Source organism: Taudactylus pleione, unplaced genomic scaffold (assembly GCF_031769625.1).
Source record: "Taudactylus pleione unplaced genomic scaffold, aTauple2 ptg000061l, whole genome shotgun sequence".
NCBI lineage: Eukaryota > Metazoa > Chordata > Amphibia > Anura > Myobatrachidae > Taudactylus > Taudactylus pleione.
The window spans coordinates 16,051,768-16,112,715 of NW_028284463.1; the positions used below are offsets into that span (position 1 = coordinate 16,051,768).

Consider the following 60,948-nt stretch of genomic DNA (forward strand, 5'->3'; position numbering starts at 1 on the left):
GCACAAGGGGGAGGGTTAGGTTTAGGCACCAGGAGGAGGGTTAGGGTTAGGCACCAGGGGGAGGGTTACGTTTAGGCACCAGGAGGACAGTTAGGCAACAGGGGGAGGGTTAGGCACCAGGGGCAGGGTTAGGCACCAGGAGAAGGATTAGGGTTAGGCACCAGGGGGAGGGTTAAGGTTAGGCACCAGGAGAAGGATTAGGGTTAGGCACCAGGGGCAGGGTTAGGGTTAGGCACCAGGAGAACGTTTAGGTTTAGGCACCAGGGGGAGGGTTAGGTTTAGGCACAGGGGGAAGGTTAGGTTTAGGCACCAGCAGGAGGGTTAGGCACCAGGAGAAGGATTAGGGTTAGGCACCGGGGGCAGGGTTAGGGTTAGGCACCAGGAGAAGGATTAGGGTTAGGCACCAGGGGGAGGGTTAGGGTTAGGATCTAGGAGGAGGGTTAGGTTTAGGCACCAGAAGGAGGATTAGGCACCAGGGGGAGGGTTAGGGTTAGGCACAAGTGGGAGGGTTAGGCACCAAGAGAAGGGTTAGGCACCAGGGGGAGGGTTAGGCCTAGGCATCAGAGGGAGAGTTAGGGTTAGGCGCCAGGGTGAAGATTAGGGTTAGGCACAAGGGAAGGGAGGGTTAGGTTTAGGCACCAGGAGGAGGGTTAGGTTTAGGCACCAGGAGGATGGTTAGGGTTAGGCACTAGGAGAAGGGCTAGGTTTAGACACCAGGGGGAAAGTTAGGGTTAGGCACTAGGGGGAGAGTTAGGTTTAGGCACAAGTGGGAGGGTTAGGCACCAGGAGGAGGGTTAGGCACTAGGGGAAGGGTTAGGGTTAGGCACTAGGGGGAGGGTTAGGATTAGGGTTACATTACAAAAAAAAAATGTTGACCATGTGTGTGTCGACCATTTGAACCTGTCTACCTTTTAACCCTGCCGACTTTCTGCACTGTTGACCATTTGTCAGTCTTCCTTTTGTCCTTGTCGACCTTTTAACCATGTTGACCTATTGCCTGTCGACCTATTGTCTGCTGGGGATGTAGTCGGCATCCCAGCGTGTGGCATGCCAATGGTCTAAATACCGGCGCCGAAAATCCCAATACTGGTGCCGAAATCCCAACAGGGTCAGGATCTCGGCACCAGTATCCTGACCGCCGGCTTTCCGAAGTTAAGTATCGGCAGTTAGGGGAGGGTTAGAGAGCGGGGTTAGGGTTAGGCACTAGAGGGAGGGTTAGGGTTAGGCACCGGGGAGGGAGGGTTAGGTTTAAGGTGCGGGGAGGGGGGAGGTTAGGCTTATGCACTAGAGGGGTGGAGGTAAGGGTTAGGCACTGGGGGGGAGGGTTAAGGTAGGGGTTAGGGTTATTGCTAGCATACTTACCTATGGGTGTCGGGATTCTGACTGTTGGTATTCTGACCAGCGTCATCCCGACCGCCGACAATCCATACCCAACCGGTCTGTTGACCTATTGACTGACTAGCTATTGACTTTCGGTCTATTATACCACGGCTGTCTGATACGGGTGGTCTCATCATTATACTTCTGCTGTACATTTGGGCGCAGGGCCAATTGATTGGACACTATGGGGGGAATTCATTTCAGCGTGATGGTGAATAGCTGCGGGAGGGAGCTCCCGTAGCTATTCAATTCAACGCACTGTTTGGGTGGGCAAAGGATTTCTTCTCGCACCCCCCTGGGTATGTGAGGAGAAATCCGACAAAAGTGCCGGGCACGCAGCTGTTTGCCGGCTTAGCGCGGCGCTATCAGCCATGTGCCCGGCACTTTAGTCAGAGAATGCCGGTTCCCGCGCCTTAACACCCAGGTTAAGTTGTGAGAACCTGCATTCTCTGACTTACCTGCTTCCCGACAAGGCACACAGCGTGAATTGAATAGCTGCGGGAGCTCCCTCCCGCGGCTATCCGTCATTGCGCTGAATTGAATTCGCCCCTATTGTATTAAAAGCAGCACAGTTTATGGAGGGGGGGGCAAAATTAGAGATTTAAAAAAAAAAAAAAAAAATTTTTAATGCAAAAATCAAAATCAGTGTGATTTTTTTAAAAACATATGCGCAACGGAACATGCTAACGCTATGTAATTAAATGATTGTAATAGTCTTGCTGGTAGATCTAATAGTGCCAACGAATTACAATTTTGTTTTTAGGGGTACACGTGTATAATACTATTCACCACCTGCAAGCGTGTGATAGCTTCACCGGTTCTAACAAATACATTTGCTTTTTTATTGCACCTGCCTATACTCCTGTATAGAATAAAACGTGGTGGCGAGTATGAAGGTTTTCACGTGTGACTTTATTAACGTTTAGTGACATTTATTTATGTAGCGCCAGCACATTCCCTCGCTCATTACAATTAGGAACAAACTATTAATAAGCAGAGACTGGGTAATTAATTACAGACAGAGAAAGAGGGAAGAGGGCCCTGTCCACACCCCGCTATACTTACGATCGGCATCCCAGCTGTCGGTATTCCGGCGCCGGTCTTCCGCCCGGGTAGTGGCAATCCGGCGCCAAGATTTCGTCATCCGGGATGGCGGCTGTAGGTATGATACCTGTATCCCGTCTATAGATACATGTGAAAAATATGTATATTGAATGGCGTGAGGTCAATGTTCGCATTTTCACGTGTTAATCAATCGCACATAGAAGAACATGTAATATGCAAGGATTCAGGTTACTGTGTGTCACAGCATGGACAAGGCAGCACCTATCGATTAGGTGTCAAACTCGGGCCCTTCAGCGTTTGTGGGACTACATATCCCAGCATGCCCACCCACAGTTTTAGCATGCAATATAAGCAAAACTGTGGCACTGCATGCTGGGATGTGTAGTTCCACTGCAGTTGGAGGGCCCGAGTTTGACACCACTGGATTAGATACTACTCCTACAATTAATTTGCGCGTAATGCGTTCTCCAGAATAGATCTGACATTTGATTCGCCTGGTCTGCTGACATTTATAACCTAGGCGGGTTTCCTGCCAAGATGTATTTCTGATCAAGCACCCCCCCTACACGTCACAATTATTTTGGCAATATACCACCCCCCTCACAGAGTCTGTGTTAACCTCTTCTGGATTAAAATAACCTACCCATAGTGAATTCTTTCCAAGATGCCGTACAAGATTATTTAGACATAAACTATAAGACTGCTCCTCCATATCCGCTGTTGGACGCGTCTGTGGCTCATATGAGCGGCTCTGGAACACATCAGGTTATCGTATAACAATATAAAACACGCCATATATAGACTCCCTGGTGGACAATGAATGTACCTATACCGGCTCCGGGACGCTGGAGGATAAACAAAAACAGCAGCAGGCTATGCAGCAACACAGGCAGTGACAGCAGTCTGACAGCGATAAGCAGTTGAACCTAAGGGGGGATTTATCAAAAAGATTTTCTATCGCTGCAATGTTGATAAATACATTATCTTAGGGGAAGATGTATCAAGCCTTGGAGAGAGATAAAGTACCAACCAATCAGCTCTTAACTTTAATTTTTCAAACACTGATTGGATTGTACTTTATATCCCTTCACTTTATCTGTCTCCGAGGTTTGATACATCTCCCCCTAAGGTAACTACTTACGGATATTGCAGCGATAGAAAATATTTTTTGGGGTCAAACGATGCACAACACTCCGAAGATAGTGTCTGGCAGCGGTAAGTAGTGACCCCTTTGCACATGCGTGGCCGAGTTGTACATGACCTGGAAGCCAGACAGCTCAACTGGGAGTGCTAATTTAAATACCTGCCCAGTTGAGACGTCAGGCCCGACCACATCGGGCAGATGATTATAAGCATATGTTCACTTACCAATCATCAGATAGGTTGGCGGGTCGGCAAAGCGGCCGACCCAGCGACCTAGAGTGTATCCAGCAGGGTTGGCTCCAGGGGGAGCGGCGCCCTGTGCAGGACGGGACTTAGGTGCCCGTTACCTGTGCACGGCAAAATGGGGGCATGGACTCATTACCATAGACCACACCCCCTAAATGATTTTATTTGTGGGCGTGCCCGTATGGTACGCCTCCAGTTAATGTCAGGCTGGGGGCACTGTCAGTAGCTGGGCTGCCCCCAGCCCTCTTCCTGCACTGAATACCTCTTCTCCAGGGCCGGCAACAAACCTCCCGAGCGGGTGCCACAGTGGGGCAGTGCCCGAAAAACTGGACTGTCCCGGTGAAATCGGGAAGGTTTGGGAAACTCTATGGGTAGCGCCTCCAGGGCCGGCTCTAGGGGTGTTCGACCAGTACGGTCGCACAGGGGCGCCACCCGTAGAGGGCGCCACCCTCACCAGCATCCCGATTTCAGCGGGACAGTACTGTCCCGCTGTTCCACTTGCGGGCCGAAGTGGCCCGCGGGTGGTCAAATTGGGAGGTTGGGGACGCCTCCAAATAACGTCACATAGGGGGCGTGGCCTATGCTAATTCGACACGCGCGGCACAGCCGCGCACGATGTAAGGGGGCGCAATTAAGGGCCGGCACAGGGTGCGCCAACCCCTGGAGCCAGCCCTGGGTGCCCTTGTTCGACCGCTCTGGTCGAATGTGCCTCGAGCCGGCCCTGGTCCAGCATAAGCTATTGTGTAGGCTTTTGATGTAGACTGGGGCAGGGCTTGCCTCCCTTCCTGCTGGCAAGCCCTGTCCCCAGTGTCTAGTCATGTATCATGATGCCACCCACCAGTATTGCCACAGCACGAGTCGTGCGACTTTTTAGAGACTTGTGTGTGTGTTTGTGCCGAAGCCGCCCTCCACTGCTGCCGGCGCTGGGAGCATCTGCTCCACTTGCTCCACCCCTTCCTACACCCCTACATCCAAACTTAAGTGACTTACGATGTTGGGAGGTATGGGATCACTGTTGTGTGCAGGATAATGACTCCCAATGCTCCCAAACAGTAGGCGGCGGATCAGTGCCGTAACTAGACTTTTTGGTGCCCTGTGCAAATAGGGACAAAACGCACCCAAAACAGGGTCATAGCCTCCTGGGGAAGGGCCAGGGAGGAGAGAGGGGAGGCCAGGAAATGCTGGGGATGAAAGAAGAGGAAGCTACAAGTAAGAATGATAGTAAACAGAAAATTGACAGGCCTGAACAGTGCCCCTTGTCCTGTGGTGCCCTGTTACGGCCCTGCGGCGGACATTCCCTGATCTGGAGTAACACTACTTCCACTGACTGCAGACACCAAAGAGGGAAGCAGAGCCTCGGAGCAGCACAAGTGCATTCTCCTCAACCGTCCTGTTTTGGTGGGATAGTCCCGCTTTTCAGGCACCGTACTGCTGTCCCACCCACGGACCACGGTGTCCCATGGACGAAAAAGGTTAGATGGGGGGAGGGCGGTCTCTCATATGAATGGATGCTGCATCTAAACAATGGTGAGAGAGCCACAGATAGTATTAATAAAATATCTACAAGACATACAGGGGATAAACCCACAAGTAAAGCAGTGACACAGTAGGGATTAACCATTTTCTACATTAGCGATATAGGGATTAAAACATTTAATTTCAACAGCTTTAATTGGAGAGATTCAGAAGTGAAAATATGAAAACAGAGCATTATCTTCTGGCTGAAAAGAGAGTGTGACAATAATCTTACTAACATTGTGTAGGTGGGATTATTAATTCCCATGTAACATACTGTATGCATTGTGTGTTCCTCGCACAACCTAGACCGTGAGCGTTTTTGGTATATTATATTTTATTCTTATGGCGCCATAACGGTTCCATAGCTTAGCGTGCAGGGAATAGAACATTCAAAATTGCACAGGTACAAAGGTGAACAAACTAGACAGTTACCGTCAAGTGCACAAATAAGCATACTTCCATAATTACAGCCCACAGATTACAGAGAGGAAACTAAAGGAGAGATACAATAATACAAACAAAGATAAACAGCGCACCAGAGGCCTCGGGACCTGTAAACATTAATTATAACTAAGCGGATGAAATACAAGATAACTATTATTAAAAAACAATAGGTAAGATAAAAGAGCTATAAAACAGTTTGCAGCATAAATGAATAGGTCTTAAAGTTAAATAAATCAGCAGATAAAGGACCTGATTCATAGATGTACGTTCATCCGAGAAGGAACGTACATCTCCGATGTTGAGGGGTCTGCGCCTGTGCAGGACCCATTTTGCGCATGTGCTGAACGGGTCCTGCGATCTCGCTCGCAGACCCCCCCCCAAGCCGTAGCATGATTGACATGCTGCAGCGTTTAGGGGCCGGAGCGGTGGCGTGCCTGGTCACAGTTCCCGGAGACGTGCTGCCCCCATTTTCCCGGAGTGACAAGCATAGGGTCTGCCCTTTTAGTGACCAGCACCCGGTCAGGCTGCAGGAAGCTGTGCTGGGATCGCAGATGCAGCAAGGAGGTGTCTGACACCTCCTTCTAAATTTGCATCTGAGATGGACGCTTGTCTGCAGCTCTGCATATCCGTCCATCTCTGAATCATGCCCAAAGTCAGGAATATTGTGGAAATAAGGGCCTTATTGTCCAATTGTCCTGTTAGTTGATAAAATAAATGAGCCTAAAATTGGATGTATGGCCCTTTAAATATTCAAAAGTTATCCAGCATAAGGTAATTTGATGCCAGTTCCGTGAGGATAATGTTGGGGACCTGGTTTAGCGATGAAGATCAACGCACAGTTGATGGCTCCCCTCTGGACATGGCAAATTTGCCGGTATTACCATGTAAGGAGGTAGGTCCTGTTGAAGATACCACAGAAGTGTTTATAGTGCAAGTGCTGTTGACAGGGGATACAGTCATATGACCAGCGGCCGCAAGGCCGCCGGTCACAATTCCGATGGCAGAATGCCGGCTAGGGATTACTGACAGGCATCGAAATACCGACGTCTATCATAATCCCAACGCCGGAATCCAGAACGACGTAGAAAGGAACAAGACAAGTACAGTCCGTGCGTCCACATAGTCGCAGGGGGGGAGGGTTAGGTTTAGGGCACCCTGGGGGGATTTAGGGTTAGGCACCCCCCGTGGAGGGTTAGGCTAGGGGAAGGGGGGGTTATGGTTAGGCACCCTCGGGGGGAAGGTTAGGGTTAGGCACCGGGAGGGTTGGGTTTAGGGTGCGGGGAGGGGGGGTTAGGCATACTTGCCTACCTTTTAAATCTCCTCCCCGGGAGAATCCGGGGAGGAGAAGCAGCTGGGTCCCGACGGGGGTGGGGCCAAACGATTCATGGCATTAAGCCCCGCCCCCTCAGTGGCAAATTGCCGTGATTGGCGCATATTTAAATAAGGGACGGGCTAAATGATGCAATTCATGAAGAATCGTGCCTTTAAGCCCCGCCCTGTACAAAAGAACCCGCGATTTCCGCGGAAGTTCTCCCCATTCTGCCCACTTCATTAGGAAGTGGGCAGAATGCGGGAGAAGTGCCTACCCTTCCGGGGGTGTGGGGGGTTACCCAAAAAATCGGGAGCCTCCCGCCAAAACTGGGAGGGTAGGCAGGTATGGGGTTAGGTTTAGGCACCCCAGGGGGGAGATTAGGGTTAGGCACTAAGGGGGGAGGTTAGGGTTAGGCAACCCTAAAGGAGGGTTAGGGTTAGGGGGGTAGAGGGGAGGGTTAGGTAGTTTACTCACCTCCGTCAGGATCTCTGCTGTTCGGTTTGCCAGCGTCGGGATTTCAATCGCCGGGCTCTCGTCCGGCGATCATTCATACCGATCCCGCTGACAGGGTAGGAGAGAGGGCCCTGCTCGCAAGAGCTTAGATTCTAAAGGAAAAACAGTTGGACACAAAGAGGCAAAGGGAAGCAGAGAAGTTGGGTGCCGAGGCTGGAGGCTTCAGGCGAGGGGTGGTAGGCATGAGTGAAAAAGAGAGTGATTTATAGGATGGGAGGTTAGACATACGTCGGATTGAGAATGGGAGGACATTACAAAGCTTGGGAGCAGAGCATACGTTCCCTATACTTGTGGGGCTGCGCTCTCGAGTCATTAGGCCGCGCCCCAGTCGTGTCAAAATGCAGTTAATTGCGCTTTCTATATGGCCCCATGAAACCCGGTATTCTCCCCCCCCCCATTGTGCCCACGTCACTAGGAAATCCTCCCACTCTTCCAGGGGAGCGGGGGACTGCATCCTCCATGCAGGGGCGCATCACAGAAGCCAGCAGGAGGCGTCGACATACGAAAGACGTCTCCTGCAGCATTAGCCTATGTACACACAGCCGCTGCGTCCAAAGACCCAGCTGCTTTGTGTATAGCGTTCAGCTCTGACACAGGCCGTACGGCCACAAAACTCGGGAAAATCACAGTGTGCCTGAGAATAACAGGTTAAACCACAGCCACAGACATCCAGGATGTGTTATATGTACCAGGATGTGTAAGCATAGAAAGAAATGTCTCTGGCTCCGTCTGTGCAGGTAGGGTGCGCGGCTGTTTGGTCAGTGGGAGCAGAAAATATTTCAGGAGACCTGAATTAAAAACTATGTTGAAGCTTGGCTTTGTCCTGTACTTTCTCTCTTCTGGAATCCCCTTGTAGCGATGATACGGACGACCATAGAACTGCGTCCCAAATTAGGGTCATGCTTTACTATGCTAGCAATTCATGTATCATGTTTGAAAATCCCTTTAAGGTTTGCTGTTGCAAATATGGCGGGTGATTCAGCAGAGGACGCAAATGGAGATCCTGGCCTCTTACCTCCCTCCCCCCAATGGCGTAGACATGCCTTCATTTTGGAAAATGGAGGTCATCGCCGCCCCCTCTCCGCCCCCTAGCGGCAGCAGACCGTCAATCACTGACAGTGATGCACGTGCAGATTCTATTGGGAATCTGCGTTCAGCATTGCTGAATTAGGCCCATAGACGTGTGAAGGCTTGGGGCAAGAGGTGTGCGCCCCCCCCATAGGCTACCCGTCCCAGACCACTAACCCCCCCCCCCGGCTACGCATTTTACACCCCTCTGATGAAATCCCCATTGGGAAGAAACGCAATAGTGAATATTACTGCTTGACTTTCATGGGTACAGCAGCGCGGATATCTCCTTTCAGCCTGCCCATTATTCTACCTACCAACATTTGGGATAAAGACAGGCAGGGTGCTGCCTCCCCACAAACGGTATCATTGTGTAGCTTAGCCCATCGCCACGGCTTGCCACAAAGTGTTCAGTATTTGTACCTAGTGGCGTATCCTTCTGCAGGTGTGTCTATGTAGGCTCAGTGCTTAGATTTGATGGTCAACCACCTCAGGGGCCTGTTGCGTGGAATTTGCTCTTCAATCCACACACTCGGTAAACAAAGTCTCGGTCTGCTTCTAGTCATGTGTGTTGCACTGAGAGGCCATTCCAGGAGGATAGGCAAGTATGATTCTATGGAGAGAAGGTGTACCTTATTTATGCCTCTACCCCTTCACAAATACACACTTGCAACCTATTGTATGCAGGAGCACTACGTCTCCAATCAGACTACAATAAACGAGTGGTCAATAATTCTCCAGGGATAATTATTATAAATTATTTATATGGCGCCACAAGGGTTCCACAACGCCTTACAAAGTACAGAAACAAATAAGTGAACAAGAAACCAGTGACTTATGGTGCCTACACACGGTCAGATTTGACAGATGAACGATTGAACGATATTACAAACGATTTAACGATTTTTGACTGCATTAAAATTACTGAAATCGTCCAAAACTGACTACAAACACATGAGATGTTAGATATCGTTATCTGACCATCGGGAACGCGCATTGTTCAACGTTCAAGTCTCACATGTGAAGGTGCCTCTTGGCAATGTGCTCACAATCCAACATCGTGTACGATTTCCCCTGAACTTTCCCCAGAAGTTCCCTGGCAGTCGTGAGCACGATTTGGTCTAAAAAACTGCCAATTTGACACATGATCTATCGTGAATCGTGTCGATCTATCGTAAATCGTGAGATCGTACATGATAGCTTGTGAGTTTACAAAACAACATACGAGGAACTTCACGATTGGTGGGAAATTTAAATAATGGGAGGGGCCAACTAGGGGGCATAAAAAGCAGGCGCCATTTTAACCCTGTGCACATTCTGCTCTGCTAGTGAAGCTAGGTGTATACTGAACCCTGTACATTGCTACTGTGCTCTGCTTTGTATGTGGCTTGCCTTTTACAAAGTGTCTTCTACCTGCAAGTGTGTGCTACCTGCATTCTATCCTGTTTCTGAATTCTGTGCTGATGGATCCCTATCAGTATAAAGTGTTGGTTGTCCAAGCTCGGGTTAAGGTGATCCAGGAGAGGGCCCAGCGAAGGAGGAGAAGAGCATGCTGGACCAAGGAGTGGCTGCTGTAAAGGGATACTCTCTCTCACATGTCCCTGCTGATGGAGATCAAGGAGAACAACCCGGACGACTACCGCAACTACCTGCACATGGATGATGCCACTTTCCAGGAGTTGCTGAGTATGGTGACCCCCCACATCCGGAGGCAGGACACATGGTAGCGGAGGGCAATCCCTGCAGAAGAGAGGCTGGTGGCTGCCCTGAGGTACCTGGCTACAGGAAGGTCAATGGAAGACCTGAAGTTTGGGACCCTCATCTCCCCTCAGTCCTTGGGCGTCATCATCCCGGAGACCTGCAAAGCTATCGTTACAGTGCTGCAGTACCAGTATTGCAAGGTAAGAAAAAAAAACACACTACACATTTGTCTCTTGTGAAAGACAAAAAGTTTTGGGTATTTTTGGTGTTATTTTTTTTAACTCTTTATATAACTGTGTTGTTAGCCAATAAAGCTGCATTAACAACACTATGACAACAACACTGCATAGTAGTAAATAAAAAAAAATATTTTTTTTTAATATATACATTTTAAATTATGTATATAAAATGTAGAAAACACCATTATCAACAAATTTAATCAATCCCAATAGGTGCTGCTGTAGGCTATATGGTGGGTCTGACGCCAGATTCAACAGGCCAATACACACATGGCACAAGTTCAGATTGTGGCCCCGGCTTCCATCAATCTGTACTTGCGCCATCACCACGATAGCACAGGTAACAATGTTAAAAAAAAAAGAGATTACAACTGCTAATAATGGGAAAAGCATCATCTGCCTCCAGCAGAGCAGTATAGATAGTCTAGCTTGTGGATGGGGTACTGAGTGGGGGAGTAGCCTCCAAATGAGCTGGGGGTGGCCTCACAGAGGCGGTGGGGGCAGGTGAATACAGAAGTGGGTCTGTTATGTATGTTGACCCATGCAAATTTGAATTTAGTGACCTTATTAAGAGCTCATATACCAGCCTCTGGAAATTCCTCTTTGTTGGGTCATCTATTTTACGTATTGCGCTATTGATATGAGCTGTGAAATCATCAACGTCGCCTGGCTGTTTTTGCAGGATGCGTTCCGTTTGTTGCAGGAATACATTCTCCTGCTCTGTGTAGTGCTGTTGCTGCTGCTTTTTCCCCTGCCTTTTATTTTTCCTTTGGGGTGGTGTGGAAGATGATGGGGAGGGGGTAGAATGGTTGTTGGCGATGGGAATGAAGTATCCACCTCGCTGTCCCCGATCACACTAATGTCCGGTGTTGAGGACATATCAGGCTCTTGGGTGGGTGTCTATATAGGAAAAAAAATGGAGAAAAAATATTATATGACATGTTTTAACCCATTTTTTACTATTTTTCTAGTTTCCTAACACCGTGGAAGAGTGGAAGAGCATCGCTGAACAGTTTGAACAACGTTGGAATTTCCCTAACTGCGGAGGAACCATCGATGGGAAACATATTCGCATCAACCCACCTGAAAACACCGGATCATATTACTACAACTATAAAGGCTTCTTCAGCATCGTTCTCATGGCAGTGGTGAATGCCGACTACGAATTTTTGTTTGTGGATGTTGGCAAGAATAGCCGTGCTTCGGATAGTGGGTCCTTCAAACAGACGGCATTCTAGCAGAGACTCACCAACAAAACCCTCAACTTGCCGTCACTGGACGAGACAAAGCACAGCCTAAATTACGTTTTCGTTGCAGACGAGGCTTTTGCTTTACATGAACATGTGATGAAGCCATTTGCACAGAGGGGCCTGACCTGAGAGAAGAGGATCTACAACTATTGTCTATCCCGGGCAGGGCGCATTGTGGAAAATGCGTTTGTAATACTGAGCAACCGGTTCTGCATTTTCCACACCACCATAAACCTGCGTGTGGACAAGATAGACTGGGTTGTGATGGCGTAACGTTCTGCGTAGAATAACTACACAACGAGGACCAGTCACAACTTGACCAGAAGATGCAGGACATCCGGAGGAGATTGCCCAGTTTACATCAGTGTCTGCACCACCAATTCAAACAACATCAACAGCACGTGCCAAAGAAGTGAGGGAGGAGTATATGGCCTGTTTCAACGGACCAGGTGAGGTGCCTTGGCAGGAGGACTGTCTGTGAGATAACTGACTATAGTGGACAATTGGGATTGATCTAAAATGTTTTAAAAAGAAAAGGTTTTGGTTTATGAACTGTGGGCCTGATTCAGCCCCGGACGCTACGCTGCGTTCGCTCTCTATAGGTGATTGTCACCCGTCTGTGCATGCATATGCATCGCAGTGAGCCAGCCAGTCACTGCTTAGTGCGCTCATAGCACTAAGACTGAGCGCTACCTTGAGTGACAGATAGTGCCATTTGTGGGTGGTAACAGGGGAAGGTGCTTGTGAACGGGGGAGTGGTGCTGCGAACGCAGGCGTGTCTGGGCATCAAAACGGCATTTAAAGAGCGTGCATAATTAGCATGGAGGCATCATTGTACACGTCAGTTGGTTGTATTTCAGCCTCCAGTGATCGCAGTGCTTGTGGTGGGGTAGGGGATACCTCAAGTGCTGCATGCAGCTCCGATGGCTCGCGATGTTACCGATTAATCATACACTTCCTGTAGATGACGTGTGTTAAGAAAGGAAAGTGGGGGTCTTTATACATCAGCGTACGCTAACTGCCATCCTTCTATAACACATAGAGGGCGACCTTATGCCACACAGTGTGATCGCGGAATTTGCATACCTGATCGCGGTTTAGCGTCCGGGTCTGAAATAGACCCTGTGTCTCTAATTACCAAAACTTACTTGAATGGTCCACTCACTTCTTCCGCCTCTTCTCCCTCTCGCTCGGCCATCAGAACAACAGACTGGCGTTGTGGCTCCCGATCGCTGATGAAGCTACAGCGTTGGATGATACAAGTCGTCGGTGCCCGCTCCGGACCTTTTGGAATCGTTCACTTTTTTCTTCTCCTTGACGTAGAACGTAAGCAAGTTCTGGATTTTTCAGGCGGACTGTTTTCAGGTTAGCATCCGCAATAAACTTTTTTGTGTACTCCAACAACACCTCCAAAGCTGCCAATTTTTGAGACTTATTATGGTATTGTCTACAGCTTATCCGCCATAGACATTCTTTGGACTGTAGGATTTCCAGGAATCCAGTCACAAACTCTCGCTCGCTATCCATAGACATTCCTAGGAAGAAGAAAAATATGGACATAGACATTTCTAACTATAATTGTAAATTGTTTTGTGATTTTTAATGTTGTTAATGTTAAATGTTTAATGTTGTTTTAATATGTTTTTTTTTACAGGATTTTAATATGTTTATAATGGTATTTTAATGATTTTTTTTTTACAGGATTTTTATATGTTTATAATGGTATTTTGATGTTTTTGGGTTTTTTATGACAGGTTTTTAATATATTTGTTTATGCTGCTGAAATATGTTTGTTTGTGTTGTTGTGATATATTTGTTTATGGTGTTATATTACAACATCATGGACATGTATATATCGGGGCAACATAAACAAATATAAATAAGCAGCTGGTCGTAAGTAATGAAGTGTTAGGTGCCCTTGTGGGGAGTAAAGAGTACATGGAAGTAGAGACCTTGTAATGGTTATCATTACTGTCTCACAGCACTGGGGTCATGAGTTCGATTCCCACTATGGCCCTAACTGTGTGGAGTTTATATATTCTTCCTGTGCTTGCGTGGGTTTCCTCCGGGTGCTCCGGTTTCCTCCCACAACCCAAAAATATACTGGTAGGTTAATTGGTTCCCAACAAAAATGAACCCTAGTGTGTATGTGTGTGAGCATGCAGTAGGGAATATAGATTGCAAGCTCCACTGGGGCAGGGACTGATGTGAATGGCCAAATATTCTCTATAAAGCGCTGCGGAATATGTGTGCGCTATATAAATAACCGTTAATAAATAACAAATAATAAATAAGGAGAAGCACTTGAGGGAAGAGGGCCCTGCACATGATAGCTTACATTCTAATATGTAGAAAATAAGCACAGACATTTCCATAAACATACACAGGTTTACTGACACAGTCCTGGGAAATACTTCTAGTCCTAGATGACAGACTGGCAATGCCAACCAAACTTTTTATTGGCCTGGATCACCTGTATCCTCCCGGCTAATAGTAATAATATGGGCTAGATTGTGCCTCATTATGTTGCATATCTGATGAGTGGTCAGGCTCCAGTAGTGTGTCCAGGCACTGCCTGTAAGTGACAGTAGCCATTATTTAGGCTTGCCTGGTCACTCTGTATTATACAGTCATCATTTTGGTGTGGCTGGTCATTGTCTAGTTATAGCTCTCAAACAGAGTATATACATCAGTATAATGGCGCTAAGGTGTGTCTAGACCCTGCCTATATGTGACAGGACCCATTACTTAGGCTTGCCTGGTCACTCCTCTGTATTACACAGTCATCATTTTGGTGTGGCTGGTCAGTATTTAGTTAGAGCTCTCCTGCAGAGTTTATCTATCTATACATAGCAGGATTTTGGTGCAATTTTCACTTTTCTATAGAGCATTGTTCGAGGAAGGTTTAGGTTAAAGAAACGGAATGGTTATGAAACACCGGCAGTCGGAATGCCTCCTGTCAAAACACCGACAGCGACATCCTGATGGTTGGTATCCTGATAGTGGTCGGGTATGTATACTAAACCTCCCCCCTTCTCCCCCTAACCCTCCCTTCTTGTAGCCTAACCCTAACCCTCCCCACCCAGGATCCTAACCCTCCCCCTTAGTGCCTAAACCTAAGTCTCCCCTCTTCATGCCTAAACCTAACCCTCCCCCATTAGTGCCTAACCCTAACCCCTCCCTATGGGTGTCTAACCTTAACATCCCCCCCCCAAAAAAAAAGTGTATGCAGTCGGGAAGCTGGGGGACGTAATCCCGACAGCCGGCTTCCTGACTGCTTTATCCCAGCGAGGGCGAAATGACAGGCGTCTAAATCTAGATGCTTGTGATTTTCCTGACGGCGGGAGACCGGCGCCGGGTATCCCGATCGAAGTGATGCCGGGCTCTGCTGCGGTCAGCCACGGTGGGGGAGGGTTAGATTTAGGGCTCCCGGGGGAGATTTAGGGTTAGGCACCCCCCGGGAGGTTAGGGTTAGGCTAGGGGAACGGAGGGTTAGGGTTAGGCACCCCTGGGGGGGGGAGTTAGGATTAGGCACCCCCCCGGGGGACTTAGGTTTAGATGGCAGGGAAGGGGGGGTTAGGTTAAGGCACTTAGAGGGGGGATTAGGGTTAGGCACGCCTAAGGAGGCTTAGGGTTAGGGGGGGAGGTTAGGTTAGTAAATACTTACCTTGGGACGATCGGAATTTTCAGCCATGTCAGCCAGCCACTGTCGGGATTTGAAGTTGCGTCCAGCGGTAATTCATACTGATTCCCCAAAAAACATTGGGATTAAGATAGGCTTCAGTATTTCGGTGTCTGTCTTTAGTCCTGTGTCGGGCTTGCGACATCTGGGTTTTGACTGGCGGCGTCCCGTCTGCCGGTCTCCTAACTACACCCCGAGAGAAACATTACTGAATGACAAAGGGGAGCCGTGCAATGACGATATTAGTGAAGAAAGTCAATGGAGAAACGGATTTGTGAGCGCTTTCTTGGCTTAGGCTGCCCAAACCATTAAAGATATATCACAACGATGAGCTTTATTTTATACCATGTAGCGATTGATACGTATTGATGTAAGCCCTGATTACTGATACCAAATTTCAGTATTTCACCCCCTTTTTTTTTTACTGTTTCTATTTCATTTATGTGAAAAATTATTCTTTCATTTCAAACAAGTCCAATTCCCGGTAATAGTCTGCGTTGGCATGGTAATAAATAAATCACTGGGACAGATACTGAATGTGGATGGAGGTGACCTAAATGGAGACTGTTTTTTTTCATGGCCACCTTTACGTGGCCCCTTTGCGTGTCACGTCAAAACTAAGGGCCTGATTCAGAGCCACACGCAAAAAGCGTGCACTCGCTCTGAATCCGGCCTCCTGGCCGCTCGTGTTAGCTGTGGGTGACCACCCCACAGCTTTTGCGAGCGGCCAGGTGATGGTCGCGATGGTTGCGACCATCGGGCTTGCGACGAGACCCTTGTGGTAGGGTCTCGTTCCCACAAGCTCCGGTGAGCTTCCGGCTCTAATAGAGCAGGAAGCTCACCACTGACATCACTCGTGATGTCAGTGGGGCCGCCCCCCAAATGGCAGGCGTTCCTTCGGGAACGCCTCCGTTTAGCCAGCCACCCCCACTGCCCACCTCCAAAATGGGGCGAGCTGTCGATCAACATCGACAGCCACCCCTTTTGAATGTGAGCGCTGAAGCGAGTCATTTCTCGCTCGCTCCGGGGCTCTCGCACGCCGCGCGTGCACACTGCCCGGCCATCGACCTGCTTGCGAGCGGATCTGAGTCAGGCCCTAAATCTTTTCATGTAGATGTCAGGAGGAAAAACGTTTAATGTCGTCTACAAGGCAATCTTATAAAACCTCGGTTTAAACAAAGTCTACTGCCGTAAATTTTCAATTTCTCTTGTGTGCGAAGTAGGGATGGGTCACTAGTGTTAGTATAATGGGACTACCTGTGTGCAGACACTGGCTTTGTGACAGGGGCCATTGAGGCTTTCCTGGTCACTCCTCTGTATTATACAGTCATCAATTTGGAGTTTCTGGCCAGTATGTATCTAGTTATAGCTCTCCTGCAGAGTAGACAACAGCATAATGGGGCTATGGTGTGTCTGGTCACTCCTCTGTATTATACAGTCATCAATTTGGAGTTTCTGGCCAGTATGTATCTAGTTATAGCTCTCCTGCAGAGTAGACAACAGCATAATGGGGCTATGGTGTGTCTGGTCACTCCTCTGTATTATACAGTCATCAATTTGGAGTTTCTGGCCAGTATGTATCTAGTTATAGCTCTCCTGCAGAGTAGACAACAGCATAATGGGGCTATGGTGTGTCTGGTCACTGCTCTCTATTATACAGTCAGCATTTTGGTGTGGCTGGCCAGTATTTAGTTATAGCTCTCCTGTAGAGTATATAATGGGGCTTGCCTGGTCTCTCCACTGTATTATACAGTCATAATTTTGGTGTGGCTAGTCACTATCTAGTTATAGCTCTCCTGCAGAGAACATACTGTACATGAGTATTATGGGGCTACCTGTGTGCGGGCACTGTCTATGTGACAGGGTCGTATTATGGGGCTACCTGTGTGCGGGCACTGTCTATGTGACAGGGTCGTATTATGGGGCTACCTGTGTGCGGGCACTGTCTATGTGACAGGGTCCATTGTTTAGACTTGCTTGGTCACTCCACTGTATTATACAGTCATCATTTTGGTTTGGCTAGTCACTATCTAGTTATAGCCCTCCTGTAGAGTACATACTGTACATCAGTATCACAGGGCTACCTGTGTGCAGGCACTGCCTCCAGGGCCAGATTAAAAATGGGGCGGATGGAGCTCCAGCACCAGGTCTCCACAAAAAATAGGCCCATCATCAGCATGATGATGACCAGCTGCGTAGCTGGTCACAGACGGCCTGATTCAGAGCCGGACGCTATTAGCGGATGCTCTTTCTAAAAAAGGGGCCGTATATTTAAATTGAGCGCTCGCTCTTTGCAGTGTGTTGACGCCTCTATGTCTGAGCGAGCGTCCGAAAAATGCGCTCGCTATTTTGTAAAGACGCCCCTTTGCCGTTCGCATCACACGCCATCTCCGGTATTTATTAATCAGGAACATCGAAAGGCATCTGAACTGCTCGCAGTGCTTGTGGTAGGATTTTCTTACCGCTATCACTGCGAGCAGTTCAGGCTAAAAGACAACCAAGTGACGTGGTCGATGGCGCTCCTTTACTAATTATGCACTCCCATTAAACGCCCTTTTGACCGTTAGGCACGCCTGCGTTCGGATCTCCACTCCCCCGTTTTCAAGCACCTTCGCATGTTACCACCCACAAACGGTACATTCTGTCAATCAAATTAGCAGCCCCTCGATGTTTTACGAGCGCACGATTTCCGATCGCAATGACTATTGCATGCGCAGTTGTGCGAACATCGCTCAGAGCGAACGAGCGGCCGCTTACGAGCGGCTCTGAATCAGGCCCAGAGTCAGCAATAAATTATTAGTATTAAAATAGTTTTTCTAGTTTTCACACAGGGTCCATTGATTAGGCTTTCCTGGTCACTCCACTGTATTATACAGTCATCATTTTGGAGTGGCTGGTCAGTTTGTAGTTATAGGTCTCCTGCAGAGTATATGCCTCAGTATAATGGGGCTACGTGTGTGCAGGCACTGCCTATGTGCCAGGGGCTATTGTTTAGGCTTGTCTGGTCACTCCTCTTTGTTCTGTCATGTGCTGCTGCTGTCAGAAGTGAACGATGTGCTCGGCGCTCCCAGTCAGCCAGTGGCAGGCTCTGTGCCCGGTGACGTCACACACGTAGCGGCTGAGGGGGAAATCTGTGCCTGCGTCGATGCGATCGGTACTCCCCAGGCTCCGCGGCGCCGCCATCTTCAGTGTCTGTGAGGGAGAGAGAGGGGGAGCCAGAGCCGGGAGCGGGAGCAGCGGCGCCGCCACCACGGGCAGGTAATAGCGAGCGGGGCTCAGGGGCTTATACACAGGAAGGGCAGCAGTGCCCTGTATATATGTGTATGAACGGGACACTGCTGCTCCTCCGTTCAGTCATACATGTGTCTGGTACCGTTACATGTATAATAAGCCTGGCACATCTGTCTTATTATTACATGTATAGTATATCCAGTCATGGCAGTGTGCATATCACATGCACGATATGGTGCTTACATTTAGTTGTGAAATTTACATATTACATGTATGATATATGCGGACATGGTAGTGTGTGTATATATTATATTAACAGTCATTGCATTATACATGTACATATCTAGTCCTGGGAGCTTACATGTTGCATGCATGATATATCCAGTCATGGGAGCTTACATGTTACATGCATGATATATCCAGTCATGGGGGCTTACATGTTACATGGATGATCTATCCAGTCATGGGAGCTTACATGTTACATGCATGACCTATCCAGTCATGGGAGCTAACATGTTACATGCATGATCTATCCAGTCATGGGAGCTTACATGTTATATGCATGATCTATCCAATCATGGGAGCTTACATGTTACATTACATGCCTGATATATCCAGTCATGGGAGCTTGCATGTTACATGCATGATCTATACAGTCATGGAAGCTTACATGCATGATCTATACAGTAATGGCAGTCAGGAGCATTCACATTTCATGTGGGGCTTTCTTTTTTCATATTGTGTGTGTATGTAACATATATAAAATTAGTTTTTTTTGGATTATTGCTCTCTTCCGTATTATGCTGTATACAGTTGTCAGTCAGGGTAGTGTACATATTGCATATGTGCTTTGTCTAGGCAGGTCAGTTGTGCATCCTGTATGTGGGGGTTGTTCTGTATTACGTGTATGTCACTCGGAACTCCTGTGTTACATGTGTGTTATGTCTAGTCGTGTCAGCCATGTCTTGTGTATAACATGCAGTTTTATTCTAACCACTCATCATTTTTCTTTATACACCATATACTGAAGTTATAGGCTGTCACATTACACTAGAGATCATGTTTCTTAAAAATAAATATCCCCCTTGACCTTTAAATAAGTGGCAATTGGTTCTAGGGAGTACTCCCTCCCCTCCTTGTGTTCTTATGGGGGTGGGGGGGAGATGACTTGGTGCCCTTTCTGGTACCCTCTGTGCCCTGTAGAGATTTGGGACTGTTAGGTATTTAGGTGGTTTACAGCCTGTTGCTTGAAGGAGAACGTAGGTTATTATTCTGCAATATAGATAAGGTTCTTTCACATTTAAAAGGCCAAGGGTTAAGTTACCTGAGAGCATTGGCTTTGTAGATAAAGCTTTTTATCTGTGTCAGGCTGTATGTTCCTTGATTTGTATAATCAGTAGGCTATTTATGCATTAAAGGGAAGTGGTTTCATATCCTGAAACTACTGGTATTGTGCTTTTGTTTTTGCTATGGAAGAAAATGCAACATTTGTAGCATATGAACCAGGAAACTGTTTTCAAATCTGTCAGCTCTTCTGTCAGTCTAGATCACTTCTCCAAAGATGCATGTTCTCTTTAATGCCAACTCTGTTTTAGCTGCCAAATATGAAAGGAAATAAAAATAAGTAGGATTTTTGGGGAATTTTCTTGTTATTGATATCAATTCTTGCTGTAATCTTGCTGATCTTAAGCCTTCAATTTAGAAAAACACTGAGGATTATGCGTTCACCTAATCCATACTTATAATTTGCTCATTTACACTTCCTTCCTGGGTTCTTTATTTCTTTTTTTTTTACCGTTCTCAATCATACGGATGTTCATCCGTTTTCATAGCGTGATCTGAGATGCTTCTATTAATAAGAGGAGTCTGAGATAGTTTCTGTCTTTTTGGACTTGGTTACGCACTTTGGGCTTTATGAAGGCGTGTGGTCGTAATTCATTTAGGCTGTCGGTCGTTACATTGCAGAAGTATTGCGTTACTCCTCATTATTCAGTGTGTGTGATGCAGCAATATGTGACCAAGCTGCACACACTTTAGGAATGGCCCATTGTGACTTCTCCTAGCCCTCTGTTTCCACAAAAAAATAGTTTTACCTTTTTTTTTTTTTTATCAAGTATTTACAAAGTGACACACACAATTATTGAATCGTATATTCTCAAAAATGCAATAGGTGGCCAATGGAGTTGATTGTGAGAGAGTTTGCACTACTGAATATTGGCAAGCAGCTGTCTGATGGTGGTTTACTGATTAGGAAAACCACCAGAATTTTTCTCCATTGCTCAGCTGGTCTTCTTGAGAGATGACACTACACAGACTGATCTGTATTGCACCTTGCATTGCAGGGCAAAGACCCACATTTCCATGTGTCGGTGCGTTGCTCAGCTCACAGGTAGCAAAGGTGTGTGTGTGCGTGTCTCGCTCACTCACTGATACTATTGGTTAGCGACATTTAGACTAATGACAGCTGACACCTGATCGGTTGCTATAGGCTGCAGCCTGTAATTAAATAGGTATGTTTTCTGGCATGCAAATTACAATGAATGTAGTGAATATTTTTTTGCATTTACTGCCTAGGCAGGTGGCTTCTGTATTGTCCATAGTTTGAGTCTGTAGGGCTGATTCTGAGTTTAGAGCAAAGAAAGTAACTTTGCACCTTGGCAAAACCTTGTTGAGCTGCAGGTGGGATAAACTTGCAGAGAGTTAAAGCGTGGTACCCAGTGATTGAACAACACAATGTAATGATACATCGTGCCGACTGTACACACTGCGCGATCCGGTGTACAACCACGCACTGTATCGTTCCATGCTGCATGTAACAGCATGGTGGTGGTCGTTCATGCAATCAGGCGTACACATATGATCCACACAATATCTTATAGTGTGTACTTAGCTTTGGGAGGGGCGTGTCCTGGCTCAAATCTAAATTGCAGTGTGAAAACAATGCCATCCAGTTTTTGTGGGCTACATGCAAAATCAGCCAGTATTTACCTTGCATGCAAAATAAATGTATTTGCATCCCTTGAATTGCAACATGGTTTGTCCAGGTGCCAAGTTACATTGCTCCCAACTCAAAATCGGGGCTTGTGTTTTCGTCCCGGCTTTCAGATTTTGATTTTAGCATGGAGGTGGAGGTATAAATCCTGCTATTCGGCGTTACATGCCTAGTGTTTCCGCTAGGCTGTTTGAAAACAGCCTGCCCTGAGCCTTCTCTGGCCGCAGTGTCTTGCAAGTGGGAAAAGTTGCGGTGACAGATCAGCATCCGGTGAGTAGATGCCGTGCACATGCGCAAGGCATCTATTCACCGTGAGGAGAGGGCTTGGGGGAAGCTCAGCACCTCCGTAAGTCAATGGCTGACTGTAATGTGTAATAGGCATAACATGCCCACACATGGGTCTCTCGTTAGTCACATATCAGATGATCCATCGCACACATGGCTATGTTTATGACTGCATTTCTCTTTACTTGTGTTGCTATATTACTCTGCTTCTTTGAAATGCAGTTGGGCTTCACTCTTCCAGGTATCAGATACTAATTTATCGAGGGAGCTTGTTTACTTACGCAGACCAGGCCTCATCTCTACAAGCCAATTACAGAACCAGAGACCGTCGATTATTTTTTTTTAAACAATTTGGCCGTTTTCGACCGATTTGGAACGACAAATCGTTTAAAAAGTGCTGTGCGATAACTATGCCGATGCGCGCTGACGTTGATCATGGTCGCTGATCAATTGAACCTGCAGAAATATCGACTTATTGATTTGGCGCACATCGTTCAGTGTGTATGCACAATGGATGATGCGATGGACGATATGTTGTCACTTTTCCTGCCCACTCCCCTCAACTATTTTGTGCCAGCATCGTGAGGTGCTTGCTGCAAACGTTAGGTCGTAAACGACTGCAGATCGTTAACAATATATCTAGTGTTCACTCTCGCTCCGGCGGCAGGCAGGGCGCCGGAGCTAGAGAGGACACTTCCGCGCGCACCTGGAAAGGGGGCATGGCCATTGAAAAGGGGGCGTGTCTATAAGACGCGTCCCCTCTTTTCGTCACTCTTGGGGGCATGCCTGGCACTTACGGACACTCCGGGCAGCCCCCAAGCGCTTCTGACAGGTAGAATAAATGTCGGGTGCATGCGCCCAGCGTCTATTCACTGGCGGTGACCGTGTCACCTCACATTTCCCCACCCGCAGGACACGACGGCACCCGCAGGCTGTCTTAGCGGGGCGCTGCACAGTGAGGGCAGGGCGCTTTTTGCCCTCCAGAAGGAGGGCAGGGTGCAGCGCCCTGCTAAAACAGCCTAGCGATGACGCTACCTATCTATATCGTCAGATTGTTTGTACAATCGTTCCATGTGTAGGCACAATATAGTTTGTCCAGGAATTCAAGGGAAATCGCAAACGAGATTGGACCATTTGCAAATCGTACCGTGTGTAGGCCCCTTAATATGTAGCATATTGCACAAAACTGTAACTTGCACATAAAAATATAGCCAAGAGTTTCACTGGTTTATAATTACCCTTAGGTCAGACTTCGTATTTTTTCCCCACTGAAAGACTTAAGGGAATACGTGGTAAGCAACCGGTTGTCAAAGCTGCTAATAATGAATTGATGATTAATGAATTTAAAACTGCAATCGAAATGATGGCTGATGTTAGCATGATGATTGGAGGCTTGGATAACTCACAGTTTAGTAAATTTACCCCATAAAGCTGTGTAAGTGTTTTACTATGTCCTGGTGTTCCCGCAACAGGGGGTCAAGTAATCAAAATTTTTGGGCTCCCGATCTCCCATCTAAAATGACCAGTAACTATTTAATTATATTTGCTAGTTGGCGTGGATGCCCATTATTTCTGCTCGCACCCTCCAGAGGTGGTGAGCAGGAATCTGCGAAAAGTCTGGCTTTTGGGTGCCCGAACTGCTCTATTTTATTATTTTTTGGGGGGGGAGGACTTCGCCCATTACTTTGCACGGGTTTAGTCGATTTACACAACTTGACCACATTAATTTGGACATGACATGCATGATAAATAATGGGGGTCCGCAGGCACCTGTGCCCTTCTGCAAAACAATGGAGTATCGCCCGTCGGGCGCCCATTACTTACGAGCGTGAGAAAACCGTTGAGTTCCCCCATGTGGATACAGGCTATTTATTCGCAGAGAATGAGGCATCACTGAGACATCATGTTGTAGATTGCATAGATGATGTTCCTTGTAAGCTGGATGCACCGTGTGCTTACAGCATGGATAGATGGAAGTCTGTCTGTCTCTCAGAAAGTTGAAATGTAAGTTCTGTTGTGTTATTGAGACGTTTGCATATATATGTGGGAAGGCTTTTGTAGGGGAAGGAACTCCAAACACCTTTTTAGCCTGGTTCAGGGTGCGGTTTCAAATTTGTGCCCCCATACACTGTCTGTGTGTAGCTGTACATTCCTCTCTTTTGAAATATTTTCCCCTGGTCTGTGGATCAAGGTGACCAGTAATATATTAACTTTGCAATGCGCTTATCTTCCATCGACTGCATTTCTTTAGAACCAATGTGCCTTGTGGGATTGCTTGAGTGGCCACGAAGTTTGGGGAAAACAATAAAATATAAATGCCTTTATCTGAATTGTTATAACTGCTTTTCCCAGAAGTCTTTAGAGCAGATCTTAATCCAGAACAATGCATATTGTTTGCAGTTTGCAGAGAACTTGCAATTGTCCTTTATGCATCCATCACTGTCAGGAATACAATAGGCTTATTGGGTACTAATTTGACCCTTGTAACCTAGTAGTTCTACATTTGAAATTCACATTAGTGTTGCTCCGTTGGCTTCACATTTTATTGCGAAATGATTCCACTGTAAGCGCCTTGCTAAAGTTAGACCTCTTGGAAAGTGCAGCTGAATTCATGTAGCAAAATAACGCTCCAGTGCTAAGAGCTGGTCAGGTGTTGATTTACCGGTTATAGACAGGCCCCTTTCCAGCTGCGTCTGTAAGAAACCAGTTTCTCAGTCTCTCGCAATTAATGTGTTGTGATATTTGCATGTGGTACATGGCCTAACGATTGATGGTCCTGTAGTTATTAGAAGAGCGGGGAGCTGACACGCTGCTCTCTTGTAGCACATTGATAAGTCTCTGTATATTTAGAACCTGCTGGCCAGCATCCCAAAACCCTGTGTGAACTTTACATTGCAGATGTTTCCGACCGGCGGCGCGAAGACAGATATTTATTGCTCTTGCAGCGCTGTGTTTAAGGTGAGGAAAGGGGAGCCTTTATGCCTGTTTCTGCTCAGCGTCATGTATCGTCCTTACTGGAAAGTCTGACTCAAGTAACAGTCATAAAAACCCACTCTGTTCCTTGCTGTAAGAACTGGACAACTTTAGTAATCTGTCACATGCTCCTAGCAGGCGGTAGAGAGCCCTAGTGTAACAGGGCATGGAATGTGTGCTTCATCAGGACATCTCTGTCGTCTGTATAACACACAAACAAAACTTCAATACTTAACAATATAACTCTGTGCCGTTAAAGTGTCTCCATTCTTGTCATACCATCTGTGGATGCTGTTTGCTGGAGGTGACTAGGTGCTTTTAGCTTTTTTTACTTGGAGTTTAAAAAAAAAAATATACAGTCTGTTTTAAACTTATGGATTGGGGATCTCCCACCCTTGTCTCTGTGCCCCCCATCTGCCACCTCTCTCTGCCCCCCCCAGTCTGCCTTCTCCATCCCTCTCTCCTCCCCCTCCCGCCCCGTCTGCCTCCCTCTCTCCTCCCCCTCCCGCCCCGTCTGCCTCCCTCTCTCCTCCCCCTCCCGCCCCGTCTGCCTCCCTCTCTCCTCCCCCTCCCGCCCCGTCTGCCTCCCTCTCTCCTCCCCCTCCCGCCCCGTCTGCCTCCCTCTCTCCTCCCCCTCCCGCCCCGTCTGCCTCCCTCTCTCCTCCCCCTCCCGCCCCGTCTGCCTCCCTCTCTCCTCCCCCTCCCGCCCCGTCTGCCTCCCTCTCTCCTCCCCCTCCCGCCCCGTCTGCCTCCCTCTCTCCTCCCCCTCCCGCCCCGTCTGCCTCCCTCTCTCCTCCCCCTCCCGCCCCGTCTGCCTCCCTCTCTCCTCCCCCTCCCGCCCCGTCTGCCTCCCTCTCTCCTCCCCCTCCCGCCCCGTCTGCCTCCCTCTCTCCTCCCCCTCCCGCCCCGTCTGCCTCCCTCTCTCCTCCCCCTCCCGCCCCGTCTGCCTCCCTCTCTCCTCCCCCTCCCGCCCCGTCTGCCTCCCTCTCTCCTCCCCCTCCCGCCCCGTCTGCCTCCCTCTCTCCTCCCCCTCCCGCCCCGTCTGCCTCCCTCTCTCCTCCCCCTCCCGCCCCGTCTGCCTCCCTCTCTCCTCCCCCTCCCGCCCCGTCTGCCTCCCTCCCTCCTCCCCCTCCCGCCCCGTCTGCCTCCCTCCCTCCTCCCCCTCCCGCCCCGTCTGCCTCCCTCCCTCCTCCCCCTCCCGCCCCGTCTGCCTCCCTCTCTCCTCCCCCTCCCGCCCCGTCTGCCTCCCTCTCTCCTCCCCCTCCCGCCCCGTCTGCCTCCCTCTCTCCTCCCCCTCCCGCCCCGTCTGCCTCCCTCTCTCCTCCCCCTCCCGCCCCGTCTGCCTCCCTCCCTCTCTCCCCCTCCCCTCCTATCTGCCTTTTCTCTGTGCCCTTCTCACTTCTTTCTCTGTGCCCCCACCTTCCCTCTCTATTGGGGAATTCAATTCAGCACGATGTTGAATAGCGATGGGAGGGAGCTCCCAAAGCTACTCAATACACTGGGCTGTTTGGGTGGGCTAAGAATTTCTTCTCGCAAGGAGATATCCGACCAAAGTGCCGGGCACGCAGCTGTTTGTCTGCATAGCGCGGCACTAACACCCGCACACCGGGCACTTTAGTCTTGTTAAGGTGCGATAACCGGCATTCTCCGGCCACACAGCGCACTGAATTGAATAGCTTTGGGAGCTCTCTCCCGGTACTATTCAGTTCGCGTTGAATTGAATTCCCACCTTATGTAAGTTGCGATATCCACCTTTTTTTGCATCTCTGCTGAATTAAATAGCTGTTTTTCTTAAATATATTTTTTTATTGTTGTAATAATTGTTCCTTTTAACACCTTAGATCACGTGTCGTTATTTTGTAAACGATGGGTGCTTGTGCACGATCTTTATATGCTTAGTATGTGTCATGGCACAGACCAGATCTCACCTGCCTCCAGCAGTCTCTGCACCAATGTTTAATGCCACGCTTTAGCCCAGGGATAATGTTTACAGATGCTATCTTTAAATACAGGTTCTTATAGTTCATTTTTCAATGTGAGTGTTTGGGTTACACCTTATTTGTAATCAAACTACTTTAAACCACCTGTGGCTTTATACCTGTCGTTGAAAGTGCAAGGCCGCAGCACAGCTGACGAGCAAACAGGTCGTCTACCAGTATCCTAGGAGGAGGAGAAGTAAGGTTGTTGGTGTTCCTTTTGCATACATGCAGTGGGTTTAATTCCTTTTCATGAGTTTGTAGCTCATCAGTACCCTAGGATCCAGGCTGTAAGCACAACCCCCACCTGTGGACGTCGTGCCCTCATACCATCCTCATGGAGTCTGTTTCTGACTGTTTGAGCAGACGCATGCACATTTGTGGCCTGCTGGAGGTCATTTTGCAGGGCTCTGGCAGTGCTCCTCCTGTTCCTCCTTGCACAAAAGCGGAGGTATTTGTCCTGCTGCTGGGTTGTTGCCCTCCTACGGCCTCCTCCATGTCTCCTGATGTACTGGCCTGTCTCTTGGTAGCTCCTCCATGCTCTGGACACTACGCTGACAGACACAGCAAACCTTCTTGCCACAGCTCCCATTGATGTGCCATCCTGGATGAGTTGCACTGCCTGAGCCACTTGTGTGGGTTGTAGAGTCAGTCTCATGCTACCACTAGAGTGAAAGCACCGCCAGCATTCAAAAGTGACCAAAACATCAGCCAAAAAGCATAGGAACTGAGAAGTGGTCTGTGGTCACCACCTGCAGAACCACTCCTTTATTGGGGGTGTCTTGCTAATTGCCTATCATTTCTACCTGTTTATTCCATTTGTACAACATCATGTGAAATTGATTATCAATCAATGTTGCTTCCTAAGTGGACAGTTTGACTTCACAGAAGTCTGAATGACTTGGAGTTAAGGCCCCCATACATCAGCAATTGATTGCAGCAATCGTGCAATCTGCAATCGATTGCGTATAAAAATCTTTCCCTTTTTCAATCGAGTGCAGATTGCAGAATTGCCACAATCGATTGTGTATAAAAATCTTTCCCTTTTTCAATTGATTGCAAATTGCATGATTGCTGCAATCAATTGCTGATGTATGGGGGCCTTTACATTGTGTTGTTTAAGTGTTCCCTGTATTTTTTTTGAGCTGTGTGTGTGTGTGTGTGTGTGTATATATATATATATCTATATCTATATCTATATCCACCTTGTGTAAGCTATGGATACTCTTATCTTGGCACTTCCACATGCAATCTGTTTTAGTTTAACATTAATTGTATTTTTGAAAAACTCTGCCACTTTGTCTTCTCTCATTAAGGAGGGCAGTATTTCCTGCCAGTTACATGTGACGCAGCCAGACGCTTCCAAGATGAATGTTACCAAGGGAGGCCTGGTGCTGTTCTCGGCTAATTCCAATGCATCCTGCGTTGAGCTGGCCAAAAAGATAGGAGAGTAAGTATGCCTGGATTGTGCTGTCCTATCTCTCTGCCTGAGCTTGGGGGGGGGGGGGCAATTGTTTTCCCCAGTGTCTGGGCATCTTCCTAATCTCTCCCCGTGCATTGACATTCATGGCGAAGGTGTTTGAAAGCATCAGATTGTACAGAATAAATAACTGCATCCAGCTGGCTTTCAATGCAACCTACAACAGCACCTTCTAGAGCAGGGCAATCGGGAAATGCATCTGCACTAGATTCCTTATGCTGCACGTTTTGCAGCAGGAATCGGTCAACCTGCCCACATTAGTGGCCTCAAAACGACCTCGATTCCCATTAATAATCAGATTGGAATGAGTTCATTATCTGGCGTGTTGATGAATTTGGTTAGAAGATGCCCATAGACCATTGCTACCTGCTAGTCATGCAGGAAATGATATGGCCAAGTTGGACGTTATACAGCAGGAGCTATTAGCTTGCGGACAGCTGTGATTGCTTATTACCACCAGCTTTTACCATGGTTAGGCTAGTAGGGGACACAGTGTTCAGCCTTTGTGGTAGGGTCAGTCTTAAAGGTGCGTTACCACCCAGGTAGGGTAGAGGAGCTTCATAGTTCAGACCCCTTGCTGGAGTCATTTTTCCCCATTCTTAGTCCAGGCTGGGTCCTGTTTTTGAGGGGGTGGGTGAGCAAAATGCCCAATGAAGAAGCCAATATCACCAACATTGGGGTGTCTCATTCGCCCTCCAGCTCTGTAGATCTTTTTAAAGTAGGGAACATAAAATGATCACTGCTTTTGGTGGTGATGTTAAAATATTAACTTAGTTGAAGCAGGCAGTTCTATGGGATCACTATTCTATTTCCAAACAGTATTAGCACAGTGTGTTCCTGTATCTTCTCAAACAATCCTCTGTATGGCAATTTTGCATTCGGTGTAGACTACTGAACTATTTTGCTGTTTAATGTCTTCTTCTCACATATAGCCCAGCCTCTGACTGTTAACACTGCTTTTCCTTTCAGCCTGTGGGATGAATTCTCTGCCCACGTTACATGATTTAATTCTTTCCTTTTACAGGCGCCTGGGAATTGAACTTGGCAAGGTTCTGGTATACCAGGAGCCAAACAGAGGTGAGTGAGAGCTAATTGGGGGTCACCTGCCAACTAGATTGAACATGAACAGAAATCCGATTACTTCCGAGCGGGTTATTATTTGGGCCCCCACACACAGCCCGACGTCAGGGAAAGATCGCTCTGTGTGGGGTGAATTTTACATTCTGTCATGGCCTTGATGACAATCATTCTGTTGTCTGATAGAGCCATGGGATGTTTACTGAAATCGCTATGAAATTCATCAGAACATTGGGATACTGAGCAGTGAAAATTCTATAACTCATTCAGTATATAGCAGTCGTCAGCCTGGCATTCCCTGAAGAACAGCTGTCCACTAGATATTTTTAATTTGGATAACGAGGCTTATGGCCGGCCTCATTAGTAAATGAAATTTGTGCTTTTCCATCAGTCAATCACTCATTGCTCCTTGTGCGGTATAGAGCTGTGTTATTTATTAAGGTGTTGTGTTTGGATAACTCTGTCCGACTGGTCCTTTTTGATCTCGATTGGGAGAAGTATTTTTGCCCTTCAGCAATGACTGCCTGCTTGTTTTCTTTGCTCCCTGCGTCTGAATGTTGTGGCTGTACAGTTCTCTGCCAGAGACACTCATCCTTGCTAATCTTTTTGGCACTCAATTAACTCTGCTATATTTTCATTTTCTCTGTCTGTAAATGGTCCAAGAACACAGCAAGGACAAAGTCAGTCTGCCTTCCTTGCATGCGCTAAGCAAACCCGTTCTGCCTGCTGATTCTTTAGTGTATTATTTAATAAGGACCTGAAAACATATTATATGCTGTAGAGATGGGTCAGCTGAACATTTTTTTTTTTTTTTTCCTGAAATATCAGTAGATCTGCTTACTTAGTCATTCAGAAGTTACTCTGTGATGCTACCATATTTCATTAAAAGTCTAACCCACATGCCAAATTCATGATGGATCATTACAAAAAGAAAATGTAAAAATCAGTAAATCCTTGAAAAAAAATTTATTTGTTTGGAGCCCCCCACCCCGCCGTCCGTCATCAGCAAGTTACTGCAAACCCCATCACCCACTGACACTGCAGAGCTTTGGTATGAAGCCAATAAGTAAGATACAATATACATATTGCAGCTCTATCCTGCACCAGGAGCGAAGATTGGATGTTGGGGTTGAATGTATGCTCGAATGTAAATGGTTTTTGTTTTTTTTGTTTTTTTTAATGCCTGTTGTCCTCAGGGCTGACATTTGGACTTTTCGTTGTGTATTAAGACTTAACACTTGACATTGGTGGATATATTAATTCGTTTACTGTATCGACTTCAACATAATCCTTTTTTTTTGCACAATGTTTTTGTAAACTGATTTTTGTTTGTTTTTTTTTATTCCTCAGAAACGCGTGTTCAGATCCAGGAGTCTGTGCGAGGGAAGGACGTGTTTATCATACAGACCGTTTCCAAGTATGTCACTGTTTCATGGGAAGTTTTCCTCTTTTATGTAAACACAGTTCTCGCTCACATTTGCCAGACGCTGTCATTTGATTTTATAATACATATTGTAACACAGCTTAAAATCCACGTTATTGCTAAATTAATTCAACTGCTTTTAAATGAAGGGGTTATAGGTTGATAGGAGTCCATGATCTAACGATCAGTGATATAGAGCAGGCACATCCTTTCCAGTAGTCCCTGTTCTGTTTTATTTTATTTTTTTTTAAACACCATTTTTATATAGCAGTCACTGGAGGCTGCCACTTTGGTGCGCTGACCTAATATTTGCCCAGCAGGCTCATTAGGATCTTGTGACATCACTGAATCATGGAGCGCCTCCAGCCTTGGTGATGTCACCAGTTCCTAGTAGGCTGCATTGCCAGCCGTGCTTGTGGTTTCGGTCCACAATACGGTGACTTCCAACAAGAGTTAGGCGACATGTGCAACTTTTTAATCGGTTACATAACACGGCAAACAAACCCACAGAGTAGCACTTTGTCACGCTATTAACATTCCACAACGAGTACAAGTTTCGGCCTCAGCAGAGGACAATTCTGCTTGTGTTTAGAGGTCTATTTCTGGCTGCGAAGGATGGATACAACTGCACTGCATCAGTCTCGTTACTCGAAAAATGACGAGCAAAATTACTGACTGCTTTGACATTTGCTATTTAATATTTAGTGACAGTAACCTAAAAAAATTATATATATTTTTGTTTTTTAAAAACATTTTTTTTTTCCTTTAATGCAGTATTGTGTCATTTAAAAGTACTGTGTGTTTTTATGTTCTTTAACTGAACGAAGACATCTCTGTAAGAGGCTGTTTGCTTACTCATAGCAGCACCAAGCTGTAAGTGCTCCCTTTCCTCTTCCTCCAGTCTTCCTTCCGTTTGAACATATATCTGATAAGGAAGTAAAGTTCATCTGTCTGCAGTTGTACAGCGGAAAGATGGAGCTGGGGAGTTTATAGCGCACGCACATGTATATACACACACACACACACTCGTGGTGCTTCAAATGGGCTGCTTAACTCGTACATAAGTCCATGGTTTGTGATTCTACCACCCCTCTCCACACTATGGTTTATTCTCTTATCAGATATCTGTTTTACAAGCACATTATCAGTCAGTGTCCAAGCTGTGCTGAAGTGGAGGGGAAGGTAGGTTGGACCCCGAGGGGGTGAAAGGTGAAAAAACTGGGAATGGAATATGGCCACTTCCTTAGTGCGGAGACAGACAGGATTGTTTCCCAACATTGCTCAAAAGTGTTAACTTAGTGTTCATTCTAGCACCCTGCACCTGTCACGACCCGTGCACTTCCTCTTTCCTGCCTGGGGTCTCTCTCTCTGGTGCTTTTAGCACACTCCAGTCTGTATCTCAGCTGTTTGTTGCATCAGCTGAGTGAGCTAGAAGCACCAGAGCAGAGAGCGATACCCCCGGGCAGGAAAGAGGAATTGCACTGGTTGTGACAGGTGCAGGGTGCTAGAATGAACGCTATAAAATAATGTGCCGTAACCTGTAGCAATCGATGAGGTAAGTAGTTTTCTCTGTCGTACGCATGTTGTACAGTGTAAGTGAATGTCTGATCTGTGTCTTTGGGTTATTGCCACCTATGAGCGGTATTCGTAAAAGTCCTTTATCTCCCCACTCAAAGCGTCTCAGCCAGACCAATGAACCCCATAGAAAATCCTAGTGATTTAGATTTGAGGACTTGTCCACTCCAGCAGATTAATTCATATTATTCATAGCTGTAATACAGTCCATGTTCTGGTCACTGACACTGGCTTGCACTTGGATATGTTCTAACATTCTTTAGGTTTTGACGTTACTTGCTGGAATTGCAGTACATATGTGTAATACGATTAACTGCTTATATTCTACAGTGTTACATACTGCTAATATAGTGTTCCAGTGATTTTATATGGTTTACCTGGTGGAATAGTACTACTGATGCAAGACAATTGGGAGGTTAGATCTGTCCCTTCGCACTCATTATCCATGAGGTTATGTCTCTGTGTTTATTTAGGTCATTGTAAGTCTACGTGACCCTGTAATACTATGACGTAACCTATTCCCTGGGGAGACAGCCTATTCTCTATAATGGAAAATAAAATAGTCATACAAGTGTATATAATGGGGAAGGGTTAACGTTTTCGCAAGAGACTTTGCTGAGCCAATACTGAAGAACGCCAGAGGAGCACATGCCTCAAGGATATTGTGCAATATTCAGCATAACTGCACAGATACAGCCTTATATAGGGATATGCTGGAGTGGATGGTGCTACGGGAAATACCCTGCTAGAGAGCGTAGGGAATGACCTCTATTTAACGCTGTGGCATGACGTAAACCGCCTAGGCTTAGACACGCTGTCGGGCCGAGCTTTAGTCCAGATCTATCTTTCCCATAGGTTCTTGGTCTAATTTTCATGGCAGTTTTATTAATCAAAAAAAAACGCAGCCGTCCACATCAATGATATAACATTCCGGCCAACACATCTGCTAGAAGGCCCCTTATCTGATTCAACCCTTCTATTAGCTAGTCATTAACTATTCTAATAACCCTATCTTCCACTTCAGGACACAATACAACCTTGTGCAGTTCTGAGTGAATTGTCATCGCAGCTTACATACTTGTAGGTGGGATGCTGTTAATACAAGTTCATGCTCCAGTTGCTTCTCTTGTCCAGTTTATTTTTCCTTTACTGACAGATCTACTTCTTGGTTTTCATTGTAGTGTAATGTTTTTTGTTCCCTTTAAATTTGCATCTTAAGAGGGTTTTGGAAGCCATAGTACCGGGCCTGGAGGGGCCAAAAAAAAATAAAATAAAAAATGGTACTCGGGCCAGACCCTATTGACACCTAATCATAAACCTCGTAGTTTTAGGGGTGGGTGAAGTGTCTCGAATTCTGGAGCCATGGAAGATAGTAGTTATTGATGTAGATAAATATGACATCATACAGTTAGACAAACTGGCTCCGGGTGATTTTGTCCAACCCTGATCTAGTTGGATTATAATCCAATGATGGATTTTAAAATTAAGGGCCGTATTCAATTAGCAGCGAAAACGGACGTTTTCTTCGACATTGGCGAAAACGGACATTTTTGACAAAAAAAAGGTGGAATTTTCGCCAAAAAACAGTAAAAAGCGGCCACGGGTAAAAAACGACTGGAGAAAAGTTTTCTCCATCCCAGACCAGGAGAAAAAAAATGCAAAATCCCTATTTTTGGCTAAAAATGTGGGGGTTTCTTTCAGAACCCTTTGGACACTCCCCCTAATGATAAATTACTGAGGAAAAAAATCGTAAGTTGCGCACTTTGGCAAAGAAGAGAACGTACAAACTTTGGGCGAAAGAAAACCCAAAAAACGTTGAATAATGATAGTTATTTTTTTCCAGGAAATTACTGTTACACGTAAATTGGGGATACGTTAAAATGGGTACAAGTATATTTTCGTGTCATAAAAAAACAATTAAAAAAATCGTTAAAAAACCCACCTGCTGCGACCGTGTGTGATATTTAAAACACTTGACGCATCCATAACTCCCATCGAAAAATCAGACCCAATACGTTAATAACATTTTTAAAAAAAAATGTGCCCAAAAAAAAAAAACATTTGTAGCCAAAAATGGGGATTTTGCATATTTTTGTTTATTTTTTTCCACCTGGTCTGCGATGGAGAAAATGCATTTTAAATTGTTTGGTTTTTTTTCTGCCTTTTTTTTTTTTGCAAATAAACGCCCGTTTTCGACAATGGTGAAAAAATTTTCAGTTTTTGCCGCTAATTGAATACGGCCCTAAGACTGTTATATGTAGGAATATTATTTGTACAGCACTTGGGAACTGTTTCCCTTTCTGGAGATGGAGCAGGGATATAACTGTCTGATTCGGACCATTCTGGATGAAAGCGGTGGCAAGAACAGCTAAAATACAGCAGGGTACCACCAGACGTGCCTGCACATAACTATTTGGTCTTTAAAAAAAAAAAAAAAAAAGTCTACAGCAGTGGTTCTCAGACTCTGTCCTCAGGACCCCACACAGTTCACGTTTTGTAGGTCACCCAGCAGGTGCACAGGTGTAATCATTACTCATTGACACATTTTAAAAGGTACACAGGTGGAGCTAATTATTTCACTTGATTCAGTGTGGAGACATGGAAAACATGCACTGTTTGGGGTCCTGAGGACCGAGTTTGTGAACCTGTGGTCTACAGTAATTGACCTGCTCTGACTGTACTGTAATTTAGCAGTCTTGCCACCCTTTGCTTCTGGAGAAGGAAGGGATGTCTTGCCTGGACCTCCTGTCGTGTTATGTCATTCCCTAGATTTGGGCGGCCTGTGTTTTCCCAGCTCCTGCCGAACGACGATGCCCAGCTCAGTAGCTGGGGAAACACGGGCCGCCCTCCTTTTTACATACGTGTTTGTTGAGAATAATGTATAAGCACTTTGCATTTGGGTAAGCGCAACCACGTTCCAGCTGGATTTCTCCCATGTTTCCAGGGATGTGAACACCACAATCATGGAGCTTTTAATCATGGTGTACGCGTGCCGGACCTCATGTGCTAAGACCATTAGTGGCGTCATCCCCTACTTCCCCTACAGCAAGCAGTGCAAGATGAGGAAGAGGGGCTCCATTGTCTCCAAGCTTTTAGCTTCCATGATGTGCAAAGCTGGTAAGGCAAGTTCATTGTAGAAGATGGAATCCAGAGAAGGGGGATCTATGTTATCACAGCGCCCCCTGCTGTACAGACTTATTACGCTTCCTCTAGTGTTGATGCAATGCAGCCTGGCTGTTCTTTCACACAGATAAACCACCCAGTAAAGTTTAATGTCCACTGTTAGCCTCATGTGTAGTAGTCACAGAAGTGCTTTGAATTACATAAGGAGTCGGTGCAGGGCTCATAAATGTGCATGATGAGGTTTGGCAGCAGCTGGGAAGGTTCTATGTGAATCTAGCCGAGCGTGTATGGTGGGTGCTTAGGGCATCCTTTGCTTACTGTAGCCGCACCCCCACCATTGCCACTGATGGGAGTTATTGTGGACCCGGGTCCTATTCCGTCTACAGCTCGGGAAGGGAACTGAAATTTAAGAGCAGCTCTTGTTATCGCACTGCGACATATGATCTGCAGACTGATATTGAAACTTCTCCTATATTATCTTTTTTTTAATTTATTTTTATTTTGGTACATCCATTATGCCCATAGTTTGTGTCTGCTCATGCACGCAGCAGGTGAGATACAGATAGTTGCTTTTTGATGACATCATCGTATCAGACTAACACAGAGCGAACCGGACATAATGACTTTGCTCTTTATTATCATCGTAAAGTGACATACGTATCCAAAATCCTGTTTTGATTTAGTAAAATATTTATCTACTTTTGGAAAAAATGGAAAGTTCATAACAGTTTGGCAGCCTGATTGGACTGTGTCACGTTTAAGATGTATTTGTGAATGGAATTGTCCCCTCCTTTAGATTAGGCCCCATCCTGTAACACCTTAGTGGTCCTCCGGTCCATTCCAAAGTTGGGAGGGACTAGCCCTTTACAAAGAGGACTTTGTGGGAATTTAAGCCCGGCCTGGACAAGTGAATGCATTAGATTGAATGGCCTCGTCCTGTCCAGGCAGGTACCTCCATAAACATCTCTCCTGCCATCAGAAGGGTTCAGTCCTCCAATACTCATTCTCTCACCTGTCAGAGCCTCTGGAGAGAGAGCAGTATTTAGCAGCTGCCCGAAATCTAGCTACTGCGACGGGGACATGGTGGTAAAATTATTTTCCAGGCCTATAGTGACCCTTTTGCCTCGACACACTGTGGGTCTCACACCAGTATTCTTGAAACTGCAGCCTCTCCCATTTACGGTGATCTAGTGACATTGCTGAGGCGTGAGGCACCCTCTTTTGAATACCTATTTAATCAGCCCCCTCAATGACTGGCGTAATTGTGTACAGGCAACCCCATGCTCTTTAAGTTGACTTTGTGGCGCTTCGCTGGTTAGAGCTTAGATTGAGCTGTATTTTATTACATTTAATGGAATGAGCCCAGTGCTCAGTCTTATGCTATCTAGGAAACTCTGATAAAGTTTTGTCTTTGTATCTATCTAACACACCTGTACACTCGCTAACCCGCCCCCAGAACATCATGTTTGGAAGCATTTCAAGTAGAACTTTTGGAATTTTTCCATCTCGGCCTCCATACAGAAACCTGTTAGTTGTGTTTATTCAGTCAGTCTTTTCTCTGTGTAAACTTGACTCCCTGTCTTTTTGTAACTTAAAATGCAGCTTAACCAAGCAGTACTAGATACTATTCCAACCTGTTAGGGAGGAATTTAGTGCAGAATGTGCCTGATTTCTGTATTTTCTATCCCTCGTCTATGTCATTGTGCGACTTGTCCTTCTTCTCGCAAAGGTTTAACTCACTTAATTACCATGGATTTGCATCAGAAAGAAATTCAGGGGTTTTTCAATATTCCTGTGGACAATCTGCGGGCATCTCCATTCCTCTTACAGTACATTCAGGAAGAGGTGAGCTGTGTAAACATTCATTCATTCACATTTCATTCTAAACCTGATTTTTATTATTTATTTTTTTTCAGCTCCAAACGCATAGTATCTCTTAAATTCATGATGAATGTTTTTCCACCATGTTCAGCATATAGCCGTGTGGCTACAGTACATGTTATGCCATCATTTGCCAATACATCAGAAATTGGTCTATTGGTTGGGATCTTTTATGGATTGTAGAGCAGGGGTATTCAACATGTGGCCTTCCAGCTGCTATGGAACTACAGATCCCAGCATGCCCTGGCCCCTGACACACTTTTGCTATTAGGTCATGCTAAAACTGTAGTAATGCTGGTATGTGTAGTTCCACAGCAGCCGAAGGGCCGTATGTTCAGTACGCCTGTTGGAGAATGTCATACAGACCATATCTTAAGGGACTAAGAACAATAAAAAATATAAAATGTTTTCTTGCCGCGTTTACCTAGCAGCAGGCTATAAAATATACACGCACAGTTTGTCATTGTCGTAGCTTACCTTGAAATGGGTCAGTCATCAGCTAATTGTGCTGATCTTTCCACTGGCGTGGTCCCATAGCGAGCGCCATGCCCTTGAACGATCTGACCGGACATGCCCTTATATCAGCATTGGCTGACAGTGGTCCTCTACTGCACCAAGAGAATAGTGTGTGATCTGGCCAATCACACTGAGACCCCGTACCTGACCTATATCCAGCTTGGCCAACTACACACTGCACATGACTATTATTTGGAAGTCGATCCTGTCGTTTGGGCTAAGGGACCTGATCGGTTCATATGTAGCGAGCTACAGGACTGGGGAGAGGGGAGTAACAAGTCTTGTTGTGTGTTGAGGGATTTGGTTGGTGTGTTGACCTTGTTGACCAGAAACTGAAGTGTTCTCATTTTACTCTTGAATGGGGTTTAGTCTCAGTTTGTGTAAGTGAATGTGAGAGCTTTGTTTTATTGTGTGTAAACAATTAACCTTATGTGTAAGCTGTATCACATTCTTACTATGTAAAGTTATTAGAGGTAAGTGTTTGGGAGTATTGTGTCTCTCCTCCCATATTACACAGCTTGATATGGCTGAACGTTCACTTGGAGGATCTATAATCTGCAGAATAGTCTCATAGTAACTAAACAAAACCCTGCTGTAAAGTAAAACACAATTTAAAAGCTGGTTTAAAGAGACGTTGGCGTTCAGTGTTGAATGTATAAAACTAGTTTTCCTAGTTCCTGTGACTGTGCCTGACTACTGAAAGGTGAGCTCTGCAAGCAGCCAGAGCCATTGGGATGGGGCCAAACCCGCAGATACCCAAACATATGGCAGTGAGCAAACCTAAGGCCCTATGTCCTATGCTCTACTGTGTGGAGGGTTTTCTCAGGGCCAGGCCAGTTGATAAATACATAGGTCTATCCTTGAAGATCGTCACTCCCAGTCAATGATACCAGTGCAGGGTTGCACTGGCCAACGGGTACAGGGGAAGCCTGCGGTGGGCCACACTGCCCTCCTCTAGAGATCAGGTTCCAGACTGTGCACTTGATTTATACATGTTACATTATACTGCACAGGACTATAATACATTTTCTACAATGTTATTAATCTGGCACATTATCATGCATGCACTAGCAGTATTTACTATATATTTTTAAAGGGACCCAGACCATGCATTATCTAATGGTTAGCCAAGCCTCTGTGGAGGCTGGCCACAGCTCTTAAGTATGGGCCCCTATCACTCAATTTTCCCGGTAGGCCCTTCATGCCCCAGTCCGACACTGTACCGGTGTATCTGTAGCCACAAGTGCAATTCACAGGCTGCCTCTGGTGACTGCGAGACTGTGTCACTGAAATGACAGATGATCCTTCTGCAGCGTAATTACAGCACAGATATAGGAAGCCATGCCTTTTAAATATTCTCCCTGACACGCTGGAGACTGATCACGTTTCTGACAGAACAATGAGCATGCATTACATTTACTGTGAGCAGAAGCCAAAGCCGTGCGAGAGCCGGAGGTGTAACCTATCATTTACCTGCATATTTATAGGTCCTGGTTTTAGCTTTTGTTCTGACAGCTACTGAGGGACATCCCACCTGAGTAGTGTGCGCAGGACGATCATCTTCTCTGTCTTAATCGTTTTCAAATAAACGTATAGGTCCTGTATGGTCTTGCACGTAATGACTTTGCTGTTATCATCGTAAAGTGACGTACTTATTCAAAACCATGTTTTATATTGTAAAATATGAATAAGTATTTATCTACTTGCTAATTTTTGGAACAAATGGAGGGTTTATAACGGCTTGTCAGCCTGATCGAGCCGTGTCACGTTTTAGGTGTACTGATGAATTGAAAAGATGAATGGAATTGTCCCCTCTTTATATAAGACCCCGTCCTGTAACATCTTACTGGATCTCTGTGTCTAGACCTCGGGTCCAAGCCAAAGTTAGGAGAGACGAGAGCTTTACCGAGAAGACTTGTGCGGGAATTTAAAACCGGCCTGGTCAAGCGAAGAATGCATTAGATTGAATGGCCTCGTCCTGTCCATGCGGGTACATAATTAACGTCACACCTGCCATCCTCTTGGCTGAATCTCTAGGAAGGATCCTGTCCTCCAGTGCTCGTTCTCTCAGAGACCTCTGTCAGACTGCTGCCATCCCTTAAAGGCCTGGTTCCCAAGGGAAGGGGGGGGGGGGGGGACTCCACTAAAATGGGCAAACTGTAAGTTTCTGTTGGCAGGGCAGCATATATCGCTATGAGACACTCCTCTGTTCCATTATCCTATTGAAAAATATTGTTGTTTTTTTGTCATTGTGACAGATTCCTGATTACAGAAATGCAGTCATTGTCGCCAAATCGCCTTCATCAGCAAAAAGGTGAGTGCAGATTTAGTTTATTGTGTATAACATATAGTTTATTATACATACCCTAAAGATATTAACATTTCTGCCTGCCCCCCCCCAACTTCCTGTAGTATATTGTTTGTATCAGGAGCAAATCCGTGGCCAGCGGGTTCCTAGATCAGTGTTACACAAGCCATGTTGATCCACCAAGTGTCTGTGAGCCACTGTTCAAGGACACCGTTAAGAAGTTGTTGCCAATAGAATCAATAGCAAGTCTGGCAATCAGGGGACCCTAAAAACAAATTCTAGGACCCCGGCTGGCGTTGTGTCCCACTTGCTGAGGTCTCATCCCAGTGCCTGGCCCTCTCCACAGCATCATCCTCCCCGCTCTGTGTCTGCTTGGGTGCCATGAAGCAGTCAGTAAGTAGGCAGTGATTGGACAGCTCTGAGACCTAGCTAATGGGATTATTACTTTTCTACAGACCCAGGGGAGGCTTGGTTGTATCTTCAAGAACATTCCTTAGTCCTGAAGGACACCTAAAATAACTGCCGATTCCTACCTCGTACAGCGCCAGAAAAGTGAGGGGCCTACTGATTATTAATGTCATTGTGCTTTTGCAGAGCCCAATCTTTTGCTGAAAGGTTACGGCTAGGAATTGCCGTCATCCACGGAGAAGCTCAGGACGCCGAGTCAGATTTGGTCGATGGGCGACATTCACCGCCGGCTGCCAAAAACCCTGCTGCCATTCATCCGTCTCTGGAGATACCCTGTAAGTATGTTTACAGCCATCTACCTTCCTTTTTTTTTTTTTTTTTTATTTACTTTTCTTTTCTTTTTTTTTTAGTTTTCACACAGGAGTGACTTTTTGGTTTTAGATCGGTAGACCACAATTGATCTGCGTTCACTTGCGGTCTGTCCTTTCACGGAAAGGGCTTTTTTTTTGTTTGTTTTGTTTTTTTTGTTTTGTATGTTTTTTTTTGTTGTTAATTTGCTTTTTCCGTTCTGATCCAATTAAGGCTGGAGCCCAAGTTGGGGGCTTCCAAGTCCATTTGGAAAGAGGATGGGTGTGAGTGGCCTATGATCGGTTAGCATGACTTCCTTTAAGCACATGCAGCCAACATCCGTCTCGTTGTACAACTTACGCCAGGCTCCTTTGTCCTGGAAGACAATTAAGCGTTGCGTCCATGTCATTGCTGGGTTTGCACCAGCTTGGCGATACATATGGCTTGTCGACAACCAGTATGTGGACCCTCAGAAGGGTCGGCAAGTGTAAGCATTTTGCGTACACCGGTACTACAACTGTAAAAATGAATTTGTCGTGTTTGCAGATGTACTGCTGGCGGGTGAAACATGATTAAAGTAGCATTCATTTGTGTGTTGGCAGCAGGGTTCTATTAGGTATCTGGTCTGTTACAGATCGGCGCAGTGTCCTATGGCTGCTACAATGGACAGGGTACTGGATGAGGATGAGCGTTATACCCCGCCACTATACACTTGTAACAGTGGTGTTTGTGGGGGAGGATGGAAGGATTTAATGAAGTGAAACTGCACTGACTGCTTGAAATAAACCAAATTCCTTGTTCCTGATTCCGAAGTCTCCCTGAGTTGCATATTTCCTCTACACTGGTGTCTTTATAGAGTGTGTCATCTGTTAGAAATAGAAGTGACCTATTGTACACAGCCATTGTTTTATTAACACTTCTGGGAGTCCTACTGAGTCTGTCTCCTTCATTTGCATGCTGGGGCCACTGGCATTAGTCAGAAATAAAGGGGGGAAAAAACATTTCTGGTAGAAGGATGAAGCATAAATTCTGGAATAAATTAACATTATATATCAACAAGTTATTTAACTTGAGACTCATCCAGACCCATTAGCTCTGTTATTTGCGAACTTTACAGTATGGGAAACTGGAACGTCTATTAAACACTTACTCCCTTTTCTGACTATTAATGTAACTGTAGCAAAAAAAGTAATCTTGCAACATTGGATCACTCTGTCCAAGCCTTCAATCTCTGAGGTGAAACAGGCTTTGTTACAAATAATGTTCTATGATCGATACTCTGCTATCCCAGACATAGAGACTGCTGTAATTCGCTTTTACTGCAAAAGGGGTGCTTTACTTGATATATTAGAGTTAGGCTTTCAGTCTAATATAGTTAATATCTTTGAAAATACGGAACGGTTTCTCCTTCAACAATTGGGATTATCTACATACATTCAGGAGCATAAATATTGGGACATTGACAGAATTTTCATATTTTGGCCTCTATTCACCACCAAAGTGGCTTTGAAATGAAACAAACAAGATGTGCTTTAACTGCAGACTTTCAGATTTAATTTGAGGGTAATTACATCCAAATCAGGTGAACGGTGTAGGAATTACAGCGGTTTCTATATGTGCCTCCCACTTTTTAAGGCGACAAAAGTAATTGGACAAACTAACCAATCCTAAATCTAACTTTCACTTTTTAATACTTTGTTGCAAATCCTTTGCAGGCAATTACAGCCTGAAGTCTGGAACGCATAGACATCACCAGACGCTGGGTTTCATCCCTGGTGATGCTCTGCCAGGCCTCTACTGCAAATGTCTTCAGTTCCTGCTTGTTCTTGGGGCATTTTCCCTTCAGTTTTGTCTTCATCCAGTGAAATGCATGCTCAATCGGATTCAGGTCAGGGGATTGACTTGGCCATTGCATAACATTCCACTTTTTAGCCTTAAAAAAACTCTTTGGTTGCTTTTGCAGTATGCTTCGGGTCATTGTCCATCTGCACTGTGAAGCGCCGTCCAATGAGTTCTGAAGCATTTGACTGAATATGACCATATAATATTGCCCGAACCACTTCAGAATTCATTCTGCTGCTTTTGTCAGCAGTCACATCATCAATAAATACAAGGGAACCAGTTCCATTGGGAGCCATACATGCCGCCCACGCCATGACACTACCACCACCATGCTTCACTGATGAGGTGGTATGTTTTGGATCATGAGCAGTTCCTTTCCTTCTCCATACTGTTCTCTTCCCATCACTCTGGTACAAGTTGATCTTTGTCTCATCTGTCCATAGGCTGTTGTTCCAGAACGGTAATGGCTTTTTTAGATGTTATTTGGCAACTCTAATCTGGTCTTCCTGTTTTTGAGGCTCACCAATGGTTTACATCTTGTGGTGAACCCTCTATATTCACTCTTGTGAAGTCTTCTCTTGATTGTTGACTTTGACACATATACACCTACCTCCTGGTGAGTGTTCTTGATTTGGCCAACTGTTGTGAAGGGATTTTTCTTCACCAGGGAGATAATTCTTCTGTCATCCACCACAGTTTTCCATGGTCTTCCTGGTCTTTTGCTGTTGCTGAGCTCTCCGGTGCGTTCTTTCTTTTCTTTTTAAGAATGTTCCAAACAGTTGATTTGGCCACACCTAATGTTTTTGCTATCTCTCTGATGGGTTTGTTTTGATTTTTCAGCCTAATGATGGCTTGCTTCACTGATAGTGACAGCTCTTTGGATTTCGTATTGAGAGTCGACAGCAACTGATTCCAAATGCAAATGTCACACCTAGAATCAACTCCAGACCTTTTACCTGCTTAATTGATAATGAAATAACGAGGGACTAGCCCACACCTGTCCATGAAATGGCTTTTGAGTTGATAGTCCCATTACTTTTGGCCTCTTATAAAGTGGGAGGCACATATAGAAACCGTTGTAATTCCTACACCGTTCACCTGATTTGGATGTAATTACCCTCAAATTAAATCTGAAAGTCTGCAGTTAAAGCGCATCTTGTTTGTTTCATTTCAAAGCCATTGTGGTGGTGAACAGAGGCCAAAATATGAAAATTCTGTCAATGTCCCAATATTTATGCACCTGACTTTAGATAACATTGTATTTTGTGCTCTTTAGCCGTTCAGTGAATTTTTCAAATTAGTAGTCAAATAGATTAGATTTATTATGAGGATGAGATGTGAGACCTCTTTAGACAGTGTTTAGGAGTTCAAACTGTACTCCTTACCTTATTCCATTCTACTTTCTCCACGAAATTACTTTATTTTCTCTCAGAACCCCCCCCCCCCCAACCACCCATTTACCCTTCATCTTGTAGATTGTCTACCCTGTATGGTCTACATTTAACATCTACCTACTGCATAGATGAACTCTATATGCAATGTAAAAAGAAGACCAATAACGCTTGTCTTATTTTATGGGTTTATGTAAAATTATTCCATTGTATTGTATTCTGTGTGTACACTATATTTGAAAAACCAATAAACACAAATTAAAATAAAAAAAATAAAAAAAGGATGAAGCATGATTGCACAGATGTTTAAATAGTGTTTGTTGTGTACCGTATTGAATCGGACTAAGTGAGAGGTGCACTCTACACCCATCAATCCATGTATCCTCAGCACTGCTGTACGGATGGGCCTGATTCGGAGATCCACGCTGTTCCGATGTTTATGCAGTTGAGCGATTTTCAGCAGTCTGAGCGTGCATTTAAGTCGCCTGGCGCATGCATCAAGATACATGACAGTAGTCGCTCGTAGCGACTTTTTACTCGCAGTGTGATTGATAGTCAGGGAGCGTTTGGGGGAGGTAACAGGGAGTGGCGGCTAAAAAATGCTGGTGTGTTCCAACAGTTTTCAGGTAGTGTTACAGCCTGCGTCTGCGATCCTGTTTGCAGTAAAAGTGTCTCCGGCGTCTCAGTACATGCGGCCAAACTGCGCGACCATAGTGTTACTAAGAAGTCTGACTATCGAAGGATCTGCAACCGATGCGGCATAATTGTACGCAATGCTTTGACAAAGCCACAGACGGGCATCTCCATACATTGATCGGCGTCTGCAACATTTGCATTTTTTCCCGCAAAGCAGCTGCGATGGCATTGGTCTACATCTTTCACTCAGGCCCTGTGCGTGGTCAGGCGCCAAGGGAGGGAAGAACTCTCCTGCACAAAGAGATTTGCTTCTGTGAAACTGACAGATTGAGATGCGGCATTAATGCACTGAGCAGTCATTGGTTAATATGACCACTTTCAATCTTTCATACAACAATTACATTTCCCAGAAGCCTTTTATTAAGGCGCATCTCCATATCTGATAAACTCAAATACTTCTAAGAACGGCGGACAGATACGAATCATATGGGTACGTAGAGTACAGGGTCACTGTTCCACATTCTGCAGATCTCTCCTCTGCTCTGCCATTTGCATACACGGCTGTTTTGCAGTCAGTGTAACTTGTTGCAGACACAAAGTTCAAGTATCCGAGCCCTTATCTGAGAGCAGCCGGGACGATCAGCCAGACCCTATTGCGATCCTATATATTTACAGGACTGTAGTTTGCGCCTGTTTTCTCTGATTTCTCTTGAGGGAAAAATCTTGGTGACAGAGGCATAAAATACAGGCCTGTTTACAGAGTTATGGTGCGCAGGAGATCGGCTCAATTCCTGTAGTTCCTCGCTGATGAATCAGACATGAGATCTGCGCTGTGTCTTTCACCTGCCAGAGTCGGCCTAGGCCAGAGAGAACCTCTCTCGTGCCTTCAGTGTATAAGTGCGCAGTTATGTAGTGGTTTTATTTCCGGACCAGTTTGTGTTTTTGCAAGTTGCTGTTTTCTCGCCTTTCTGCTCGTTCCTCCAACACTACTTCACTCAACACAGCACACGCAGGGACCATTACACCTGACACTGTGGGCGTAAGAGCAGAGGTTTCCCTGATTTTATCCAGGCATTGGCCAGGCGTACCTCCCTGGCCAATGGGATCTCTGAATCCGTTGAAGTGATGCAATGGATTTGAGATTTATATCAGATGTTGATCTTTTGTTTTTATTACTTTACCAAGTGTTACTGTGTTGCACAACAATGTGCAGTGACCAGATACATTTGTAAAATCATATGCCTTAAAATTGATAATCTGGGGACAGGAACCAAGCTTGCAGCCGGCTAACTCCAGCAGTTCTTCTTATCCGTATACTGATGAAAGATTAGACCATAATCCTAGAGATTTGAATAATTTGGTTCCAATTGAGGATTACGGTCGGTAACTTTTGGTTTTCCTTCCTTGTTTTTCTGTATGAAATGTTTACGTGATGTTTGGGGGAAGGACGTCTTGGCGAGCTGGTTTACATAGTTATTTAACTCTTCTACTACACTTGTAGCCTGTAGTCTGGGAGACGCATTTCGCTGGCTGTATCTGGAGAGATGCTCAGTCGGGAGCAGCCAGTGCTAGCAGACTAGACCCCCATTACACATTGTGCATCAGTTTTTAAAAATATTTGACTAATGAATCCTATTTCCAGTCAGAAGGCTGTCCTACTCCAACCTGCCCATTTGCTTGGAATGAATGAACGGTCCTCTCACTATTGGCTATAGTTAATTCAAGTTATAATTTTTTTTATGACCTTTAATAAATGAAGGCTGGAATTACACTACAGACATTCCTCACTTAACGGCCAAGTTCCGTTCCTACGACAAATCTGTCGTTAAGCGAGGACCTATAGTGGCCTGGAAGCAGCAGGACCCAGGTTGAGATCGACGCGTACCTGTGTGTGCCCCGCATGTCCGTCCTTGCCCTCATGGAAGGCGGGGTCTCCTGTGTGTCCCGCGCCACAGCCACGGCCCCCTCTCGCGGAAGAGTCTGTTTTTTTTTTTTGTATCCGTGAAAGCCAGTGTTAGCTGGTCGGAGCGCTGGTCGTAAGTCCGATCGGTCGCTAAACATGTCGGTTAGTAAGGAATGTCTGTACTTTTTTTTTTTTTTTTTTGTTATAAATTACTGCATGTAGCAAATTAAATATTACAGAAATGTAGCACAATTTTATTTACGTAGACTTGATGTCTATGCTTATTTGCAGTGATGTACCCTAAAGAGAAGCCCCCCATTACTGTGGTTGGTGATGTCGGTGGGAGGATAGCCATCATTGTGGTAAGTATGACTATCTGTTTTATTTATGGGTTCATATACTAACAATTAGGAGCTGTCTATCATAACTCAAGGGTGCAATGGCAGCTCGCAATATATTAACACATGTACCAAGAATACTCTTAACAGTACGTGTTAGGAAAAATGTAATGAAAATAGTAAAAAGCATGATTTATGGATCTTGTATTGCCGTGTTCATTGCCTCCTGTGGCCGAGCTGCGCCTCCCGCGGTGTCCTGTGGCCGAGCTGCGCCTCCCGCGGTGTCCTGTGGCCGAGCTGCGCCTCCCGCGGTGTCCTGTGGCCGAGCTGCGCCTCCCGCGGTGTCCTGTGGCCGAGCTGCGCCTCCCGCGGTGTCCTGTGGCCGAGCTGCGCCTCCCGCGGTGTCCTGTGGCCGAGCTGCGCCTCCCTCGCTGCCCTGTGGCCGAGCTGCGCCTCCCGCGGTGCCCTGTGGCCGAGCTGCGCCTCCCGCGGTGCCCTGTGGCCGAGCTGCGCCTCCCGCGGTGCCCTGTGGCCGAGCTGCGCCTCCCGCGGTGCCCTGTGGCCGAGCTGCGCCTCCCGCGGTGCCCTGTGGCCGAGCTGCGCCTCCCGCGGTGCCCTGTGGCCGAGCTGCGCCTCCAGCGTCATTTTATCCTCTTTGCTGCCAGCTGGAGCTTGCAAATTGGATGCTCTTTGGTACTGATGAGATAATGCATCAACTTGATTAATCATTAATATCTGTTGCTCCTGCTTAAATTTTAATTCAGCCTTGGGACCTGCCCAGTAAGTAACTGTCAGACACCAGCGTGTGAAGATGTACTGCCATTATATGTGCACTTTATATGTTATTGCTTGGTAATGCCATACAAGCTTTCTGCTCCTATAGATTAACTCCTAGGTTGCAGAGTTCTGTAAGTTTAGTAAAACATTTAGTAAGGCCTCCGACCATACAAAGAGAGTTTCTCATTTAGATAACAGAGATTTTTACTGTGTATTGTTTCAAATAAAAAATAAAAAAATGAAAGTAAAAAAGCAAATATTAAAATACCCATTTTCACAATTTGGCTGTCTTTTGCCAGCTGTTGTATGTTTTGTCTTTGTTAGACGAGAAATGTATGAAAGATCTCCGAATTGCAAGGAGGCGATAGGCCTTTATTCTGCAGTTTGCTTCCCTTCTGATCACAAAGCTTTCCAGATAAGTGTGGAGCTCATCGGTTGACTGTAGCAAGAGGTCTAAAACACATTCTCATCTCGTCCTTTCCACAGGATGACATCATCGATGACGTAGACAGTTTTGTCGCCGCGGCCGAAACACTGAAAGAACGAGGAGCCTATAAAATCTTTGTTATGGCCACTCATGGTCTTCTATCCTCAGACGCACCCAGGTTAATAGAGGAATCCTGTATCGACGAGGTGAAAGGATTTTTGTTTTTTTGCGTTGGTTTTGTTTTTTTGCGTTTTTGTTTTGCAGATTTTTCTGTCCTTTTTAATTTAAGAAATTGATGACTCTGTATTTTTATTTTTAAATATAGCTAAATACAAACTATATAAAAAGACTTGAGGTGCATACACACTAGACTATATGCTCCCTGAGCGATATCGTCTAGTGTGTCCCCGGCAGGCTGTGCTCAATGTCGTTCATGACATTGAGCACAGCCGCTGAACGATATCATTAGCGATATCGTTCAGCGCCGGGCTCTCTCACCCATTCCCTGACATGCAGCAACCTGACGAGGTCGTCAGGTTGGCCTGCATGTCAGCCCGATGAACGAGGATGACGAACGACCCGCGGGAACGCGCGTCGTCGTCATCGTTCATCTTTTTTGTGTTAAAAATGGACGATAAAGTGGACGACTGAACCATAACGATATCGTTATCGTTCAGTCGTCCACTTTAATCGCCCAGTGTGTACGCACCATTATTGGCATTGTTCACTGGGCCTGATTCACTACCGATTGCAACTGCAATTCTTCACGCAAACGGCCGATTGTTGCGTTCTGCGCTTGCATAGCACTGCGCGAACACTCCACTGCGATCGGAACTGTTGCAGAGTGATTGACGGGAAGCACCGTTTGGGGGCGTGGTCGGCGAAACGCAGGCGTACCAGTGCGTTTGAACGCAGTTGCACGGGCGTGCATACATTTATAGTGTTCCCTCTAGCTCCGGCGGGAGGCAGGGCGCCGGAGCTAAAGAGGGCATGCCCGTGCGCGCGCGACCGAGAAGGGGGCGTGGTCATCGGGAAAGGGGGCGTGTCTATAAGACGCGTCCCCTTTTCGTCACTCTTGGGGGCGTGCCCGGCACTTACGGACACGCCGGGCAGCCCCCAAGCCCTGCAGACAGGGAGAATAGATGCCGGGCGCATGCGCCCGTAGTCTATTCTCCGGCGGTGACCGGGTCACCGCATGTTTCTCCACCCGCGGGACACTGCGTCCCGCGGGTGAGAATGGCTCCCGCAGGCTGTGAGGGCAGGGCGCTTTTTGCCCTCCTCCTGGAGGGCAGGGTGCTTTTTGCCCTCCAGAAGGAGGGCAGGGCGCCGCGCCCCGCTAAAACAGCCTAGCGGGAACGCTACATTTATCCATTGCGATGCCTGACGCAGCTTGTGCTTTCACTGAGTGCGATGAAGTTAGCAATTTTGGAGTAAGGTCAGAGCTTGTGCAAGTCTGCATGAGGCTGCGATGGTACTCTGTATCCGATGGTTTTGCAGTCTTGCTAAGGATTACAGATGTGTGTAAGGTATAGTGGGCATCCTTTTTGTGCTGAGACAGCATAGCGATCTCAGTGGATTAGCATATTTTCGCAGCTAAACTGCGTGCGTAGTTGCTGTTGCGATCGATAGTGAATCAGGACCACAGATTTGTGTTTGAAAGATCTGACAGCTGCGCAGGACTAGAGTGAGTTAAATTTGTGTATTTTTAAAAGCAGCCATTTCCTCTTTCTCCTCTAACTTCCTGAACACGTTCTATGTAGACGACTGCCCAGTTAGTGCTTGTAGGTAAGCCGTACTAAAGTAATACTCTGATATAAATATCCTATTGATATTTACCGAAGGCAACAAGTATTAGCAGTTGTCAAACATCTATGAGACCATTGTAAGTCCCCGGCTTGAGGCCATAGTCTTTTAATACCAGTGATAGAAATCCCATATCAACTTATAATAGCTTTATTATACGCCACTGTTCTTCATACAATTTTGATTTGTACCAATTTCTATTTTTAAAACAACAATCCGTAAACTTGTGTATTATATCCCTTTTTATATTTGCGCAGAGAGTAACTAATAGTTTTTGTTTTTGGGTATTTTGCATCCTTTTTGTATATTCTTTAACCACTGTTTGTGGGTTTTTTTTCCTCAATATTTCACCCCAGGTCATAGTCAGCAACACAATCCCTCACGAAATCCAAAAACTGCAGTGCCCAAAAATCAAGACGGTCGACATCAGCATGATCCTGTCTGAAGCCATCCGTCGGATTCACAACGGGGAGTCCATGTCGTACCTTTTTAGAAATATAGGAGTGGATGATTAATCCTTTCCATTTGTCTATATAAATATATATATATTTTTAGGAATTATACCAAGGGCCAAAACTGGAATTGTACAGTGTCTCTGTGCCGTACGAGCGTTTACCTTAATATTTCAACGAGGCCGGTTTTTTTTCAGGCTGTCCTGTCTACCTGTAGATTCACCAATCAATCAAGTTTTTTTGCTTGTCTTTTTTGCTAATTTTTTTGTGAACAAAATGTCACACACACAAAGAAAAACTGCCTTTGTTACATGCAGCGGGGGGTGTATAAAGCAGCATTACTAGTTGCGGATCAATTATTCCAGTCCGAACGTAATATGTCCGATCCCCCTTCCCCAGCTATTGATATAAACCTATAGTGATTAGTTACTTGTCTGTTACCTGTCTGAAGGGTTGTACCTGTTTAGTTGTATCCAATAGAGCAACAAAAGTGATTTTAGACTCCTGAGCTGCTTCATTTAGCGAAGACCATAGAGAAAAATAATCACATTTTAATGTACAGCCTATTAATCGTTGTCACTGTACAAGTCTTAATTTTTTGACCGCTGCGAGTCGGGGGTTGCAAGCTTTATAGGGTATTTCTTTATGACAAATGTTGGAGTCCTCTAGACATAGTGGCGGCAGTCTTTGCTTGAACCAATGCTTAGGCTATAAATTAGCCTCAGTGATGTCACTGTTTCTTAGTGATTGGATAGGCTGCATTGTTAACAAAAAAATAAATAAAAAATATTGGTTCAGCCCACAAATGGCTGCCCCCGACTGTGTCTCGGAAGGATACACTTGCCAGGATTACTGCAGCCTCCCCAAACCTTCGGCTTGGCTTCTATGGTCACTTTGTGCTTTTATTTTTAGTGTACCTAGTATTGCTGCTTTTGCCCCTTTTTACCGTTAAGCTGCAGGCGGTGGAGGATAGTTGTCCGCCTCAACCAAGGTCAGGGGCCTGTAAAGCATTGCTGCGCAATGTAGTATGTGTGGATCAATATACTGGCAGGCTCCTTGAGCAGCACGAGGGTGTGTAATGAGTTAAACTGTGGAAATATTTGTCTCTGGCTCTGCCCCCTGCGCTGATGTGAGGAGCAGCTTTATACAGCGTCTGTGGGAAGGGGCCCTGTACTGATGCTTCTCCTAGCAAAGCATATGGAAGATATGCACTTGTATTTATTTTCTGCAAAAGAAGAGGGAACATGTAATAAAATATTTGTTTGTGTGAATCCTGTTTTGAATACGTAAACATGAGGCGAATCCGATGCTTATTCTTGTTGTCGTTTTAGTAGATTTAAATATACAGCGTTATCCCTTTCGTTAAATTGAAATAAATATTTCAGCAGTAAGGCTCATAGGGCCTGATTCAGAGCCGGACGCAATTAGCGCTCGCTCGTCCTGAAAATAGGGGTGGCTATTCAAATGAACTGTTTGCGGTCTGTTCACGCCTCTAGTTCTGAACGAGCGAACAAAACTTGCGGTCGTTTTTTGGGAAACTACGCCCCCTGGCTGCTCGCATCCTACGTCATGTCCGCTATTTATTAGATTAATCGAGTACATCGAACAGGGTATGAACTGCTCGCTATTCTTGTGGTCGGTTTTTGCTACCACAATTTTGCGAGCAGTTCTGGCTATAAAATAACCCAGTGATGTGGTTAATGACGCTGCTGTTTTAATTATGCACACCCATAAAACGCCCGTTTTGACCTTTAAGCACGCCTGCGTTCTGATTTCCACTCCCCGTTTTCAAGCACCTTCCCCCGTTACCACCCACATACGCCTCATTCTGTCACTCAAATTATCAGGCATTCGCTATTTTGTGAGCACATGAATTTCGACCGCACTGACTGGTTCGCGCATGCGTATAACGATCCGTACGCATGCGCAGTTGGCCAAACATCGCTCGGAGCGAACGAGCTGCCGCTTACGAGTGGCTCTGAATCAGGCCCATAGATCGCTATGTGAATACAATGAGGTATTGAGATGTGCATTTTTAGACTTGTTTTTTTTTTTTGTAATGCGCATGTCAGTACTCCATGCATATTCCTATAACATAGTGATCTATTAAGCATTAAATCCTCCACCTATGTGGTATTGGGATACGTGACCTATACCGGTGCATCATTGTTGCGTGCACTGAAGCTGCTAGGCGCACTCCGATTTAGCCTTTTCATTGTGATGCCAGCAACCGGCTTAGAAAAGGAAATTGAACTATGAAATTTGTGCTTTGCCCAAACGAGGAAAACGTTGCCTGGAGCTGACTCTTTGCTATGTAAAATCACCGTGGTATTTTTTTAGATTTCCACTAAATTCTTTGTGGGACACTGGATACACTGGGGTATAGAGCGTAGTGGTGGGAGCTTGGGCACTTTAAATAAATAGTTAAAGGCTCAAGCTCCTCTCCCTTTTATGCCTCATCGACAGATAGGCATTGTCAATATTTTACTAGTGAAGGGTACATTCAGAAGTTGCGGTGTACAGCACTTTACGTCCATAGCTTTTGTGAAGGTGTGCACCTGAAGACCAGGTAAGTGCTTTGCACAGCTGTGCAGAGACCCCCTTGCTTTACTGCCCTTGATGCATTCACTGATCTGGTGGAATATTTTTATTGAAAGGCTGTTGTGCCTCAGTGTAAAGGTAACTTTAATTATGAGCAGTGCCAAGGGTATCCTGTACTTAAGGGTTTCCAGACTGACACCGGAGGGATGGAACTTGAACAAATTAATGAATCTCAGGCATCGGGCAGATTAAAAGATAACTTATAAGTTATGTCTGTGACTAAACGCTCCCTTACCAGTATGGAGAGCTACTTTGGTACGCTGCGGCTGTTCAATAAAATATCAGTTATTTTGCTGACTCATGATCAAAAGCCTTTTACGCACTAGTGTAATGTGAGCTGCAATAGGAATAACTAAACACCTGATCTAGTGAAATTTTATATAATTTTATTAGTGGGAACAAAAAAAATCAAGTTACTGTAATAGATAAATTAATTTATTTAAAAAAAAAAAAAAAAAAAAATTTAATTAGTTCAGGTAACAGTCTAAATATATATATTTTTTTTCAAAATTATTAAAAGCACCACAAAGCATAGTCCCTGTGATAAAAGATGTAGTGAATACCGCAGAGTATCATAAAGTGTCCAAGTGGGAATGTACAGGATTGTCCAGTACCAAAGGAATATGAGTGACCTCGTCATCCAGTTTTCTTTTACTTTTCTGTTCTGTTTCATCACGGAACACAGGAGTCAGAACTATACATCTTGACAAGAGCCTGGGGATAAAAGGAGAGTAAATAGAAAACAAGGAAAGCAGTGAGCCAGGGAAAAAAAAAAAAATATGTAAAGCCAAAATGGGGCACCATTCGCATAGTGGCTTAGGGGTAGATGTACTAAGCCTTGGAGAGAGATCTAGTGGACGGAGATAAACTACCAACCAATCATCAGCTACTGTCACTGTATAAGATGTGTTTGAAAAATGACAGTAGCTGATTGGTTGGTACTTTATCTCCACCCACTTTATCTCTCTCCAAGGCTTAGTACATAGACCCCCTATTAATATGATTAGGGAAGAGAGCATTTCCACTATGTCCTCGCAGGAAGAAAGTAGGGAAGAGAAACGTGTAAGGACGGGGACCCCCCTCCCACATGGATACAGCAGGAACAAAAAAAGCTGTTATCTTTATCGGGGGATCACACAATAACATCTGGGTTTCATACTACAGTGTGGTCTGAAACCAGGTTTGAATTTGGAATTTTGTGGCATTTTGTAAAGAGTTGATATAGCTTTCCCAAATGGTTTAAAACTTTTCGGCCGTATCTCCCTGTGTAGAGAGGCCACAATCCAGTCCATCTTGAATGCAAAAAAAAGCTTTTCCCTAAAAACAGCAATAGAAGGTAGGAGAGGAGATGACTGTTGTTGTAAGATACATTTACAGGCCACAGTGGAAATGAGGGTTAGGGGTTTCTGCCTACCACGGGGGGTCATCCGAATTTCAGAGCTAAGCACTCCCAGCACTGCCCCACTCCGGAGTTAGTGGGAGGAAATCTATGAAACCCAACATAGCATATTGTTTAACCTGGGCCCAGAATCTATTGCTCAAGCTGCAATCCCAATAAAAACTGGAACAACGCGGCAGGGGAGGTTGAAGACATTTTGGTGAATCAGTAAGTCTGATTGCATAGGCTCGTGGTGGGGACAAATCGCCCCTGTAGAATTCTTTGTATAGTGTTTCTCTATAGGTCGTTGCTGGCAAAGTGTATGATGAGTAGGAGAGAGTGGTGAAAATTTTGGATATCTGAAAAGGTGAAAACTGATTGAGCAGAAATGCGTTACCTAGTGCGTTAGCCAAATCAGGGAAAGGCTGGGGAGAACTATGTGGATATAATGTTGGGCCTGGAGGAAGCCAAAAGTGAAATTTCTCAATAGTTTGAGCAAAGGTGGGGGGTTTATGGTTTTCACTGTTCACCAACATCCTAATTGAGGATAAACCCGCAATCAACCAGGATGTAAAGGATGATGTTAAAACCACCATGTCCTTCTGAATTTATACCATACCGTCCTCGTGGTTATCAGCAAGGGATTATCCAAACCTAAAGGTGGGATGTTTTTTTTTTATTTGCAATCTGCAAGAACACTGTTAGATTAATGCCTGCTAACAACTGTTGCTCCAGATCAAAATTGGTATATACATTTTGTGAAGACAACCAGGCCTTAATGTAATGGCAAAAGGCCGCTTGATTGTAAATAGAAAGATGAGGGAAATGAACGCCCACTTATGCCATAATTTTCTTTTTTTGCACTAATTTAAGTCTGATTTTGGGTTTATTACCGTTCCAGATAAACTGTCAAAATGCCGATTTAATAGCCTGCTCGTCCTTGGTAGTTAGTAAAAGGGGTAATAATGTAATGGATATAACAACTTTGGAAAGGACACCATTTTTATAAGGTGAGCTCATCCCAAAAGGCAAAGTTGCAAATGTTGCCTCTGCTTAAGTTCATTTTTGACTTTATCAATCCTCTTGGTAATATTTAATGAGTACAGCACATGAAGGTTTTTGGGGAGGTGAATACCCAAATAGGGGATATTAGTGGAGGCCCAGGTTAGATTTAAAGATTTTGGCCAAGAAGGGCACTTAACTAGGCCGGGCCAGATTTCTGGATATTAACTGTAAAGCCCGAAATTTGATCAAATTGGGAGAGTTTATCCATTACCCTAGTGCAGCATTCATGAGAAGTAGATAATCCGCAAGCGTTAACAACTTTAAATATCTTCGATCAATAGAGATGCCCCAAATCGTCAAATTACTGCAAAATTTGTATCAAAGGGTCCAAGGTCAGATTAAACAGGATCCCTTCAGGTCTAAAAATGTATTTTAATAAAAATAAATAGTGTTAAGTTTAAAACATATTGTATCACAAGATAAAAATAGTATTGCAAGATAAAAATAATTATTTTTTTTACGCTTTATTTTTAGGTTTAACCAAAGGTAAGTCTCCCGTTGGTGCTTGTAATGCATTTCATGGCACCTGGTGCCGTGAAATGGGTTGCAAGCAACAAAGCAAGACTTTTACCTTTTTATGCCTTATATTTAGTTTTACTCTCATGCCTATTTTTATCTTTTGATACTATGTTTAGAATGTAACTTTTTGTTTGTTTTCATTAGAATATATGTTTTATGTAATTTATTGCCTACACTAATGATACCATTTTTTTTTTAATACGTTTTGTTTATCCATGACTAATTTGATTTTTTTTTTTTTGTTGCCGCTAACAAGTAAACCTATATTTCACTAGGTCATGTGTTTGGTCATTCCTATTGCAGCTCACATGCTACTAGTAAAAGGCTTTTGCACATAAATCAGAAAATAACTGATTATGATATTGAACAGCCCCAACATACCAAGGTAGCTCTGCCCCAATGTAAGCTTGGCAAATAACTGAAGTAATCCTCCTGCCAATAGTTTGATTTGACACCGGTCAACCTCCTTTCTCAATATCAGAAGGTCATCTGTCCTCAGCAATTCCCTCTCCCTGTAGAACATAGGTCCTCGATGCACTAATTTTGAGAGCAAAAAGATCCGGTGGTCTCAACCACACTATCGGGGAAAAAAACAAAAACAAAACTTTTTGCTCTAAGGAGCATGGCTTCAATGGCCATACTGAACTGGTTAAATCAGGAGCCTCTTCTTTTACCAATCTGCCTTTGGAGGCTGATGCCATGTTCTTAATGTTTGTAGACCACCTGGGCCAGTCCGGCGCAGCCTGGAGCACCTGAATGACCTTGTTACCTTTTTGAGCGCTTGCGGAAGCTTAGCTATATGAAAGGGACAGATAGAGAAGATTGAAGTTCTAAGGAGCTGATGTAATCTACCAGAAATGACTGTGCTGTCAGATACTTTTAAAGGGAAAAATCATAAGTATAGTTCTGTAGTTAGTGTTATCCCATCCATATTACAACCATAAGGACCATTGATCACTATGAACACATTGAAGTATTGCTATATGAACTACACTTTTTGTTTCTTTTTAACGCTTATGTAATTTGTATTTACATAAGGTGGAGATTTTGTGTTTTGACCCTGTGGATTCTTAGGGATTAAATCCTCACCAATGTGAGATTGAGATGCATGACCTGGGCAGGCCAATGCGTGTTGCATGCACTGAAGCTGCTAGCAATACTGCACAATGACCCATTCAGTTTGTACTCTGTGACGAAAAGGACAACTTCTAAAACAAAACATAAGTGATGCCAGCATCTACTTTAGAATGGAAATAGGAAATATCTTCTCTGCCAGCAAAAGCAGAGCTAAGAGACTGGATGGCTTCCCACTGAGCAAAACATTTTGTCTTCAGAAAGCACCTGGGTGGGTACTTCATGAGATCTAACGTGTATCACTGAATGATTATGATGACTATTATATATAAAGCGCTGCAAGTGGTCCGCAGCACTGTACATATGTCAACAGTAGCAGGGTACAAATAACATTACAATACAGTAACCAAAGCATAAACAGAGCACAAGTAACAATTAGCACCACAATTCTCAGTCCACTACAACTGGGAAGGTGAAGGCTGTCATTAAAGCGCTAGAGAAGTGGGCTGTGAGATAGTAGGAAGGAGGACCCTGCTCCTAGGAGCTTACAATCTAGGGGAGACAGATGACATGAGAAATGAGCATGTGGATGGAGACCTGAGGGCAGGAAGTAGGCAAGGTAGAGATGGCTGAGGTAGGAGGGTGGGGTGAACAGCCTGGTGCCGTGGGTTATGTGAAAGGGTATGCTTTGATGAACAGGTGGGTTTTCAAAGCACATTTTAAGCTATGCAAGGTTGGGGAGAGCCTGATCAAGCAAGGGAGCTCATTCCAGTGAAGGGGGGACCGCATGGGCAAAATCTTGGATACGAGCATGAGATGAAATAACCAGGGTAGAGGAGAGGCAACAGTCAGGCAGACCTGAGAAGGGAGGGAGTATGTAAGGAGCAGTGGATTAAGAGAGGGCCTTGTATTGGAAGGTGAGTTTGAAGAGGATTCTGTAGGGGAATAGGCAGTCCAGGTTTTGGTGGAGGGAAGAGGAACTGCGGGAGAGGAAGAGAAGTCTAGCTGCAGCATTGAGAATAGATTGGAGGAGAGAGGAGAAGGTTGCAGTAGTCGAGCTGAGAAATGATTAGTGAATGAATAATCACTTTGGTAGCATTCTGGGAGAGGAATGGCCCAATGCGAGCAATGTTTCGTAGCTGAAACCAACAGGATTGAGCCAGAGATTGAATGTGGGGGGTGAAGGAGAGGGTGGAGCCGAGCGTGACAAGCAGCGAAGTTGGGGAATAGGGGAGATAATGGTATTGTCAACAGTGATAGAAAGATTGTTAGGGGCAGAGACTGTTGGGGGGGGGGGGGGGAAGAACTGGAGGGCCCTTTCCTTCCTGTATGAATGAACTGAGCAAAAGCTGTGACCCTTATATCTAGGGCAAGGAACTATTTCTCTACGTGGCCTGAAAAATAATTTTATCCAGTTCGGAACGGAAAGTGACCCCTCCAGAATTTGGAGTGTGCTGCAGACTCAAATCTGAAGCCAGGAATGTCGGCATGCCAAGGCTGAAATTCTTGCCCCACCTTGTTCTCACATCAATAACTACTTCCCCAGATTCTTAGAGGCCATGCAGACATACTCCATCAGAGTGATTGAAACTAACTTTGGTCTGTTTAGATTCCAGACCCTCCACCATTTTTTTTTATTTTTTTTTTTGACCCAAGCCAAATCTAAACTGCACCTAGGGGAGGCCCTTGGAGCTTTGTAAACATCAATTTTCCTATCCATTCTATTTCTTAGAAGGGGGGGAGGAGGAGAGGAATACCTGCTCAATTCCCTATTCTGATCCAGAGATTAGGCCAAGACTGCCTCCACAATATATGTGGTCTACTCGCAGGCAACAGTTGCTGGTGGTACTCCACCTCATGCTATGCAAAAAAAATATCCCCCTTCCCAGACATTGATGAAAATAGGGAAAAAGATAGGACATATGTAATTGTACAACCTTGGATGATGTGAAGCTGGTCTGAACCCCCAAAAAACAGCATCCCAATATGAATCACCACTCCTGCACTGCAGAGGCGAGGGAAGTTGGCGAGAAAGAGCTGATGCCCCACCAAGATAGCTGTTGCATCTGTTCTGGTGGCCGAAGTTGGAAGACACACCAGGGCTTCCAACTTTGCCAAGACCACCTGAACAGATGCTACTTGGTAATACCTCAACCAAGAGCCCAGCACTTAGTGTTGGCAGCTTCCAAACTACTGTCCCCTGTATCTAGTGTGGGGCATGTGGCTCCACCATCTGACACTCACAGCACCAGGCACCCACTCCTCTGGAAGGTCTTGAGATGGGTTTTCAATATCTGTCCATCCCCCCTACCTTGGGGATGTGGAACCACCTACCCTAACAGTTATGGTCCAATGGCCGCAGGAGGCAAGGGGAATCCCAGTCACTATGAATAATAATCGAAAGAAACTCAAAATAAGTTGCTCCCACCTCTGGTTGGCACTTAGAAGTACTGAAGGTCCCAGGCATCCAATAAGTTATGGAAGGGGGGAGTAGTTTAAGTATTTGCCGGGAATTTTAACGTGCCTAATCTGTTCCTATGCTCTATTCAGTTTATCCACTGTTCCCCATAGGATGTATGCGAAAATGCATCAATGTAAACATGTTAAAAATTGTTACAAGCTTTCAGCCTCAGGCAGCCCACTCACAGGCATCTTGTTATTAGGCTCACCGGAAAACAGGTACCCTCCAACTGGTCTGTCTGTGGGCATAAGGGGCACAGCCTATTGGATTCCTGGTGTCTTCAGTTAAGGGTGTACCCTGTCTCTTGGTCCTAAATGGACCCAGGTTAGTGTAGTCAGCAAGTCCTAAACTTGTGTAATGGTTAAATATTCTGGAATCGTGGGCAGTAGGCAGTCCCACTAAGAGCTGTATTCAATATGGGAGCGAAAAGTCCGTGTTGGACTTTTTGCTCCACATCGGAGATTTTCTGGGGATAAAGTATCGGGCGCGTGCCCGCTTTGTACCCGTATTCAATTTTAAACCAGCGAAAACGGGACCCGGCGAATTGAGATTGGCGGAGAAAAACGGGAACTTTCGGGAAATTAATTGTAGGACCCCCTAAAGATGTGTAGACCTCAGGGATCACTATGGGTACACCCGTTTTGGCCTGCAGAAGAAAGTCAGGTTTTTAAATAGCCGCGCAAGGTGTTTTTTCCTGACATTGAAGTGATGCAGAAGAGCATTTTTAAGTGGTCCCATCAAATTTGGGGTACATAAAAATGGGGGTAAGCATTTTTTTAAGTCTCTAAAATGATTTTTCAAAATTCTGCAAAAATGCACCTGCCGCTACCATCAGCATTCTAGAAAACACCTGCCGCATACATGGTGACCCCCCCGAGGCTATTCCGCTAATTTAATAATTTTTTTCAAACACTTTTTTTTTTTTTTTTTTTAAACCCCAAAATTAAAGTACATTTTTTGGGGTGTCCCGATTTTTTTATTTTTATATAATTTTATTTGACACCGTTCATTTTTAAATGACATTAGCAGGGGTGCAGGCTAATTTTTTTTAAGCCTGCACCCCTAAACCCCAATTCTGCACTTTTTTTCGCCACGTAAAACATGGTGAAAACTTATCCCCGTTT

At 45.4% G+C, this 60,948-nt stretch overlaps 1 protein-coding gene across 1 annotated transcript; it reads left to right on the forward strand.

Moving 5' to 3' along the window:
• The first annotated feature begins 18,643 nt into the window (after window positions 1-18,643).
• On the forward strand, window positions 18,644-51,997 carry PRPSAP2 (phosphoribosyl pyrophosphate synthetase associated protein 2). The gene is made up of 11 exons (XM_088464804.1): window positions 18,644-18,819; window positions 28,335-28,468; window positions 29,523-29,575; window positions 30,926-30,992; window positions 35,518-35,690; window positions 37,426-37,541; window positions 40,352-40,407; window positions 40,996-41,144; window positions 47,221-47,291; window positions 48,531-48,677; window positions 50,631-51,997. Exons 2-11 carry the CDS (start codon window positions 28,386-28,388, stop codon window positions 50,787-50,789), a joined length of 1,074 nt encoding a protein of 357 aa, XP_088320930.1. The 5' UTR covers window positions 18,644-18,819; window positions 28,335-28,385; the 3' UTR covers window positions 50,790-51,997.
• The last annotated feature ends 8,951 nt before the right edge of the window (window positions 51,998-60,948 follow it).

Excerpts from the sequence above, each read along its gene's own strand:
- PRPSAP2 (XM_088464804.1), top strand. The coding sequence starts at position 28,386 with ATGAATGTTACCAAGGGAGGCCTGGTGCTGTTCTCGGCTAATTCCAAT. Across the intron at positions 41,145-47,220 it reads TCCGTCTCTGGAGATACCCT|TGATGTACCCTAAAGAGAAG; the intron begins GTAAGTATGTTT and ends GCTTATTTGCAG. Across the intron at positions 48,678-50,630 it reads AGGAATCCTGTATCGACGAG|GTCATAGTCAGCAACACAAT; the intron begins GTGAAAGGATTT and ends ATTTCACCCCAG.